The sequence below is a fragment of the Lactuca virosa genome, chromosome 8, assembly GCF_052849685.1.
Source record: "Lactuca virosa cultivar CGN04683 chromosome 8, Lactuca_virosa_CGN04683_v6, whole genome shotgun sequence".
Taxonomy (NCBI): Eukaryota; Viridiplantae; Streptophyta; class Magnoliopsida; order Asterales; family Asteraceae; genus Lactuca; species Lactuca virosa.
In genome coordinates, this window is record NC_136433.1 from 198,895,428 (window position 1) to 198,967,516 (window position 72,089).

General features: G+C 41.5%; 1 long non-coding RNA gene and 1 other non-coding gene across 2 annotated transcripts; both read left to right on the forward strand.

The window, feature by feature from the left end:
• Positions 1 to 15,148: 15,148 nt before the first annotated feature.
• Positions 15,149 to 17,030, forward strand: LOC145129626 (uncharacterized). Its single transcript, XR_013717569.1, has 3 exons — positions 15,149 to 15,224; positions 16,086 to 16,154; positions 16,984 to 17,030. It is a non-coding gene; the product is annotated as an uncharacterized LOC145129626 (long non-coding RNA).
• An 11,612-nt stretch (positions 17,031 to 28,642) lies between these two features.
• On the forward strand, positions 28,643 to 28,749 carry LOC145135294 (small nucleolar RNA R71). Its single transcript, XR_013719757.1, has one exon. It is a non-coding gene; the product is annotated as a small nucleolar RNA R71 (small nucleolar RNA).
• Positions 28,750 to 72,089: the final 43,340 nt, after the last annotated feature.

A 72,089-nucleotide genomic window follows, 5' to 3' on the forward strand; every position in this document is an offset into this window, starting at 1 on the left:
CATATGCTTCGGCCGTTGGATCGATCATGTATGCTATGACATGTTCTCACCCTGATGTGGCTTTTACGTTGAGCATGGTAAGCTGATATCAAGGGAATCCGGGTAGAGCTCACTGGACAGTAGTAAAGAACATTCTTAAGTATCTACGAAGGACTAAGGACTTGGTCCTTATACTTGGTAGCAGTGATGACTTGAGAGTGACAGGGTATAGCGACACTAGCTTTCAGACTGACAGAGATAACTTCCGCTCTCCGTCGGACTGGGTGTTTACCATGAATGGAGGAGCAGTGACTTGGAAGTGTTCGAAGCAGGAGACCGTGGCTGATTCAACGTGCGAATCATAATACATAGCTGCGAGCGAAGCATCGAAGGAGGCTATATGGTTGAAGAACTTTATTGGAGACCTTGGAGTTGTGCCAGCCATAAAGGATCCCATGGAAATTTTCTGTGATAATGAAGGAGCGGTTGCCTTAACCAAGGAACCTAGGGATCATGGCAGATCCCGACATATCGACAAAAAATATCACTTCATCAGACATCATGTAGAAGAAGGACTCCTCGTGGTCAAGAGGGTATCGTCAGAAGAGAATCATGCGAATCCCCTCACAAAGGGTCTAAGTAGGATCAAACACGTTCAACATGCGAGGAGCATTGGCCTGAAGGAAGATATTAGTTTTAGTGATTAGATAGATATTTAGAAACTTGTAATAGATAAATGTAATTGACATTTGATGATTAAGTAATGGAGATTTATGTATGAGTAATGCTTACTATCTTGTGTCAATTGTTTACTATTGCTTCACTTTTTCATGTTTTACTTCCAGAATAATTGGATTATTCAAATTATCCACAGTCGTTCATACTTTGGAAGTAAGTATTGAGGCAAGACTGTCATGAATTGGCTTGTAGATTCTCAAAGTGCTTAGACATAGCAAAGGTTTGCTGCAACGTTCATGAGTACTCCTGAAATAGGATTTGAGTATTGGATTAAATCCATGCTCATTTGAATTACTTCATGGAACTTATCACAAGTAATTGTGAGACGATAATATCGTATAAACTTTAAGCCGAGATATATAAGTTGTTGTTTACGAGTTGGTTGTGCATTGATAATGCGTAAACACATCAGTAACTTGATGTTATAAAACATGGTGTTGTGTATGATTTGATGAGTAAATAGTACAAGCATATAAGTCAAAGTTTATCTGTTCCTTTTTCCCTAAAGGGACAAGCGATATCTTGGGCCCCTTGATGATTTTGTGTTGAATTATGTGTCGGGCCCAATCAGGACTGAAATGATGTGTTCAATTAAGTTCTATGTCAGACAAATCAGAAATCGGGAAACAAACTATTCGACATTGAGAATGATTATGTTCCATATCTTTGTCCACATGATATCTTGTAGAACGGAGGATTATATGATTGCTTATCTAAAGGATGCGTCATTGACTAGGTCAGAGTTCGACAGTGGCTTTTGAAAGCTACGATTGCTAATCAGATTCTGAAGTCATGCTTGCAATTTTAGTTATTAGACTTATCCAAGTGGGAGACTATTGGATTAGGTGTCTAAGCCCATAACTATTATTGGTATGTACTTAATCTGATAGTAGCATGGTCCTTTTGGGTTGCCTTCACCATAGCAACTTGATAGGACGACATTGGAGAGAGAGGTTGATAAATGATTTATTAATGTATTATAAGAATAATATATTAATTAGAAATCATATTATTTAATTAGTATTTAATCAGAAATTAATTCGGTATTAATTTTGGGATTAAAGGAACTGATTAATAGTGCGGGGACTGATATTGCAAGTCAATGATAGTTGCAGTATTGGGCTGATGGACTCCCTTGGAAAGGGTTGGACGAAGTATATAGGAGGCCCTATAGAAATCATCCAAGGCCTTCTACAAGGAAGGTTCATGGGCTGCTTGGAGCCTAAGAAAGGATTAGGGTTTCCACCTGAAAACCGTAGCAGCCACAACTATTTAAGGACCCACTGACCTCCCAATTTCGGCCACTGCTTCCAAGAGAAACCCTAGCCGAAATTCTGCCCTCTCTCTCTCTCTCACTCATCCTTTTCTTTTGGTGTTTGTGATTCCATTAGAGGTGCAACACTTAGGGCACTCAAGTTTTCAAGAGTTAAGATCAACCTTGGATTACTTGTTATTACGAGATAATAAGAGTGGTAACAATCAAACCCTAGATTTCATATTGATTTCTGAAATTGTATGCTAGTATTAGGGTTATTGCTATGGAACTTCTATTTGCATGTATAAATAGAGAGAAACTTAGATCCAATAGAGTTAAAACCTAACCTTTTAACTAGTTTACGAATAAAATTACATACCACCGACACCAGATAATTCTTCGAATGAAAGGTCTCACAGTATAACGGCAAGACTCAAACAAGAGATGCGCAATAGAGTTAAAACCTAACCTTTTAAAATTATTTAGTCTCAATAATATGTAACTTAGAGTATTCTCTTTCTATTTAGCTGAAGTTAATGGTAACTCCTAAAATCAAAAAGAAAGCAGCGTTCGAGCATCGAGTACTCGAAACAGGCATAACCTACACATGCCATCCTATCACTGACTGATCAAAACTTGCATGCAAGTCTACAAGCTCATATAGTAGGCATACAAATGCATCTCTCCTAACATTCTATCATGCAAATCCTAAGCAGATCCTTAGCCCTAAACTAGCATGCGATTCATAGATTCACAAATCAAAGCATATCATAAAACATGTATGGGTATTTTGGGAAAACTTACTTGAGCTCGGTAGATTGCATGCAACACACCTCTTTTCTTTTATTAGAAAACTCTTTTATAAAACATTTCCTTTTGAAAAATCTACCAAACCCTCAGTTTTAGTTCAGACACACCTAAGAGTATGCCTGAATCCCTCAAACCAAGGCTCTGATACCAACTTGTAACGTCCCAAAAATTAAGACCAAAAATTTCAATTTTTAGAATAATAAAACCATTTTCAAAACATGTTCATAAAACCATAATAGAATCAAAGTATAACCAAAACATCCAAATACATCAGAGTCAAATAAAATGCGGAACAATGTGGTGTGTGTGATTCAATCACCCCGAGATCTTCCCATTGGATCCGGAAGTACCTGACACATAAACTGAAAACTGTAAGCACATAGCTTCGTGAGTTTCCCAAAACACCACATACCATACATATCAAACATATAACGGGCCTCGCCCGACATCGAGCCTTGCTCGGAACAGATCTGTCAGAAATATGAGATGCGCCCCACCTCATCACATTCATCAGGCCCCGCCTAGCATCGGGCCCCGCCTGGTGTACATATAAACACATGTAAGAATCACAAAGATAAATAACATACAATATACTCATCAGACCCCGCCTGGCATCGGGCACTGCCAACCCCTAAAATCCTAATATAGCCCAAAATCCTAAATGGTACCCAAAGCCCATTATGGCCCAATCCAAGAAGGCCCAATGTCCAATAATAGCCCAATAGCCCAAAGTCCAGAAATGATCCATACAAGTTAATGGTCCAAGCCCAATCAAAACATAGCTAAAATAAACCAAGCCCACAACTCATTCGGTCCACTGACTAGCGTACGCTCGATGTACCAGGCTCCTACGCCCTGAGTACACGGTCGATTTCGGAGACGAGGCTCGCACCCAGTACGCTCAGCGTACTCAGTAGTACTCCCCGCATACTGGCCTGGTTTCAAGTCTTTGGTCAAACGTCTTAACCACTTAAGAACTTATCATCCAACCCACAAACTAGCATCATATCAAGGTCCTAACCCATAAATTTGAAGAGTTTAAGCCTTTGCATGGCTAAAAACACCCCAAAGTCCAATTCTAGCATCTTAACTCCATTAAGAAGAACATCAAGCTTGCATGGTGGAGCTAACCCATCAAGTTATCATTTTTATGTACAAGGGACCTCAGAAAAGCCTAGAATTACCATCCCACGCTGTTGGAGTAGCCTATACTTCCAAACAAGGCTTAAAGGACCCAAAAGTTCACAAATAAAGCCCTAAACTAGATCTAGCATAAGTAACCATCAAGTTAGGAGATTTATACCTAAAATGGCTTGCAAAGCTGATGAAGATTTTGGATCTTCAAGCTCCAAGTCCACCAAAGCCTCACCATCAAGCTTCACTTCCTTCAATGGGCACAAAAACACCACAAAAGATCATAAAAAGGCTCACAAACACTCAATGAAGATTAGATTTTCGTTATTACGGTTTGAAGAAGTGGAGGCTGGCCATAAAATGCACCCAAGGCATCATAAGTTTTTTAAATAGGGCACAAACCCTAATAAGTAGGGTTTGCCCCTGCTTAGCGTACGCCCAACGTACTCCCACGTATGCCCAGCGTACGTGGCTGCCTCCGCATCCATTCATTGAGCCAGTACGCTCAGCGTACTCATAGAGTACGCCCAACGTACTCGGTTAGGGACCAACAATGAAAAGAATTTACACATAGGGGGTTAAAAGGAACAGACCCCTAAATCGCGAATGTTATACATTTACTGAGGATTTCAGTAGATATGGGTATGATTATCTGATTAAACATAAATCCAAGACATTTGAGCTATTCAAGAAGTTTCGAAGAGAAGTAGAGAACCAACTCGGCAAGAAAATCAAGATACTTCGTTTTGATAGAGGCATAAAGTATATCAGTGATGAATTCTACGATCATCTTAGAAATTGTGGGATAGTCTCACAATCTGCTCCATCAAGAACACCCTAACACAATGGTGTGTCTGAGAGAAGAAATCGAAACTTACTAAACATGGTTCATTCTATGATGAGCCATGCTACACTTTCAATTAGTTTCTGGAGTTATTCTCTAGAAACTGCCGCTTACATTCTAAACCTGGTACCAACTAAGAAGGTTGAAAATACACCATTTGAAATATGGAAAGGGACTAGTCCCTCTCTTGTACGAATCAAGGTTTGGGGTTATGAGGCTTCCGTTCATCGAGAAGCGCTCGACAAACTAGAAACCATATCCGAAAGGTGTTGCTTCATTGGTACTCCCAAAGATTCTTTTGGATATTTGTTCTACAAGACTGATGTGAAAAAATCTTTGTTTCTTGTAGGGAAGTCTTCCGTGAAAGGGAGCTGATATCTCAAGAAACAAGTGGAAGCCAACTTGATCTTGATGAGATTGAAGAATAACCAATGACGAACCCGAAGTTGCCACTGGACCACAACAAGAGGTTGAACAACCTGTTGAGGAATCTAATATACCTCCACCTCCACCACGTAGATCTGATAGAGAACGTCATCCACCAGAGTTTTATGGTTTCCATATTCCTCAAGAGGATGACAACCTGTTAGGTGATAATGAGCCGCACAACTATCAGGAAGCCATGGAGAGCCCAGAGGCTGCAAAATGGAAAGAGCCGATGGACAACGAGATTCAATCTATTTACGATAACCAAGTATGGAACTTGGTTGATCCTACACCTAGACTTATAACCATTGGTCATAGATGGGTCTTCAACAAGAAGATTGTGACATCTCTAAATTTACGGTCATTTAAAAAAAATTATTTATGCTTATTTTAAAACAAAGTATTTCTTTTGTTGCGAAATTGGTCCCAAAAATATTATTTAAATGTGAGATAATATTAACATTAAACGTTTCCGAAGAAACATTCCATATTGATAACTTTTCAAAACTTGGTATGCCATAACTGATAAAAAACATAATCATAAACAGACCTTACATTAATTTAAACTAATGATCTACATCTCCTTTAATCTCTCAGTGTAATGTATCTTCACATCGCTACCTGTGATACAATAAACTGAGTGGGTCAGGTTAGGAAACTTGGTGAGTACATAGGATTTTCAACCCACAATAATATAGTTATTATGTTTAATTATCAAACAATTTACCTAATTTCACATCCCCATTATCTTCTTTATTCTTAAGGATCTATCCTAAGGATCATCTATGCTGATAGTACTAGTTCAGGGATTCCTCTGTGATACTTGTCAGTAGGTTTTCTTCTATATTTATTTCTACGGATTTATCCTAGGGATCTTCTTCTTTATTGAAAATATTATTTTATTTAATCCTCCCAATATACATGTCAATAGGTTTTAGAGTACACCTGGTGAACACATAGTTCAAAATACCTACAGGTTGCGAGCATGTTAGTGTTCCACTGTACTGCCTAGAATAGTTTGTGGTTGTCATCTATACTCTGCTAGATTACGTCATTTCCTACTACAATAGTACTAGTAAGTTAAGGCCTTTTATTATTTGAATCTCTCATCATCCATCTCCCTCTTTATTCTATTCCTCCCTCATTACCCATTTTTACCTAACATATTATTGGAAAGAAAATACATATATACAGTAAATTGTATAAAAATCCTCTTATAATATATCATCTAACACATAACATTTTTGCACATAAGCACACATATAATTTAGTTATTTAGATACTTTATATCTATGTGTAATATGAAAGTAACTAAGAACTCACTTGTTAAAGTGATAATTTGAAATGCAGGAAACGCTTCGCTTCAAGTAATTAACCTTTCCTTTAACGTGACCTAGTATCATTATTACTAAGTCTTTGTCTAACGATTCTAATGATAGTGTAACAACGTAAATTTCCAAAACAATTTTTCATTTTTAAATCGTACTTTTAATCATAAAACAATATTAAAACATAATGTATCCAATGTCATCATCACAAAACAATTCCCAGAATCTCAACATAATCACTATGAGTGTGTACTGATCATGCCGGCGCCTTCCCGCGATCCTCACTGGTACCTGAAACACATAACACACAACACGGTAAGCATAAATGCTTAGTGAGTTCCCCAAAATACCATATACAACACATACGCCACTCAAGGCTACAATACGACCCTCCGATCGATGTGTCTCAACGGAACCCTCCAATACCTTAGCTCGTTGGACCCTCTGGTCTGGTCATAGCTCGTTGGACCCTTCGGTCCGGTCTGTATCGTTGGACCCTTCGTTCCGGTCTCTATCGTTGGACCCTTCGGTCCGGTCTATACAACACATAGCATACATATAACACAATGCACATAATCTCATATATACACATAGCATACAAGACCCTCCGGTCTACACATAAATACCACTCTAGGTAATGTATAGTGAGAAGACTCACCTCGGGTATCTCGGATGATCTCTCACACGGATATACTGATCTAGCCCCCGCCTAATCACATACACAATATCCTCAAATAAATAATGGCTCTCAAAGGCTAGATTAAATCCCCTTCTACAATCCCTCGGAAGGATAAAAGACCATTTTACCCCTCCTTGACCCAAAAGTCCAAATGTTGACCAAAACCCTAAAAGTCAACGGTCAAACTTTGACCCGACTCGTCGAGTGCACATGGGCGACTCGGCGATTCCATGCGGGTCCTCTGAATCCTTCTAGCCTCTCTTGGATCGTCGAGTCATCCTTCCACTCGACGGGTTCCTCCTGTCACGAATCGCGGGGCAACCCCGACTCGACTCGTCGATCCCACTTATGGACTCGGTGAGTTGCTCCCATAACATCTCTCAAATGACCTTCTGAGGTCATATCTGCTTTTCTAAACTATAGATCTGACCTCCCCAAGACCAATAACCACGTAAAGGTCGAAACTTGATCCACATGCAAGGCACCCAATGCTTCTTTTGGTGAAATAACTACCAAAATGGCTTCCTAGGCTCATTACTCCAAAGGGGTGGCATAAAGCATAATGATAGGGACTCTCTGGACCCCTTAAGGTCCAGATCTAATAACCACTTCACCTTGGGACCTCACACTTTCCAGATTTAAGCTAAATAAGGCATAAAGAAACCCTAGGTTCAACCAAATCAACAAAATACAAGAATAAGCATAGATTGATACCTCCAACAGCTTCCTCTGATCAAATGGAAGTAGATTCAAGCTCCCCAACTCGCCTAGCTTGACCTTCCTCCTTCCTTCTTGCTAAAATCCACAAGAAATGGTGAACAATGGCCTCCTTTCTCACTCACAAGGCTCACAGATGCTCTGGTACTCTCAAGGACGAAGGTAGCCGCAATTAAGGGCCATATGTAACATCCCAAGTTCGGAAGTAAGAAGTTGAAGGGTGCGATAGGGAAGTGTGGGTGGATTGCACTCCGTTGTGTCGAACCGAAGGGTTCGAGGGTGACGCAAGGACAAGGACCTTAGTTCCGAGTATGGTTGTAGGCTTGGGTTATTTATGTGGAGGTATTCCAACCTGGGGTATTCCATCATGAGGATTCGTTCCAGGTTGCTAGTTGTCAGGGTTATCGCCAATCTTGGACGAAGGAAGATGAATTAGTGTCTTGGCGGAGCTCAGTGGGTGTTGTGGTATCCAGTTTTCGCAGGTTGCGAATGAATGCGTAAGACGGAAGTAAGGTAGTGTCTTCAGGTGGCACTTAGTTGATGAGTGTTGTCATCAGAGAAAAGAAGCCGATGGCCGGCTTGAAGCAGTTGATCAGGACCCTGCAAGGGAAGAGATGGATTTTAGGGATTCGATAGTAGTGATTGAAGGAATCTGGGTCGGTTTGAGATCAGTGGATGCATTGTGGGAGTATCATCCGGAAGTTCGTGTTGCCGCAGGCTTCGAGGACGAAGCCTAATTTAAGTGGGGGAGAATTGTAACATCCCAAGTTCGGAAGTAAGAAGTTGAAGGGTGCTAAGTGAAAATAAAGGAAGGGACTCGGCGAGTAGGTCTCTTGACTCGCCGAGTCGAAGCGGGTGCGTGGCACGGGGTTAAGTGGCCTGACTCGGCGAGTCGGCGGCTGGACTCGACGAGTCAGTGCTGGTCGAGGAAAAACCCTAATCTTCGGGGTTGCACCCTATTTAAAGGACTTAATGTCCTCCCCTCAGCTCCCTTAGCCCCCTTTGAGACCCAGAAACCCTAGAATCGTGAGTGAGAGCCATTGGAAGCAAATTGGAGCATTGTTAAGTGTTTTGTGAAGAGATCTTGAAGATCAAGAAGCTTGGATCAAGGAGATTTGTGGAGATTCAGATTACTCTTCAGCAGGAGGTCGTTTTGGAGGTAATGAATCGTTATCCTTGGCTGTCCCCTTTCTAGATCCATTTTCATGGAAGTTTTAGGGCTTGTTTGGAGATGATATGATGAGATATTGGTGTATAAGTTAGATATGGAGTTGAAACTCCAGATCTGAGCTCTATTTGGATCAAAGATGCAGAAAGCCCTTTTGGTTGCTATGCAAAAGCCTTTCCCCAAGAGTTAAGTCCCTTTGTAGCTTGGTTTTTGGTATTATGGGGCAAGAAGCACGTAAAGGTAGCAACTTTATGTTGCTAATGGACTCTAGAGACCCCGATCTATTGTTTGGAGCAAATGAGTAGCTCTGTGTCTCGAGATTTTGGGAATGCACATATGGACTCGACGAGTCTGGGAGATAACTCGGCGAGTCGGGCTAGAGATCAGACTTTGAGTCACATAGTAACTCGGCGAGTCGCATGGGTGACTCGGCGAGTCTTATGATGATGAGCTTGGACTCGACGAGTTGGAAGAACAACTCGGCGAGTCTATTGAAGATTGTCATGGACTCGGCGAGTCTGTTCTTGGACTCGGCGAGTCTGGTCGTAGAACCCCTAACCTCTTTTGGTTAAGACGCAGATCAGTGAGTCGAGGGGTGACTCAGTGAGTTGGACAGGATGGGACTCGGAGATCGTTGGACTCGACGAGTCTTGGGGTGACTCGGCGAGTAGACTCGGGTTATGGGAATTTCTGAGTATAGGGACTCGACGAGTCGACGGGTCGACTCGGCGAGTAGAGTTAGTCAGGGAGGTTGACTTTGACTGAGGACTTTGACTTTGACCACGAGTTGACCAGTTTGACTTCCAAGGGTATTTTAGTGATTTTGGTATTTATGGAATTGGTTCTTTGGTAGTGTTCGGTGGTGGAGTTCGTGCCGGTGATCGGAGCAGTTGATCTTATCCTTTCAGTCGGAAATTGCGAGGTGAGTTATCCTCACTATATCGACAGGGTCTACGGCACCAAGGCCGGCCCTTTATCGGATGGAAATCCGGGTATTGTTTGTTATGTTATTGTTTTGCTAGATCTACATCCTGGTATTTAGGATGGTGTTATGTTAGTGACCTGGTTAAGGTCGGTACCCGGGATATAGGGTAATGTTATGCTAGTGACCGGTTAGGTCGGAATCCTGGTTAGGATGTTGATATGCTATGTGATCTGTTAGACTGTTTGTCTGGTTGAGGATTGTTATGTGATTGATTATTTTATGTGCACATGGTTGTTTGACAGGGGTTGGGTTGAGGCGGGTCCTACTTTGTGCTGAAGGCCAACATACCCAGGGCGGACCGGTTATTCCGAAGGCCCAGCGAGCGGTCCGGATAGGCTGAAGGCCCCAAGAGGGCGGACCAAACGTGCCGAGGCTCGGGGAGTGGACCAGGCCGACTGAAGGCCCGGTGCGGGCGGACCAGTCATACTGTAGACTCAGAGAGTGGACCAGGTGGATTGAAGGCCCGGTGCGAACGGACCAATTACACTGTAGACTCGACGTACATGGCTAGACTCGGAGGGTGGACCAGGTGGACTGAAGGCCCGGTGCGGGCGGACCAGTCACACTGTAGACTCGACGTACATGGCTAGACTCGGAGGGTGGACCAGGTGGACTGAAGGCCCGGTGTGGGCGGACCAGTCACACAGTAGACCCGATGCGCATGGTTGTTCTATTTATGATATGTTATGAGTATGATATGTGTGGTTGGTATTTTGGGGGTAACTCACTAAGCTTTCGGGCTTACAGTTTCAGTGTATTGTTTCAGGTACTTCAGGAGATCGTGGCAAGGCGAAGGCGTGATCGTACCGCTTCTCATGTTTTATGATTTATATGATATGGTTTTGGGGGATACTCTGATGTTTAAACTATTTTGAAAACGAGTTGTATGAACGTAATGGTTTTTGAATGATTAAAATGTTTTAATTTGGCTCAAATTTTATGGGTGTTACAAGTTGGTATCAGAGCCTTGGTTTGAGTGAATTGGAGGAACATTCGTGTGAATCCAATCTCAAATCAAGGAGGGATTTTCAAAATGGTTTTCAAAAGGTTTTCGAAATAAGTAAAGGAGGATGCAGAGGGTACGATCAGCCAAAGCCAGTAAGTAGACCCCAAAATACCATACAAGTTATTTGATTATGTGATATGTTAGAACAACATGCTAGTACTAGGCTAGGGATCTTCAGGAATTGCATGATAGAATTGCCTGATTATGTGATGCCTATTAGCCTAGGGTTTTCCTTATTTGAGATATGCAGCTTTTCCTCTAGGAGTGAGGATTGAGCGGGTGTGTGTATATGGTTAGAGTGTTGTGGTGATACTTGAGACAAATATGGGTAGGTGTGGAAGGTAGTATGGGCCCGTACTACTGAAAGCACAGGACCCATACGCGTATCAAGGAAGTCACAACTCTCTAAGGTATCGGTTATGAGATAGTCCCCGGGTGAATATGTGATGTGTCTAAGGGTCTCGTTGGTGTATTGCAGTATGGCGATTACGAGGCGTTTCGGGGCAGGATCCGGTTCGGGATCAGGATCAGGAGAGGGTGGTCAGGATGGGTCAGTACCACCCGAGGTCATTGGTCAGATGAGTACAGACGAGTTGGATGCCAGGATTCGTGAGATCCTGCAGGATGAGGTTGCTGCTATGTTCCGGGCCGAGTTGCCGGAAATGTTTGGGTCGATCAACACTGCCATGGTTGAGTACTTTGATGAGCGCTATGCAGCTTTTGCGGAGGCGGCTGCCGCGGCAGCTACAGCGGCTGTAGCAGTGGCAGGGGGAGGAACCGGTCGAGGTTTTCAGTATCGGGACTTCGATAATACGAAGCCCCCTACTTTCGATGGAGTTCAGGATCCGATCGTTGCTATGAGGTGGTTGTCAGACATGGAGGGATGTTTCTTCACGTGTTCATGCCCTGCTGATTAGAAGGTGAGGTGTGCTCTGAACCTTTTGAGGCTCGGAGCGAAGGATTGGTGGAGGTTGACTACGGGATCTTATTCTGACGCGCAGCGGGCTGCGGTTACGTGGGATCAGTTCTGGGAAATGTTCAGTACCCGTTATGTTCCACGGGTTGAGAGAGAGAGGTTGGCTCAGGAGTTCCTGGAGCTGAAGCAGGATTCAGAGTCGGTGACGGAGATCAACAGGATGTTTACTGAGAGGGCGATGTTTTGCCCAGAGTTTGCTTCAGAGCAGGCTCAGATGTCCTGATATCTGAGTATGCTCAAGAGGGACATCAGGCAGTTTGTGTCCAGGCAAAGGTGTGATACCTTGTTAGAGCTGCAGGAGGCCGCCAGGCGGCGGGAGTTAGAGATTGATTTGCAGTTGCGAGAGCAGAGGCAGGCCCCAGTGCAGTCGCAGCCGGCGCCGAAACGGTTCAAAACCGTTGACTCCAGGATTGGGAGCCAGAGCAGCCATACTTGCGAAAAGTGTGGGAAGGGTCATATCGGAGTTTGTAGGTCCGGTGGTGCGTGCCGCAAGTACGGAAGAGAGGGGCATTGTGCGAGGGATTACCGTCAGTCAGCCCCGGTGCATGATATGAGGATTTGTTATCATTGCCATCAGGTTGGACACTTGAGGGCCAACTGCCCACAGTTTGCTGCAGGAACGGTGCAGGCTCTATCACCGGCCACTTTGAGGATTACTGGCAGGGGTCAGGGTGGAGCGGAGCCCCCGAGGGCTCAGGGACGCGCTTTTCAGCTTACAGCAGAGGAGGTCTGGGCAGAGCCGGATGCAGCTGCGGGTATGTTTCCTTTTTGATATCTTGTTATCTTGTTGATTGTGTAGTATTGTAAATCTTTCTGCATTGTTCTGCATGTTTCATAATATGATTGAGGATCTTAGTAGTTAGGAGTGGTAGTTAGTGTTCAGGAGGATTCTTGGTCGAAAGATAAGGTATATGATCTTGTTGCTTGGAATAGCGACTGCGTTGCGCGGAGTGTTCAGTTGAGATTCGAACTTCCTTGGAGTTCAGGTGTGCGATGGCGGAAGGGTTATATGGTGAAGTTACTCACTCCCGAGGGAGTGAGTTCATGGATAAGAGGGAATATATGGAGTAAGGGCGATTGAGCCATACCGGTTTTGGGAACGGTGGTTAGTAGTCGATGCACTAAGTGGGAGAGAATTGGAAAATTCTCCGGTGGAACAATATGCATCCACGGATGGTTAGCTGTTGGATTTCAGCGTTGTGCTAGCCGAGAATGTGGAGATAGACACGTGGGGCAGGGAACAGACCATGGTTTTCAGAGAAAGTGATTGATTGTTGAGAGGCCTGGGATCAGGCCGGGGTAAAAGATTCATAGAACGGATGTGGAGTTCGGAACCCTTAGAGGGCTAGAACAGACTGCATGGGAGGGATTCCCGGAAGGAATGGTTCAGGGTGATGTGCGACGACATTTGAGCAGTCCGGATAGACTGAAGGCAGGGAGGCGTACCAGTCAGGCCAAAGACTCGGGGAACGGTCCAGACAGGCTGAAGGCCCAGGAGGGCGGTCCAGACATGCTGAAGGTTCTGAGAGTGGTCCAGATAGGCTGAAGGCCTGGGAAGGCGGTCCAGTCATGCTGAAGACTCTGTATGTGTTCATGGATCGATAGGAGGAGAATGAGTGAATAAGTCACCATGCAATAGTAATCGATATGGTCTGGCCCCAAGGATTGATCATGATGATGGAGTCGGCGGGAGGTTCAGGGAACGGTCCAGACAGGCTGAAGGCCCAGGAGGGCGGTCCAGACATGCTGAAGGTTCTGAGAGTGGTCCAGATAGGCTGAAGGACTGGAAGGGCGGTCCAGTCATGCTGAAGACTCTATATGTGTTAGTGGATCGGTAGAGTGGAGTTTAGCTCAGTGGCACTTATAAGTGCGGTTATGGTTGTGGAGTAGACTTCCTGGAAAGGAAAGGTATGTAACTCCGGAAGGAGTGTGGGTCCTCTGAAAGGGAGGCAGTAGATTAAATGGATGACCGAAAGTGCTTCAGTTATTGGTAGTAAGCACTAGGAGTGTACCAGATATATGGAAGCACATATGAGTAGGATGCCCGTTGAGGTTGTGGCAATGTTGGATGATGCGTAGGCATGTTTTCGGTCTCCTTGGAAGAGGAGGAGGATAGTGGTTCCAGATCGGGGAATGGGATAGAGGAAGGTGATTCAGTAGGATAACAGACTCGGGAGCAGTCTGGACCGGTGCTGAGGACTGCATAAGGATATTACAGTCGGAGGTCAAGGACCTAGAGATCGCGATAGGGAAGTGTGGGTGGATTGCACTCCGTTGTGTCGAACCGAAGGGTTCGAGGATGACGCAAGGACAAGGACCTTAGTTCCGAGTATGGTTGTAGGCTTGGGTTATGTATGTGGAGGTATTCCAACCTGGGGTATTCCATCATGAGGATTCGTTCCAGGTTGCTAGTTGTCAGGGTTATCGCCAATCTTGGACGAAGGAAGATGAATTAGTGTCTTGGCGGAGCTCAGTGGGCATTGTGGTATCCAGTTTTCGCAGGTTGCGAATGAATGCGTAAGACGGAAGTAAGGTAGTGTCTTCAGGTGGCACTTAGTTGATGAGTGTTGTCATCAGAGAAAAGAAGCCGATAGCCGGCTTGAAGCAGTTGATCAGGACCCTGCAAGGGAAGAGATGGATTTTAGGGATTAGATAGTAGTGATTGAAGGAATCTGGGTCGGTTTGAGATCAGTGGATGCATTGTGGGAGTATCATCTGGAAGTTCGTGTTGCCGCAGGCTTTGAGGACGAAGCCTAATTTAAGTGGGGGAGAATTGTAACATCCCAAGTTCGGAAGTAAGAAGTTGAAGGTTGCTAAGTGAAAATAAAGGAAGGGACTCGGCGAGTAGGTCTCTTGACTCGCCGAGTCGAAGCGGGTGCGTGGCACGGGGTTAAGTGGCCTGACTCGGCGAGTCGGCGGCTGGACTCGACGAGTCAGTGTTGGTCGAGGAAAAACCCTAATCTTCGGGGTTGCACCCTATTTAAAGGACTTAATGTCCTCCCCTCAGCTCCCTTAGCCCCCTTTGAGACCCAGAAACCCTAGAATCGTGAGTGAGAGCCATTGGAAGCAAATTGGAGCATTGTTAAGTGTTTTGTGAAGAGATCTTGAAGATCAAGAAGCTTGGATCAAGGAGATTTGTGGAGATTCAGATTACTCTTCAGCAGGAGGTCGTTTTGGAGGTAATGAATCGTTATCCTTGGCTTTCTCCTTTCTAGATCCATTTTCATGGAAGTTTTAGGGCTTGTTTGGAGATGATATGATGAGATCTTGGTGTATAAGTTAGATATGGAGTTGAAACTCCAGATCTGAGCTCTATTTGGATCAAAGATGCAGAAAGCCCTTTTGGTTGCTATGCAAAAGCCTTTCCCCAAGAGTTAAGTCCCTTTGTAGCTTGGTTTTTGGTATTATGGGGCAAGAAGCATGTAAAGGTAGCAACTTTATCTTGCTAATGGACTCTAGAGACCCCGATCTATTGTTTGGAGCAAAGGAGTAGCTCTGTGTCTCGAGATTTTAGGAATGCACATATGGACTCGACGAGTCTGGGAGATAACTCGACGAGTCGGGCTAGAGATCAGACTTTGAGTCACATAGTAACTCGGCGAGTCGCATGGTGACTCGGCGAGTCTTATGATGATGAGCTTGGACTCGACGAGTTGGAAGAACAACTCGGCGAGTCTATTGAAGATTGTCGTGGACTCGGCGAGTCTGTTCTTGGACTCGGCGAGTCTGGTCGCAGAACCCCTAACCTCTTTTGGTTAAGACGCAGATCAGTGAGTCGAGGGGTGACTCAGTGAGTTGGACAGGATGGGACTCGGAGATCGTTGGACTCGACGAGTCTTGGGGTGACTCGGCGAGTAGACTCGGGTTATGGGAATTTCTGAGTATAGGGACTCGACGAGTCGACGGGTCGACTCGACGAGTAGAGTCAGTCAGGGAGGTTGACTTTGACTGAGGACTTTGACTTTAACCAAGAGTTGACCAGTTTGACTTCCAAGGGTATTTTGGTGATTTTGGTATTTATGGAATTGGTTCTTTGGTAGTGTTCGGTGGTGGAGTTCGTGTCGGTGATCGGAGCAGCTGATCTTATCCTTTCAGTCGGCAATTACGAGGTGAGTTATCCTCACTATATCGATAGGGTCTACGGCACCAAGGCCGGCCCTTTATCGGATGGAAATCCGGGTATTGTTTGTTATGTTATTGTTTTGCTAGATCTGCATCCTGGTATTTAGGATGGTGTTATGTTAGTGACCTGGTTAAGGTCGGTACCCGGGATATAGGGTAATGTTATGCTAGTGACCGGTTAGGTCGGAATCCTGGTTAGGATGTTGATATGCTATGTGATCTGTTAGACTGGTTGTCTGGTTGAGGATTGTTATGTGATTGATTATTTTATGTGCACATGGTTGTTTGACGGGGGTTGGGTTGAGGCGGGTCCTACTTTGTGCTGAAGGCCAACATACCCAGGGCGGACCGGTTATTCCGAAGGCCCAGCGAGCGGTCCGGATAGGCTGAAGGCCCCAAGAGGGCGGACCAGACGTGCCGAGGCTCGGGGAGTGGACCAGGCCGACTGAAGGCCCGGTGCGGGCGGACCAGTCATACTGTAGACTTAGAGAGTGGACCAGGTGGATTGAAGGCCCGGTGCGAGCGGACCAATCACACTATAGACTCGACGTACATGGCTAGACTCGGAGGGTAGACCAGGTGGACTGAAGGCCCGGTGCGGGCGGACCAGTCACACTGTACACTCGACGTACATGGCTAGACTCGGAGGGTGGACCAGGTGGACTGAAGGCCCGGTGCGGGCGGACCAGTCACACAGTAGAGCCGATGCACATGGTTGTTCTATTTATGATATGTTATGAGTATGATATGTGTGGTTGGTATTTTGGGGGTAACTCACTAAGCTTTCGGGCTTACTGTTTCAGTGTATTGTTTCAGGTACTTCAGGAGATCGTGGCAAGGCGAAGGCGTGATCGTACCGCTCCTCATGTTTTATGATTTATATGAAATGGTTATGGGGGATACTCTGATGTTTAAACTATTTTGAAAACGAGTTGTATGAACGTAATGGTTTTTGAATGATTAAAATGTTTTAATTTGGCTCAAATTTTATGGGTGTTACACCATAAGGTCCTTTAAAAAGGGCACAGGCCCGGGGATTTAGGGTTTCAACCCACAGCGCGGACTCGTCGAGTCCACCCTTTCCGACTCATCGAGTCCCTCTCTTTTACTCAAAATAAATGGTCAAACATAATACCTGGAAATCCGGATGTTACAATTCTCCCCCACTAGAATCAGACTTCGCCCTCGAAGTCTTGCTCCACAAACAACTCTGTATGCTTCTCCCGCATCTCCAACTCCGACTCCCAAGTCAGCTCGGACCCTCTCCGATGTTGCCACTGGACTTGAACCAGGGGCACCTCCTTGTTCCTCAGAACCTTGATCTTCCGATCCCAGATTGCGATTGGCCTCTCAGCATAATTTAGGCTCACATCCACCTGAATATCTTCCAGCGACACCACCACCGACTCGTCGGCTATACACTTCCTCAACTGAGACACGTGGAAGGTATCATGAATCTGGCTCAACTCCGCAGGTAGCTCCAACCGATACGCTTCCCTGCCCACCCTCGCTGTCACCCTGAACGGCCCAATGTACCGGGGCCCTAGCTTGCCCCTCTTCCTGAATCGAATCACTCCTTTCCAAGGAGACACCTTCAGGAGTACGAAGTCTCCCACCTGGAACTCCAGCTCGGATCGTCGCCTATCCGCATAACTCTTCTGGCGGCTCTAGGCTGTCAACAACCTTTGTCTAACCTGTTGTATCTGCTCGGTCGTCTGAAGCACTATCTCGGTGATGCCCATCACGCGCTGTCCTACCTCTCCCCAGCAAATGGAAGTCCGACACCTCCTCCCACACAACAACTAGAAGGGAGGCATACCAATACTCGAATGGTGGCTGTTGTTATAGGAAAACTCAGCCAATGGTAGGTATGTGTCCCAACTTCCTCCGAAGTCCAACACACATGCCCTAAGCATGTCCTCGAGCGTCTGAATCGTCTGGTCGCTCTGACCGTCCGTCTGTGGGTGGTATGCGGTACCGAAATGCAGCCTCGTACCCAACTCCTCATGGAATTTCTTCCAGAACCTGGAAGTGACACGCACATCTCGATCCGACACAATCGAGATAGGTACTCCATGCCGCGATACTACCTCTCTCACATAAAATTCTGCCAGCCTCTCAGCAGAAGAGCTCTCGCTGATAGCAAGAAAATGCGCGCTCTTCGTCAGCCGGTCGACGATCACCCAAATTGCATCGACACCCCTCGCGGCCCTCGGCAATTTGGTGATGAAATCCATAGAAATCTGTTCCCACTTCCATTGGGGAACCTCAAGTGGCTGCAACTTGCCATGCGGACGCTGGTGCTCGGCCTTAACCCTGCGACAGGTCAAGCACCTCTCAACAAACCATGCTACATTCCTCTTCATACAGGGCCACCAATAATCTTTCTTCAGATCCAAATACATCTTAGTGGCCCCAGGATGGATCGAGAATCTCGATCTATGCACTTCCTCCATCAAGGTGGTGCGCGCCCCGCCCGCATACGGCACCTGATGTGTGTGAAATGCACTGGTTTAATCCTACTTTTGAGTTATAAATTAAGCACACAAAGGCAGTGAACCTGTCTTTTAGTGGTATAGTTGGGTAAGTAGAGTGTCGAACTCAGGGAACGGTAAATTAAAACTAAAGACTAATTTTATCTAAATTAAATAGTAAATATGGGTTTTCTCTAGTTTTACAAGACTAGAAACTTACTAATACTACTTAGGCTAAGAACTAGAAAAACAAAGATTTAACTGAATTTAATAATAAAAGGGACTTCTGTTTAGTTCAACTCAATTGATCCTATGGTTGATATTATGGTAATAGTGCAATGGATTAATTCTTCTATTGGCTTCCGATTCAAGTGATTAGCCTTGCGTTCGCTACGATAATCCTTAGAAAACAAACTAACTCAAACAGTGATCAGTTGTCTAATTTAATTTAATTCACTAGATTATTTATTCGGGTTAATTTAGACTTGTAATAGCTAACTAAATTGGTCCTTTAGTTAACCTCTTGCTGATGGTCATCAAACAAGCTCACACATGAATTTACCTAATTTTTCTTATTAATTCTAGTTTCACGTTCGTTAGTCCTAGACATATGATAAAGTGGTCACATAAACATATGGGGTTGATAATTAAAAGATGTTCATACTATTTAATTATCTTCCTATTAACAGGAAATTAGTTATCATTCACACACAAGGTTCTTTAACAAGCTAAAATTAACAAAATCACCAATATTTAATTAATCCTACCATTAATCAAACCATAATATCAATTTTGTATCCCCAAACAGAAGTTTAAGAGTTTTAGCTCATGATTGAGGTAATTAACAGCAATAAAACGAATTCTAATTGTCTAACCATAATTGAGAAACAATAGATTAAGTAGAATGATGAGAATGTGCCTCAAATCTTCTTCGGAATTGGATTCTAGGTTGTATCTTCGTTCTCTAGGGTTCTTCTGGCTCTTCAATCGCAGCTTGCTTCTCCCCAAAGGTTCCAGAAGTCCTTCCATCGGATTAAGACCCGCTATTTATAATTATCACAAAACAGGGGCTACTCGGCGAGTAGGTCGTGGACTCGCCGAGTACTAGTGTGAAATCCGTGTTCGGAAAGGAATCTTGACTTTTCTTTCGGGAACATTCTAATGAACTCACCGAGTACATGCGTGGACTCGCCGAGTAAGTGCATAGTTTTCCCTTTTTCTTCATTCTTTGGTCTCTAATTGCTTCTCCTTTTTCCTTTCTGCTTCCAAGCATGTCTTTTGGACTGAAAACACAATATAAGCATTATTAAGTACCTTTTGTCCATATTTTGCATATAATTAGCCAAAAATGAATAGAAATATATGTTAAACATATGATTAATTATGCACATATCAAAATACCCCACACTTGACTTTTGCTTGCCCCCAAGCAAAACTGAATTTTAACACATTAGAATCATATAGGACAACTCAAGTCGAACCCAGCCATTATGCCAAGACCGCAACGCGCACATTTGTGTCTAAAATTCCTAATAACCCCCCCTACTCTAAATATTCACAATCCTCATAAACATTCGCCCACTCACCCCGAACTATGATCATTTTATGCATCCCTCCGAATCCATCCTCAGAAAACCTCTTAACCTCAATGTGTTTTTGGTTGAGTAACCCAAGCATACATAATCTAGATAATTACAATTTATGATACGACATTGGAGCTCTTTGGAATTCTTCATTTCTTTGGCATTTGATCTTTGATCTCTTTGAATTCACCACTTTGTTGTTTGGTTTTTGGTATCTTCAACTTTTTGAATTTCTTGGAATTTTTGATCTTCTAATTTCATATTTGACTTTGATGCTCCAAAAATTCTTACAATTTTTCTTTTGTAATTCTCTCTTTTTTTTCATGTAACTCACTTTTTTCTTCACTCAATACCTACATGCTTAAGCAGGGGCACTCAACTTCAACCTTTATTGATTAATGATAACAATTTTCCTGGATACATTTCAAGTACACGATGCGAAACATATTGCATCCTTCGGGCTAAGCGAGGTTGTGTTTTTGTCCCATGATTTCACTAGAATAAGGGGGCCACAAATGCACTATAACGTATATAGGCTCAACTAAACATTTGGGTCTTCATACAATCATCCACACAATTCTAACATGGAATCCTAATTACTTTTTACCAAAATTTTCTAAATTAAATCCTAAGTAACATTTTTGGTATGCAATAGTGCAAAAAAAATTTTTTAAAAAAAAAGACCTAAATTATGATATTAGGATTGTAAATTTGCTAAGGTTCAACCAACCCCCTACCCCACACTTATTTCATGCAATGCCCCCATTGCATGCTATGCATGATAAAGAAAAAAAAAATACTAAAGTATAGAGGGAATTGGAACAAACTCCCCTGGGATAGTAGTGGCGAGGCTGGTCATCTTTAATTTAGCTCCATCTTTGAATGACTTTAAACATGGGAACAACTCATCCATGTCTTGGGTGTCATGTCGCGTGTGGTAGACTTGCAAATGACTCAAATATGTAGGATACAGCTCCTAGAAACCTTCAGCAATGATTCTCTATGAAAGAGTTAGATAAAACTGCAACGAACGTGCCCAAAACAACTCTGGAATCCGAAAAATGATGATGGACTCGGCGAGTAAGTCGTGTACCCGGCGAGTATGTTGCTAACTTGCAGAGGAGTCGTGTAATTGTCCATGCACTCGCCGAGTAAGATATATGCACTCGGCGAGTAGGCGCTGAGTTTTCCTTTCGACTGAAGTGCTGAATTGGGGTAATTCAGTGACTCTTTTTCTAATTACTTCAGTAATAAAGCACTCTACACTCCCAACTCTAACGGACTCGAACTTAATGGAAAAGACTTCGCACTCTCAATTGAACATTCCTTACTTGAACCTTGACCCATAAGACTTCTAAATGTATCCTAACCTTCCAATCCTGAAAAAAAATGCAGACAAGAGTGAAAGCAACCAAAAGTCCTAACAAGAAATAAAATCATCCAAGTTTAACAAGTTGTCCAAATCAAAGATCACGAAAATAAATTAAAAACACAAAAGAAACATTCTTCATTCTTCATCATCCATGTCGGCTCCTCCAGCTCCACTTCCTCCTCCTTCATTGCCTTTCCTCATCCTTTCTTCCCAACTCATGATGTAGGGGTAGCCGGGTCCAGGTCTCGGTGCGATGTTCATTTGTTGGAAGAGATAGCCAAATGATTGATTGTTATAGTTAACTCCTCTTCCAATATCATCCAAGTAGCGCCGGTACTCAAGTTGATTCCATCCATCGTTCTCTTCTTCCATCGGAATAACCGGTGGGTCTTCCCGTACCCGCTCGCTTCTTTGCCTCACTCGCCTTCCCGGCTCCTCGGGGATAGCCGGCTCATCCGCATGAGGAATAGAAAAAGAATCACCAAACTTTTCCACAATCCTTGCCCTCCTATATAATGTGGTGTTGAACGGAGGGGGATAAATGACCGTCAGCGCCCTTGACTCTTGCAAATCTAATACCCCAAATGACCTTGCAAGCCTCGTCACAAACATCCCTCCATTAATCTTGGAGTTCATCTTCTCCTTAACAGCCCCTTCAGCAAGATACTTGGCTACGCGATAGGGGAGATTGCAGAAAACATCGGGAGTAATAATACTCCAAAGATAAAAGATGTCAACGGTCGGGACCTTGTCCCAGTCCTTTCGCATATTAATCGTGCTGGCAATGAACCGATGAATGAGACGGTGGATCGGTGAACGTATGTGACCCTCTTGTGCGGTAGATGGGATGTACACCCGGTTAGCAATAGTATTCCACCAGGTAGAAGCAACCACTCCCTCGGGGAGATCTTTGTGGCAATTCTCTAAAAAAACTTCAAAATCTTCATTCAACATAGTGCTTTGCTCATAGATTCCAAGCCTCCATGAAAATTCAGCCATGCTGCATTGTCGCAGCTCCCCACCAAGAGAAAAGGAAACTACATTGGGATTGTAGTACTCACTACCACCTCGGAATGAGATGGTAGCAAAAAACTCCCAACATAATTCAGCGTAGACCGATTCTTGAATTTTGAAAAGCTGTAACCAACCATCACATATGATGGTTGAATCCCCCAAATTACATTCTTTCACCAAATATGGTGTTAGCTCTTCTTCCAAACCAACTTTCCCCATCCAATCCCAATCCACTGCATTGGGTAAATGAATCTCTTTCTGTTTTAAAGCCTTTAACTTGTTTTTGGCACGGGCTTGAGACGATTTGGATGTGATTTGGCGGAACGAGAGCCACGGGATGTCCCCTTGGCTTCCCCCTCTTGAAGACTGACCTCGTCTGGACATGGTACCTGCATGACAACATTAAGAAAGCACAAACAAACAACACCCAGTAATTAAAATTGAATAAAACAGATCTGTATACCCTCCTACTCGCCGAGTTTATGTCCTACTCGGTGAGTAGGATGAACATCGGGACCAGAATCTGTCGAACACATATGGGTCACTTAAAACACCCAATTTTGCACAGGGGTTTGCTGTACTAAGTCCATTAACCACTAAACCAAAAGAAAATTCTCCTAACAACTCCTAATTCATGGTAAAATTAGAACCCTAGAATTTGAGGAAACCCCCAAATCCGAATTTAGACTAAATAGGGGCAAATCAGTGATAAAGCTTGAACCTTTGATGAGTTTTTAAGTGTAAAGATCATACCTTTTCCCTTGAAAGTCGAGGATTAAGCCAAAAATCACAGAAATCGCTTGAAGGAGGCTGTGCACGGCGAGTGTGTGGGTAAAATGGGTAAAAACCCTTATTTCTCAGATTTTTATACCGTCTGTGTAAGTTGGCTACTCGCCGAGTAGAAACGATCTACTCTCCGAGTACAAATGTTTTTACGTGGTTTTTTTGGTTATTTAGACAAGCACTCGCCGAGTACTCATTCCTACTCGGCGAGTAAAGCTTGCAGTTTGACAAAAATTGAATTTAATTTTTAACCCACCACCCCACACTCTAGGCATTGCTTGCCCTCAAGCAATCATTTAGAACATATTTCCAGAAGAAGAAGAATGAAAAAGATCCTAAGGAATTAAAAAGAAAGTAAAGGAAAAAGAAATGCAAACTCTAAACTCGGGTTGCCTCCCGGAAGCGCTTCTTTTTAAGGAGTCATTAGCTGGACTCCTCCCATTCTACGTGGCTGCAATCCCTTCCAGCAACATCAACTCTTCCATGCCTTCATTCCTTGGAACTCCTTCTTCATACTTTTTGACTCTATATCCATTGACCTTGAACGGGGTGCCATCTTTTGACAATAGCTCTATAGCACCATGTGGAAACACCTTCTTTACCAGAAAAGGACCATCCCATCTTGACTTGAGTTTGCCCGAGAAGAGTTTTAACCTTGAATTAAAGAGCAACACCTTTTGCCCTTCATGAAATTCTTTATTTTCCTTGATCCTCCTGTCATGCCAATTCTTAGTTTTCTCTTTATAGATCAAAGAACTAGTGTATGCATCATTTCTAAGTTCCTCAAGAGCATTCATTTGCATTAACCGGTTGTTCTTGAGCTCCTCCATGTTGAAGTTGCACATCTTTAAAGCCCAAAAAGCTTTATGCTCTATCTCCACCGGTAAATGACATTGCTTTCCATAAACTAACCTATATGGTGTAGTACCAATAGGGGTTTTGAAAGTTGTACGGAAGGCCCAAAGTGCATCGTCTAGCTTATCCGACCATTCTTTTCGATTGCTCCCCACCGATTTCTCCAAGATTCTCTTTAAAGCTCGATTTGTCACTTCGGTTTGTCCACTAGTTTGTGGATGGTAGGATGTTGAAAATTTATGGGTTACCCCATATTTACTTAGCACCTTCTCTAGTTGATCATTGGCAAAATGAGTGCCTCGGTCACTTATGAGAGCTTTCGGGACCCCAAATCTTGAAAATAACTTCTTTAAAAACCTCACCACTACCCGACCGTCATTAGTTGGCAAGGCTTGTGCCTCCGCCCACTTGGATACATAATCCACCGCCACCAATATGTATATGTTGCCTTTGGATATGGGAAATGGTCCCATGAAATCGATCCCCCACACATCAAATACTTCGCACACTTGGATACTATGTTGTGGCATTTCATTTCGAGATGAAATGTTTCCCGCTCTTTGACATGCATCACATTCTTTGACAAATTGGGTTGCATCTTTAAAAATCGTGGGCCAGTAAAACCCAATGTCAAAGATCTTCTTAGCAGTGTAATGTGCTCCATGATGTCCACCCGTGGGCCCGCTATGACATTGCTCCAATATTTTCCAGCTTTCATTCCCGAACACGCATCTTCGTATGATTCCATCCGCGCAGCTTCGAAAAAGATATGGTTCATCCCAAAAGTAATACTTTATCTCGGAAAAGAATTTCTTCTTTTGTTAACTTGTGAGATATTTTGGGATGTAATTGCTAGCTAAGTAATTAGCTATATTTGCAAACCATGGTTCTTCTCCCACAGTCACCATAATATACTCGTCCGGAAAATCATCTCCAACTCTATCTTCTTGCAATCGCGGGTTTTCAAGCCTTGACAAGTGGTCAGCTGCTACATTCTCCATTCCCTTTTTGTCACGTATCTCTATGTCAAACTCTTGAAGAAGTAGAACCCATCGTATCAATCTTGGCTTGGCATCCTGTTTGGCAAACAAATACTTGATAGCAGAGTGGTCAGTAAAAACAGTTGTTTTAGATAAAACTAAATAAGGGCGGAATTTATCAAAAGCGTACACCAGAGCTAATAATTCCTTTTCCGTGGTGGTGTAGTTTTCTTGGGCTGGATTTAAAGTCTTGCTAGCATAATATATGGGTCGGAAGTGCTTATCAACCCTTTGACCAAGGACAGCTCCTAATGCAAAATCACTAGCATCACACATTATTTCAAATGGTAAATTCCAATTTGGTGCAACAATGATCGGGGCATTAGTCAATTTTTCCTTTAAAAATTCAAATGCCTCTAAACACTCTTTAGTAAAATTAAATGGTGCATCTTTTAGGAGTAATTGTGTTAGAGGTCTAGTTATTTTAGAAAAATCTTTGATAAAACGCCGGTAAAAACCCACGTGTCCTAGAAAACTTCTAATACCCTTCACATTAGTTGGTGGAGGTAATTTGGCAATGGTGTCAATCTTTACCCGATCCACTTCAATTCCCGATTTGGAAACCTTGTGGCCCAAAACTATACCCTCCTTAACCATAAAGTGACATTTTTCCCAATTAAGGACTAAGTCGGTCTTTTCACACCTAGCAAGCATTAGGTCAAGATTTGTGAGACAATCATGGAAGGAAGATCCAAAAACAGAAAAATCGTCCATAAAGACTTCCATGAATTTTTCAACCATGTCATGGAATATGGCTGTCATGCACCTTTGAAATGTCGCGGGTGCATTGCATAGCCCAAAGGGCATGCGTCGATAAGCAAAAGTCCCACTTGGGCAAGTGAATGTGGTCTTTTCTTGGTCCAATGGGTCTATGGGTATTTGGAAATAACCTGAAAATCCGTCTAGGAAGCAATAATAACTATGGCCCGATAATCTTTCTAACATTTGATCAATAAAGGGTAAGGGAAAAATGGTCTTTACGAGTGGCATCGTTTAGTTTTCGATAATGAATGCACACTCTCCAACCGGTTACCGTTCGTGTCGGAATAAGCTCATTCTTTTCGTTGGTTATGACCGTCATCCCTCCTTTCTTGGGCACCACTTGAACCGGACTCACCCACGGGCTGTCGGAAATGGAATATATAATCCCCGCATCTAAAAGCTTGACCACTTCTTTCTTGACCACCTCTTGCATATTTGGGTTTAGTCTTCTTTGGTGCTGCACAAGCGGCTTTGCTCCTTCTTCCAGGTTAATCTTGTGTGAACAATAAGAGGGACTTATTCCCTTGATGTCGGTAATGCTCCATGCTATGGCCCGTTTTCGCTTCTTCAAAACTTGCACTAGTTCTTCCTTTTCAGAGTTGGAAAGGTCAGAGGCTATAATGACTGGCTTTTGATGGCCATCTTCAAGGAAGGCATACTCCAAATGTTCTGGTAACTTTTTGAGCTCAGTTTTTGGGTTCTGTTTGTTGTACTCGCCGAGTGTAGGTAAGGGACTCGGCGAGTTGGTAGCTGACTTTACGAATTCTGTTTTTTTTTTCGCTTGGACTCGGCGAGTAGATTGGCCCTACTCGGCGAGTTGAAGTGTCAGATTGCCTCATCAATTCTTCAAACTCAGCTTCTTCCAGCAGCCTCTCGATGTCCATTAAGTCTTTTTCTGCATCAAATTCTTCATCAAAAATTGTGAACTTGCTGGAATCTTCACTTATGCATTCCTCCAATAATTCATCAAGCATGTCAATTGAGAATGCCGTGTCGTCACTATTCTGTGCATACTTCATAGCTTGATCAACCCCAAATGTGACTGAATCTTCTCCTACCCGCAAAGTGAGCTTCGAGTCCCTCATGTCTACTATAGCACTTGCCTTGTTGAGGAAGGGTCTTCCAAGGATGATTGGGACTTGAGGATCCGCCTCCATGTCTAGAATTATGAAATCAGCGGGAAATACAAACTTGTCCACTTTGACCACTAAGTCTTCACATATTCCTCTTGGGAAAGTGATTGTCTTGTTAGCTAAATGAATCGCCATACGAATTGGTCTTGGTTCCGGGAGATCCAGCTTCTTGAAGAATGAATAAGGCATTAAATTCACACTTGCTCCTGAATCAGCCAAGGCATGAGTGGTAGCTAAATTGCCAAATTGGCAAGGTAAAGTTAAGCTCCCCGGGTCACCCTTCTTCTTTGGTAGTTTGTTGAGCATGGCGGCTGAGCAATTCTCATTGAGGACTACCTTCTTCACTTCCTCCATCTTCCTTCTATTAGTGAGAAGTTCCTTAAGGAACTTTGCATATTTGGGCATTTGTGCGACAGCTTCGATGAAGGGTATGTTGATTTGAAGAGCCTTTATATGATCTAGAAACTTCTGGTACTCCTCTTCCTGCTTCACTTTCTTAGCTCGGGCTGGGTATGGCAATGGCGGCTGGTAAAACTTTTCAGGGGTCTGATTGTTCGGATTTGGCAGTGGACTCGCCGAGTCCATATTCTGTACTCGGCGAGTAGAGCTGTCAGATTGAAGATTTTGATTTTCTGCTTCCTCCTTCTGTGATTCTTTGGGTGCTTCATTCTGAATAGGGGCCATAGGAGTGATTATTTTCCCACTTCTTGTTGTGACTATGTTTATGTGCGCGCCTCGTGGGTTGTTTTCGGTTTTGCTAGGAAGTTCGCCCGATGATGTTTGGTTTATTTGTTGAGCAAGTTGCCCTAGCTGCGTTTCTATGTTGTGGATAGATGCTTGCTGGTTTCTAAGCATGGTCCTTGTTTCTTGAATTGCAGCATCATGATCACTATGTCTCTTTTCTGAAGCAGCTACAAATTTGGTAAGCATTTCTTCCAAACTTGGTTTTCTTTCTTGTGATGGCTCCTCCTTTTGGTAAAAACCCCTTCCCTTTTGCTTGAACTTCTCCTCCTTAGCCTTCTTGTACTCGTCATAAGGGAGCCACTCTTTCTTTGGTCTACGCCAATCTTCATCATATCGGTCCCCACTTGAGTAACAAACTTGCACCTTTTTGTTGCCATTCTCATCCAAATCGCAGTCTCTAGTAAGGTGAGGCCCATTGCAATTTTCGCAACCCACCCGAATAGCATGTATCGTTTGGTCCATTTTATCCATCCTCCTATCCATGGTTTTTAGCATAGCCATAACTGCTGACAAGTCTTCTGAAGCTGCATAGGCGTCCCCCCTCGTCACATCATTTCTTGGATTGTGGTATTCTCTAGAATGCTTAGAGAATTCTTCAATTAGTTGCTTTATCACTAGAGGTGCCTTCTTCGTGAGTGGACCTTGCGAGTCAAGTAATTGCCTAGTGGTAACATTTACTCCATCATAGAAGATGGAGACTTCTTGTTGACTATTAAGGTCATGATGTGGGCAATTCCTTAGCAGACTCTTGTACCTCTCCCACGCTTCATATAGTGATTCTCCAGCTTGTTGTTCAAAGTTAGCTATGGCTTTCTTTAGCTTGGATATCTTGGATGGCGGGAAGAATTGATCAATGAACTCTTCTTTCATTTGGGCCCATGTAGTGATAGATCCTGGGGGCAATGACTTGAGCCAATCCTTGGCAGCACCCTTCAAAGTAACCGGAAGCATGCGAAGTAGCTGAGTTTCCCGAGGCACATTTGGAACATTGAAATAATCAGCTACATCATTGACTTCGTCCAAGTGTTTGTAAGCGTCTTCGTGGTCTTTGCCTGTGAAGGGGATCTCCTTAAGTAGAGCCAGGATGTGACCCTTGAGCTCAAAAGTAGCAGTAGCGGGGATTGCGGGTTGCACAAGTCCCGGTCCGGTATCATCGCGTATCCTCTTCTTCCATTCCCCCATGGGGACTTCATCAATGTTAGCCATGAGAATAGCTAATTCGTCGTTGGAATCGGAAACGTGACCGAATGTAGGGTCTTCTTCTTCCTCGGTCTCGTACTCGGTGTCTTCTTTAGTTGGGTCTTCGATTGTCAAAGAGGCGTTGGATGCTCCTGATTTGCTGCTCTTCTTCTTGCTGAAAACGGACTTTAGGTTCTTTAGTGGCGAATTCCTTGAAGAAGCGGATTCTCCAACGGATTTTCCTTTGTTCTTCCTTAGGGCGGATTCCGGGTCGTCTAGAGGAGGGATCAAAGGTGTATCAGATCCTCGGGTCATGAAACAACTGCAAATAAAACAAGAAAAACGCGTAAAAAGAACAAAAATAAAATAAAAGCTAAAACTGTGAACAGTGATGGACTCGCCGAGTTTCGTCGAGTGCACTCGGCGAGTTCAAGGTAAAAACAGAAAAATTTTCTACTTAATTTATTAAAACAGGGATTGATCAAAACCTATACTAACTACTAAATTACCTCAAAATTAACTTTGTGTAAGATAAATCCCACACAAAGGATCGATAAAAATAGAAATTAGTGCTAATTTAGAACCGTTCCCCGGCAACGGCGCCAAAAACTTGATGTGTGTGAAATGCACTGGTTTAATCCTACTTTTGAGTTATAAATTAAGCACACAAAGGCAGTGAACCTGTCTTTTAGTGGTATAGTTGGGTAAGTAGAGTGTCGAACTCAGGGAACGGTAAATTAAAACTAAAGACTAATTTTATCTAAATTAAATAGTAAATATGGGTTTTCTCTAGTTTTACAAGACTAGAAACTTACTAATACTACTTAGGCTAAGAACTAGAAAAACAAAGATTTAACTGAATTTAATAATAAAAGGGACTTCTGTTTAGTTCAACTCAATTGATCCTATGGTTGATATTATGGTAATAGTGCAATGGATTAATTCTTCTATTGGCTACCGATTCAAGTGATTAGCCTTGCGTTCGCTACGATAATCCTTAGAAAACAAACTAACTCAAACAGTGATCAGTTGTCTAATTTAATTTAATTCACTAGATTATTTATTCGGGTTAATTTAGACTTGTAATAGCTAACTAATTTGGTCCTTTAGTTAAACTCTTGCTGATGGTCATCAAACAAGCTCACACATGAATTTACCTAATTTTTCTTATTAATTCTAGTTTCACGTTCGTTAGTCCTAGACATATGATAAAGTGGTCACATAAACATATGGGGTTGATAATTAAAAGATGTTCATACTATTTAATTATCTTCCTATTAACAGAAAATTAGTTAACATTCACACACAAGGTTCTTTAACAAGCTAAAATTAACAAAATCACCAATATTTAATTAATCCTACCATTAATCAAACCATAATATCAATTTTGTATCCCCAAACAGAAGTTTAAGAGTTTTAGCTCATGATTGAGGTAATTAACAGCAATAAAACGAATTCTAATTGTCTAACCATAATTGAGAAACAATAGATTAAGTAGAATGATGAGAATGTGCCTCAAATCTTCTTCGGAATTGGATTCTAGGTTGTATCTTCGTTCTCTAGGGTTCTTCTGGCTCTTCAATCGCAGCTTGCTTCTCCCCAAAGGTTCCAGAAGTCCTTCCATCGGATTAAGACCCGCTATTTATAATTATCACAAAACAGGGGCTACTCGGCGAGTAGGTCGTGGAATCGCCGAGTACTAGTGTAAAATCCGTGTTCGGCAAGGAATCTTGACTTTTCTTTCGGGAACATTCTAATGAACTCGCCGAGTAAGTGCATAGTTTTCCCTTTTTCTTCATTCTGTGGTCTCTAATTGCTTCACCTTTTTCCTTTCTGCTTCCAAGCTAGTCTTTTGGACTGAAAACACAATATAAGCATTATTAAGTACCTTTTGTCCATATTATGCATATAATTAGCCAAAAATGAATAGAAATATATGTTAAACATATGATTAATTATGCACATATCAGCACCCAAATCCGACCCTAAAAGGTCATAAGCCCGCGGCTATCGGTAACGAACTCAGGTACCTGTCCAATCACCCGCTCTCTCTTACGGTTCTCCGGTCTCACGGCCCCTGCCTGGGCCTCCCGAATGGTGTCCAACACCGGAGTCATCACAGTTAACCGCATACAAATGTCTCGAATCGGGGCACTCTCCGCCCTACAGCTCAGGGCATCAGCTACAACATTAGCTTTGCCCGGGTGGTACAGGATCTCACAATCGTAATCCTTTACCACATCCAACCATCTCCTCTGGCGCATATTCAGGTTGGGCTGATCCATCAAATACTTCAAGCTCTTGTGGTCCGTGTATATGGTACACCGAACCCCATACAGATAGTGACGCCGGATCTTGAGGGAGAACACTACCGCCTCCAACTCTTGATCGTGGGTGGGATACCTCGTCTCATGAGGCTTCAGCTGCCTCGATGCATACGCTATCACATGACCCCTCTGCATAAGCACTGCACCCAGCCCCGATATCGATGCGTCAAAATATACCACAAAATCCTCCATCCCCTCCGGAAGGGCTAACACTGGGGCTTCGCATAATCTTTGGCGAAGTGTCTCGATTGAGGCCTGCTGCTCCGGGCCCCAACTGAAAGCCACGCCCTTCCGGGTCAACCTGGTGAGAGGAACAACAATCTTGGAGAAATCTTTAGAAAATCTCCTATAATAGCCGGCCAACCCCAGAAAACTGCTGATCTCGGTGGGGGGTCTCGGCACCTCCCAGCTCATCACCGCCTCAATCTTGGCTGGATCGACCAATATCCCATTCTGGTTAACGAGATGCCCCAGGAACTGGACCTCTCGTAACCAGAAATCACACTTAGAGAATTCGGCGTAAAGCCTCTCCGATCTTAGAACTCCGAGGACCTCCCTCAAATGTTCCTCATGCTGCTCTCTGGATCTCGAATACACCAATATATCATCAATAAACACGATCACCGAACGATCCAACATCGGTCTGCACACCCTGTTCATGAGATCCATGAACGCCGCCGGTGCATTGGTGAGCCCAAAAGGCATCACCACGAACTCGTAATGCCCATAATGAGTCCTGAATGCCATTTTCTGGATATCTTCATCACGCACTCTCATCTGATGATATCCCGACCTCAGCTCAATCTTGGAAAACCAAGACGCTCCCTGCAACTGATCGAACAAATCATCGATCCTCGGTAGTGGGTAACGGTTCTTGACCATTAACTTGTTCAACTCCCGGTAATCAATGCACATCCGGTGTGAACCATCCTTTTTTGTTGACAAAAAGGATCGGCGCTCCCCAAGATGAGCTGCTCGGCCTGATGAATCCTTTCCCCAACAGCTCCTGAAGCTGTGAGGATAACTCCTGCATCTCTGGTGGCGCAAGGCGACAGGCGCCGCTCCCAGAACCAAATCGATGCGAAACTCCACCTGCCTCTCGGGAGGTACACCCGGCAACTCCTCGGGGAAAACGTCCGGGAACTCTCGCACTATCGGCACATCATCAACAAAACTAGGCCTCTCCGCTGCTACTCGTGTGTCCATCACGTAGGCCACAAACCCACTACAGCCCTGCTGTAGACTCCGCCTCGCTCTAGCAGCCGAACAGAATGCTGACCCTGAACGGGTACCCTCGCCGTACACCGTAAGAACTCCCCCACTAGGGTCTCGTATCGTCACCAACTGTTGCTCGCAGTCTATAACAGCCCCAAAACGGCTCAACCAATCCATGCCCACTATGACACACACATCCCTCATCGCAATCGGGACCAGATCAATCGGAAACTCAACACCGAAGATCTCGAGTACACATCCCCGAATCACATCCGTATCATACACTGCTCGCTCGTCAGCTATGGAAACTCGTAGAGGTCGACCCAACGCCTCCCTCTGGATACTGATGTGCTGACTAAACGCTAACGACACAAAAGACCGACTCGCACCCGAGTAAAATAACACCAAAGCAGGTACAGAACTCACAAGAAAAGTACCTACGCATATCATAATATAAGCACAATATCTCAAACTCAGGTAAAATAAATGAAAGAATACATACCAGCCGTGACATCGGGCGCTGCGCGGACCTCCTCCGCTGTCAACTGGAAGGCTCTCCCACGAGCCTTCGGTACCTCGGCCTTCGCTGGTCGGATCTCAGTAGCTCGAGCAGTAGGTGCAGACCCCTGCGTTGATCCCTGCAGTAGCTGCGGGCACTCGACCTTCCGATGGCCGGTCTGGTTGCAATGAAAGCAAACCGTGAACCCCTTGGGGCAATCCCTCGCATAATGCCCCTCCTTTCCGCACTTGTAACACACCCAGCTCTGCACACTCCCTCATGGCTCTTGCCGCACTTCCCATAAGTGCGGCCCTTCGGACCCCCAGATCTCGAATCAGTGGGCTTTGCCCGCTTGGCTGCCGGCTGAGACTGTGCCGGCCGCCGATCCCTCCCCTGAGACTCCGCCTCCTCGCTAGCCTGAGTCTCTAGCTCGATCTCCCTCTTCCGAGCATTTTCCTGAAGTTCGGCAAATGTCCGGTATGTCGAGTTCGCCACGAACTCGCGAATATCTCTCCTCAGAACACTCAGATATCGGCTCATGCGTGTCTGCTCGGTAGACACCTGCTCAGGGCAAAACATCGCCCTCTCATGAAACTTCCGGGTAATCACAGTAACCGAATCAGTACCCTGCTTGAAGGTCAAAAACTCCTGAGCCAGTCGTTCCCTCTCCACAAGGGGAACGTACTCATCATGAAACATAGTGGTGAACCTCTCCCAGGTCACCGCAGTAAGCTCAGCGGGGGTGAAATCTACCGATACAAACTTCCACCAGTCCTTCTCCCCCAAGCGAAGCTGGTTCAGCGCGAACCGTACTCTCAAATGCTCTGGACACGAGCAGGTATAGAAACATCCCTCAATATCAGCAATCCATCTCATCGCAGCGATCGGATCCTGCGTCCCATCAAACTCTGGTGGCTTCGTGTTGCTAAACTCTCGGTACAGCAACGAGTCACCTCCCTGTGGCCTGGCAGCAGCGACGGCTGCGGTGGCCGTAGCAACAGCAGCATTAGTAAGAGCAGCGTACCGCTTATCAAAAGTCTCGATCAGCATGGTCTTGATAGACCCGAACATCTCTGGTATCTCAGCTCGAATGGCCGCAGCCACCTCCTCGTGGATCAACCTACGGATCTCCTCATCACTGGTACCACTGGTACCACTGCCTCCTGGGTGGTGGCGCGTCCCAACCATGGTGTCTCTGAAATACAACACAAAAGAAATCAGAGATTCGCTCAAGCATACTCGCACTCGATACTCAACCCTACTTGTTCTTTAGTACCCTAAGGATTCTTACTTGGACTGCTCACCGACCCGGTGTTTCCAGTTGTACGGGCCCTATACTACCTTCCACAATGCATCGATATTCACCCCAAGTCCTCCTCCTAGGATCCCAGGTCACAAGTACTCTACATCTCGCTAGCATAGGCTACCCTTCGGTAGACCCCTCATTAGCTCCTCGCTGCTACCTACTCACTCTCAAGCATCTCATAGTAGCAGTAATCTCTTAGGCTAAGGCATCACAGATCAGGCCAATCTAGTCCTAATATGAATACCTAGCCTATTGCATAACATATGATATCATATCTCGATGGGTTCCTCCTGTCACAAATCGTGGGGCAACCCCGACTCGACTCGTCGAGCCCACTTATGGACTCGGCGAGTTGCTCCCATAACATCTCTCAAATGACCTTCTGAGGTCAGATCTGCTTTTCTAAACTATAGATCTGACCTCCCCAAGACCAATAACCACGTAAAGGTCGAAACTTGACCCACGTGCAAGGCACCCAATGCTTCTTTTGGTGAAATAACTACCAAAATGGCTTCCTAGGCTCATTACTCCAAAGGGGTGGCATAAAGCATAATGATAGGGACTCTCTGGACCCCTTAAGGTCGAGATCTAATAACCAATTCACCTTGGGACCTCACACTTTCCAGATTTAAGCTAAATAAGGCATAAAGAAACCCTAGGTTCAACCAAATCAACAAAATACGAGAATAAGCATAGATTGATACCTCCAACAGCTTCCTCTGATCAAATGGAAGTAGATTCAAGCTCCCCAACTCGCCTAGCTTGACCTTCCTCCTTCCTTCTTGCTAAAATCCACAAGAAATGGTGAACAATGGCCTCCTTTCTCACTCACAAGGCTCACAGATTCTCTGGTACTCTCAAGGACGAAGGTAGCCGCAATTAAGGGCCATAAGGTCCTTTAAATAGGGAACAGGCCCGGGGATTTAGGGTTTCAACCCACAGCGCGGACTCGTCGAGTCCACCCTTTCCGACTCGTCGATCCCTCTCTTTTATTCAAAATAAATGGTCAAACATAATACCTGGAAATCCGGATGTTACAGATAGTCTAGACCTATCAATCATTCAAATGAATACTAATGGTTCTATCAAATAAGGAACAGCCAGGCAGGACCATTTCGGCGTGTAGCCTTTCTGAAATCCAACAACCAAGACATCATGACCATTCTAGTCACCTCTCCCGTAAGTAGATCAATAAGTATTATAACATGGAATTACTGATAGTTCTTAATTATAGGTTCATAATAACGACTATGACTATAATTAAAAGTTACACTTAACAAAAACTTAGTGTGGCTTAACTTATAGAGGTTCTTGATGAAAATCGGGAACTAAGCGGGCCGAACACTGACTCAGGATCTCCTAGTCGAAGGTTACAACTAGCTGAGCACTCAGGGGTGTCGCAGACCAAAAACTCAAGGAAAAAGGATCTACAAGAGGGATATTTGAGAGAGAGAGAGAGAGGCTCTAGGGGCTGGATGTGACGAGCTTATACGACATGGACTATTTATAGGTTATTTTTCCAGGTGCATCACGTGCATCTAGGGTGCGCTTCTGCGACGTCGCCCCCTCCGGCTCGTGCAACGTGTCGTGCTATCGGTGGTCCATATATGTCTCTTCTAGAAGTTGCCACGTGTCACCTTCCTATGGTCTTACATGTCATCATCTCCTTCGTCCATATCGACATGTCTCGGAAGAAAGGGGTTGCCCCCTACATGGCCACATGGCGCTCTCTTATGGTGTCATGTCATCATGCGCGCTGCACACTTTGCACGCACGATTTTCAAATTTTCAAAAGGACGTAACTTCTTCATACGAGCTCCATTTTTGACATTATTTATATCCCCGGAAATCTCTCGACTAGATCTACAACTCTCTTTTAGACCTCAATAGCTAATTTTAACTCTATACAAAATTTATATTTTTGATAGGCTTAGGCTGTTTGGAATCGCTGCAAAAAATATAACTCCTATATACGGACTCCGTTCTCGACTGTATTTATATTGACGGGTTCATAGATCTTCAATTCTCATTTAGATTGTTTTGTGTAACAATCAACCAATTTGAATTTCGATTTATGTGCCCGTACAGCTGTGCTGAAACTTTGAAAACTCATAACTTCCTCTTGCGAAGTCAGATTTAGATGTTCTCTATAAGCATACTCTCAGCTTAACGACTACTACGAATTTCATTTAGACCTCTTAGGCTAAAAATTAATTTATCAAAAATTCACTGTTACGATACGTAGAGTTGTGACGGTTTAATCGTGAAACTTCGAAGAAGCATAACTTCTTCATACGAAGTTGGATTTCAATGTTTTTTATATGTACAGAATCATTGTCACACATATACTATAAGTTTTGTTAATATTATTTTTCCTAAATACTCTTTATCAAAAAGTCATTTTAACGCTAATTATCTCTAAATTGACTAGCCCGAATATGCGGCCGTTACAAAGATTGACATGGATGGAAACATGCAGACTTATAAAGATCGGTTGGTTGCAAAAAGGTTATACTTAGACTCAAGAAATTAACTATGAGGAAACCTTCTCACCAGCAGCTATTATTAAGTATATTAGGATACTACTTTCCATAGCTACGTTTCATGACTATGAAATATAGCAAATGTATGTTAAACCCATTTTCCTTAACGGGGAACTTACTGAGGATGTTTACATGGCTCAGCCAGTAGGTTTTGTGCAGTCCAAGTCTTGTAATATGGTATGCAAGCTTGAGAAGTCCATTTATGGACTTAAAAAAGCACCTCGTAGGTGGAACATCTATTTCAATGAGAAAATTAAGGAGTTTGGTTTCTTAATAAATGAAGATGAACAGTATGTGTATGTTAGATCTAGTAGGAATGTAGTTGTCTTTCTTGTCTTATATGTCAATGAAATTATTCTTATAGGAAATGACATCCCAACATTAAATAATGTAAAAGCATGGCATGGTAAGTGTTTCACTAAGAAGGACTTGGGAGAAGCTACTTACATACTTGGTATTAAGATAAATAGGGATAGATCTAGGCAACTAATAGGACTTTGCCAAAATACATACTTAGATAAAATTTGAAGAAATTCAAGATGGCAGACTCTAAGAAAGGATTTGTACCTATGAAACGTGGCACGGTTTTGAGTAAAACCCAATGTTCCACTAATAGCGAAGAACTAGAAAATATGAGTCGAGTGACATACGCTTCGGCTATAGGATCGATCATGTACCGCCATGATATGTATAGGGATAGACATCTCATACTCGATTAGCTTGACGAGTCGTTATCAAGCCAATCCTAGTGAAAATCAGTGAATCATAGTCAAGAACATTTTTAAGTATCTTAGGAGGACTATAGACATGTTCTTGGTTTATGATGGTAAGGAAGAGCTAAGTGTCAAAGGATATGTGGATGCAAGTTTCCAAACTGACAGATATAATTTTAGATCAGAGTCTAGTTCTATATTCATGTTGAATAGAGGAGAAGTGACTTAGAGGAGTTCCAAGTAAGAGACTATAGCAGCCTCAACTACAAAATTGGAGTATATTGTGGCCAACGAAGCGGCCAACAAAGCTATATGGATAAAGAAGTTCATCAATGATTTAGGTGTTGCTCCAAGCATAGTTGAACCGATTGAGATCTTTTATGATAACGAGGGTGCAAATTTTTAGCTAAAGAACCTCGAGATCACAAGCTAGTTTAAGATAAAGACATCATTGTGAATAAAGACATCATTGTGAGTAACCCACTCTAATTATACTCTATCCAAGCTATCATATAACTGAATAATTAGTTTTAGCTCAATAAACACATATAGCAGGCATATCAGGCATCTTCCTAGATCCTTAGCCCTAATCTAGCATGCAGTTCTCATACATATACAGTAGGCATATCAGGCATCCTTCCTAGATCCTTAGCCCTAATCTAGCATGCAGTTCTCATAGTCATATCATAACATGTATGGTTATCTTGGGGAAAACTTACTTGAGCTCGGCCGGTCGCGCACATCATACATCTTGTTCATTTTCAAAGTTCTTTTCTCTTTCCAAACTTCTTTTCATAAAAAGAAGGATTTTCCGTTTAAAAAGCTTTCATACCAAGTCCTCAGTTTGAGTTCAGACACTCCCGAGAGTGTATCCGAATCCCTTAAACTAAGGCTCTGATACCAACTTGTAACATCCCAAATTTCAAGGCCAAAAATTTCATTTTTAATTAAGTAACTAAATAATAGTTTACTAAAAACATTGCCAATTTCATATCAATTTATAAAAACATAACAACGTGTCTCAAACCATATCATCAATAGTAATAAATATCAGAGTACAACGTGCCCGACCTACCCGGTCCTACCATTCTGGGGTGCCGACCTACCCATGTCAAGCCGTTCTGGGGTGCTGACCTACCCATGTCAAGCCATTCTGGGGTGCTGACCTACCCTTCAGTTCTAACAACCGAGACACGTGGACTATTTCACCTCCTACCACTACCACATAATATCATAACGTAATCATATTGTCAGGCCTATCTGGGGTGCCCGACCTACCCTTCGGTAGTAGAAAACCTAGATGAATATCACAAAGACAATCATCTAACATACAACTCCTACTTGTGGGTCGGCGTTGTGGTCGTAGACCCACCACTACTGGAAGGTAACTCACCTCATTGTCACGTAGTGTCTGCACTGATCTCGGTATGGAAATCAACCCTCCCCGACTCCTCAATCCCTACACGACAACTCTTCAAAGTTATCAACTCATACTCGTAACCCTTACAAGGGTAACTCAATCCCAATCAATGTCGAAGTCAAATCCATGGTCAAAGTCAACTTTTGGTCAAAGTCAACATCTGGTTGACTCGACTCGCCGAGTTTGCCCGCCAACTCATCGAGTCCCCATATCCACAAAATGTCATAACCCCGTTCCTACTCGTCGAGTCTGGCAAGAGCTCGACGAGTTCGCCTTCAACAACACATCAGACAATCTTCAACCGACTTGTCGAGTTCGTTCTTGAACTCGCCGAGTTCATCTTCATCCATAAGAAGATGTCCAGTCTATGACTCGCCGAGTTGCCATTCAACTCGCCGAGTCCGTCTTCATAAGTTGGGAGATTGCCTTGGACTCGTTGAGTCTGTTCATACACTCGCTGAGTCCTATGATTTCCAGGTCCAAGACAAACCCCTAGCAGGCTGAGTGTTCCTTCCACTCAACCAAAACCATTCCCAGAAGAAGTTTTGGGGGAAAAAGCATCCCGACTCGCCGAGTCACCCAAGTGACTCGTCGAGTCCCTCTTTGTCCAAGACCAAACAGTCGATTATACTGGGTCTTAATGCATCCAAATCATAGATCTGACCTCTTAGGGCCCCTTTTATACGTAAAGCTACGAACTTGATGTCCATGCATGGGGTTTTTGGCTCAAAAGGCTATAAAATGGGGTTTATAAGATGCATGGGCTTCCCATGGCCATAAAGTGTTGGGTTTTGAGCAAACTAACACTCCTAAGGTGTTCATGCAACCCTAGAAACCTTGGATCTATGTTTGTCTAAAATACATGCAAAATAATTTTCCAAGGTTCATAACCTATCTAGCATACATGGGGTACTTTTAAACATAAAAGATACTAGAAGAATTACATACCTTTTGTTAGTGATTTGATTCCTTGGGAGTTTGAGAGCCAAGCACAAATAATGTGAATGCCTCAAATGGAAATCACAAATCACCATAAACTTGGAAAACTTATGAGAGAGTATCCAATCACTCTAGAAATTCGGCCACTCTTATGCACACACACACAGTGTCTTTTCAAGCACTATAAGCCTCTTTATATAGTGTAGATGATTAGGGTTATGAACCATGCAAACCCTAATAACCCATGTCTTTTCCTATTCCAAGGATCCATGGGTTAAAAGCTCCATGGATCATCCATGGACTCCCATTCAAGCTTAGCCCATTTCCTTATGAGTGTTAGCCCACACTATATAAGTACAATAGCCCATTATTTAATTAGTCACCTTATGATCACTAAATTAATTCATAATTAATTTAAGATCAATACTAATTAAATAATACAATTTCATATTAATATATTATAACTTATAATATATATTAGTAGGCCGCAAATATACTCTTCTCATAATGTTATCCATATAAATAGTTCGGGTGAAGTGCAACCCAAATGGACCATGCCGGGTCGGGTCAAGTATATACCAAATAAGTTATGGACTTAGACACCTTATCCAACAGTCTCCCACTTGGATAAGTCTGATAACTGTATTTGCTTATATAGCTTCAGGAACCAACCGACAATCGTAGCTCTCGAAAACTCTGTTGAACTATGAAGCGCCATTTTAGATAAGTGATCACATAATCCTCTGCTCTCATGATATCAGCCGGACAAATACATGGAACAATGTCTTACTTATTGTCCAGCAGTTTGTTTCCCGATTTCCGATTTGTTTGACAGAGAACTTAATCGAACACATCAATTTAGTTCTGACCGGGCCCTGTACATAGGTCAAAACAAAATCATCGAAGGGCCCAGATATCGCTTCTATTTCTAGAAGGAACAGATAAACTTCGACTCATATGCTTGTTCTACTACTTATTGAATTGCACACAAAGTCATGTTTTATAACATCACGTTACTGATGCGTTTACGTGCAATCAATGCACAACCAACTCATAGGTAACAACTCATATCTCTAGGTTTGAAGACTTATATGATATTACCGTCTCACGATCACTCGAGATAAATTCCATGAAGTGATACAAGTGAGCGTGTGTTTATTCCAATACTCATAACTTATGAGTACTCATGAATGTTGTAGCAACCATTGCTATGGCTAAACACCTTTAGTCATCTACAATCCCAATTCATGACAGTCTTGATTCATACCTACTTCCGACATATGACCGACTATGGAGAGTTTGAATAAACTTATTATTCTGGAAGTCAAAACATGCAAAGCTGAAACAATAGTAAATAATTGACAATGATAGCAACACCTTACTCATAAATAAATCACAACTTTTATTCATCATCAAACGTCGATTACATTTTACAAGTTTCAGTAATAACTATCTAATCTGTAAAACTAATATCGTCCCTCAGCCCGATGCGTCTCGCATGCTGCAAATGCTTCACCCTCGTCAGTCCCTTCGTAAGGGGATCTGCAGTGTTCTCATCTGACGATACCCTCTTTGCCACGAGGAGTCCCTCTTCTATCTTGTGTCTTATGAAGTGATATTTTCTGTCAATGTGTCGGGATCTGCCATGATCTCTTGGTTCCTTGGCTAAGGCAACCGCACTATTGCTGTCACAGAAAATCTCCATAGGCTCCTTAATAGCTGGTACAACTCCAAGGTCTCCGATGAAGTTCCTCAGCCATATCGCCTCCTTTGCCACTTCACTCGCTGCTATGTACTCTGATTCACAAGTCGAATCAGCTACAGTCTCCTGTTTGGAACTCTTCCAAGTGATTGCCCCTCCATTTAAGGTAAAGACCCAGCCCGACTGAGAGCGGAAGTTATCCCTATCAGTCTGAAAACTAGCATCACTATACCCTACTACTCTTAAGTCATCACTCCCACCAAGGGTAAGGATCCAATCCTTAGTCCTCCGCAGGTACTTGAGAATATTCTTTACTGCAGTCCAATGAGCCTTGCCAGTGTTCCCCTGATATCTGCTGACCATGCTCTAAGTGAAGGCCACATCAGGACGGGTACAAGTCATAGCATACATGATCTAGCCAACAACGGAAGAATAAGGTAATCGACTCATCTCAGCTATCTCATCTTCTGTACTCGGGCTCTGAGCCTTACTCAGTTTGGCATTGCTTTGGATCGGTAATTCTCCTTTCTTGGAATTGTACATGGTGAACCTTTTCAACACCTTATCCAAGTAGATACTCTGACTAAGTCCAATTACTCTTTTACTCCTTTCTCTTAATATCCTTATCCCTAGGATATAGGCAGCTTCTCCAAGGTCCTTCATAGCAAAGTACTTCCCAAGCCAGGACTTAACCTCCTGCAAGGTTGGGATGTCATTTCCTATGAGCAGTATGTCATCCATATACAGTACCAAAAAAGCTAACTATACTCCCACTAGCCCTGACATACACGCAGGACTCATCTTCACTTCTTGAGAAACCAAACTCTTTGACCTTCTCATCGAAACAAAGATTCCAACTTCGAGGTGCTTGTTTCAATCCATAAATGGATTTCTCAAGCTTGCACACTCTATTGGGGTACTCTGCACTGACAAAACCTTCTGGCTGATTCATGTAAACATCCTCAACCAACTTTCCATTAAGGAAAGTGGTTTTGACATCCATTTGCCATATTTCATAATCATGAAATGCAGCAATGGCTAGCATAACCCTAATATACTTAATCTTTGCTACTGGTGAAAAAGTTTCATCATAATCAATACCCTGAGTCTGAGTAAAACCCTTCGCGACCAGTCGAGCCTTATAAGTGTGCACCTTCCCATCCATGTCGGTCTTCTTCTTGAAGATCCATTTGCACCCAACTGTCTTACGGCCTGGTACATTGTCAACCAAGTTCCAAACTTGATTGTCATACATGGACTGTATCTCGCTGTCCATAGCCTCCTTCCATTTAGCAGACTCTGGACCTGCCATGGCTTCCTTAACACTGTTAGGTTCATCCAGATTTACCAGTGTACTGTCACTGATAAATGTATCACCTTCCGTAGTAATATGAAATCCATAATAAAACTCAAGTGTGTTCCTAACCCTTGTGGAACGCCTTGGAAGTATAGATTCGTCAGTTGGATCAACAGGAATTTCCTCCTCAGGTTGATCGCTAGTGTCTGAGGTTCCTTCACCAATTGAGTCTTGAATTTCTTCAAGGTCAATTTGCCTCCCACTGTCTCCTTGGTTTATAAATTCTCTCTCTCGAAAGACCCCTCTCCTTGTCACAAAGACCACATTCTCACTGCGTCTGTAGAAGAGGTAACCAAAGGATTTTTGTGGGTAGCCGATGAAAATACACCTTTCACTTCGAGGTTCGAGCTTGTCATGACTCTCGCGCCTCACGAAAGCCTCACAACCCCAAATCTTGTATGGTCCAAATTGGGAACTTTCCCAGTCCACATTTCATGAGGTGCTTTGGCAACCTTCTTTGTAGGGACTAGATTAAGGATGTGGGCGGCAGTCTCTAAGGCATACCCCCAAAAAGAGATTGGTAGCGAAGCTCGACTCATCATAGAGCGAACCATGTCCAACAAAGTTCTATTACGCCTCTCAGCTACACCATTCAGCTGTGGTGTCCTGGGAGGTGTCAATTGTGAGACAATCCCACACTCCTTAAGATAGTCGAGGAACTCAGTACTAAGATACTCACCACCTCGATCGGATCGAAGCATATTAATGTTGCTGCCCAATTGATTTTATACTTCCTGTTTAAACTCTTTAAACCTTTCAAAAGTTTCTGACTTATGTTTGATTAAGTAGACATAACCATATCTACTAAAATCATCAATAAAAGTCACATAATAGCGATTAGCATCCCTTGTGGCGCTTTTGAATGGTCCACATACATCAGTATGTATAAGGTCCAACAAACCCTCACCCCTTGCACAAGTACCAGTGAAGGGTGATTTTGTCATTTTTCCAAGTAGACAAGACTCACAACTATCATCCGACTTGAGGTCGAACGACTCCAAGACTCCATCCTGTTGGAGCTGGCCTATGGGTTTCTTGCTTACATGTCCAAGACAACAATGCCACAAAGATGCTTTATCCAAGCTAGTAGAAGAATCAATACATAGTACATTATTTCCTAAATTATCTACAACCGATATAGCTTCATACACACCATCACAAGGTAATGCTTTAAAATAAAGAACATTATTAAAGAAAGCATTAATACTACGAACTTCATTATCAAAAGAAAAGGTAAAACCTTGTTTGTACAAAGCATGAAAGGAAATACTATTCCTCGCCATTTCAGATGAGTACACACATTTGTTCAAATCTAACTTTAACCCACTATCTAGCAACAAAGTATAAACTCCAATCTTGGCAACAGGTGCAACCTTCTTGTTCCCCATGATTAAGTTTATCTTTTCGTGCTCCACATCCTTACTTCTTCTTAGGCCCTGCAAGTCACAACAGATGTGAATACCACAACCTGTATCAAGAACCCAAGAATTAGAATATGGTGATTTATTAGACAATATAGTGTAAATACCTGCATGGGATGGTTTCACTTTCCCATCCTTGACATCCTGCAAGTACTTTGGGCAGTTTCGCTTCCAGTGCCCCTTATTTTGACAGTAGAAGCATTCAGCATCCTTAGGGATGGCAGAAGGAGTGATAGAACCACCTTTGGTTCCAGATGAGGAGCCTTCAAGGGACTTTCCCTTGGTACCCTTCGAAGGGTGCTTCCTCTTCTTCCCTTTGCCTTGCCCGATAGCCAAAACAGGGGTAGTAGCAGGAGTAGGAGTAGCAACCGACTTACTCTTAAGACCACTTTCGACAGTCTTGAGAAGTCCTTGAAGCTTACTGAGTGTGACTTCCTCCTTGTTCATGTGGTATGTCATAATTAATTGATCATAACACGAGGGCAAGGAGTGCAAAATGATATCAATTGCCAACTCCTCAGGGAAGTTCACATTCAGTTTCATTAGACGGTCCACATACCTTTGCATTTTCTTCATATGGCTCGTGATTGGTTCGCTATCCTCTTTATATAGTGTAGATGATTAGGGTTATGAACCATGAAAACCCTACTAACCCATGTCTTTTCCTATTCCAAGGATCCATGGGTTAAAAGCTTCATGGATCATCCATGGACTCCCATTCAAGCTTAGCCCATTTCCTTATGAGTGTTAGCCCACACTATATAAGTACAATAGCCCATTATTTAATTAGTCACCTTATGATCACTAAATTAATTCATAATTAATTTAAGATCAATACTAGTTAAATAATACAATTTCATATTAATATATTATAACTTATAATATATATTAGTAGGCAGCAAATATACTCTTCTCATAATGTTATCCATATAAATAGTTCGGGTGAAGTGCAACCCAAATGGACCATGCCAGGTCGGGTCAAGTATATTCCAAATAAGTTATGGACTTAGACACCTTATCCAACATAAAGTTGGCACCTTTATTCCATGGGAACCCTCAATGGTTCCAGATCTGAAGCTAACACTACACAATATAAGCCAAACCCAAAGGTGGCTTAGAAATGTGCCAAAAATGGCAAGATCCAAGTCTTAAAGGAGATCTATCAAATGATAAGTCAAGGTTCAAGCTTTTTACCTTGAATGAACTAGAAATGGAGCAAAATCTCTGGATCCACTTGCTTCTTCAAGAACTCCCAAGCTTCCACTTCTTCGTTTAACTTCAAACACACACACAAAAGGCACCAAAAGGCTCAAGAACACACAATAAGGGCTAGGGTTTCGAGTTAGGGTTTTCTGGAAGTGAGAGGGGCGATGGAGGCTGCTTTGGGACGAGTTAAGTTGCTTAAATAGGGTGCAAACCCAAAATATTAGGGTTTTGTCCAAACAGCTCCTACTCGTCGAGTCGGTATTTCGACTCGTCGAGTAGGTCACTTAAACCCCGATCAAAAGTCGAGTCTACTCGACGAGTTGGGCTTCGAACTCACCGAGTCCCAGAGTAAATTACAACATTTTCTTTAATTTAAATACGTACCAGGAATCGGGTGCTACAAATATTTTATTCAAACTTCCACAATTAGTCCTCTTCTTGGAAGAAAGTAATGAATTAAGATTGACATGGAGTATCAGTTGATTGTTCAAAGAGATGAACATAACAAAGCCTTGCGACCAATACTGATGAGTACTTGAAAATGGAGATTTTAAGTATTGGAGTAACCAGGCGTAATGATTAATGGATCATGTCATAAATAAATTAAGTGTAACAACCCGTTATTTCGTATCAATGTAATAGTATAGATCAAATTGTAGTTCTTTTTAAAATAATAAAGAGAAATTTTTGTATACTATGTCCATTTACATAATCGACCCTCAAAAATGAAATGTTAAATAAACTTGTTTGGGATGAATAAAGTGGTAGAGATCGTGTCAAGTATTTCCAAAATATAAAGGATGCCCAAATCCGAGTTATAACGAAGAAGTTACGACCTATCGAAGTTCCGCGACAAAACCGACAAAACACTGTTTAACGTAAAAAGTGAGTTTTCAATAAAATTATTTTTAGCCTTAACTATCTAAATGAAAGTTATAGTATACCTTAAACCGAGAGTGTTAATAAAAAGAAAGACTAAATCTGACTTCATATGAAGAAGTTATTGTTGAATCATAAAAGTGACCCTCTTGAACTCAGCTACCGCAACCATCTCAACTACCGCAACCATCTTTCTACCGCAACCGCTTCAGCACCCGGAGTCAATCTTGTTCATCAGCAATCACATCAGCAACCTGAGTCATCTACCGCAGTCAACTTAGCTAGATTACGTTATTTGTCTTTTATGTAATACACTCTATTATCCAGTATGCCTTGCACGGCTGCTTATAGAGTTGTAATCTAGTGTAGTTCCTAAGTCTCTATAAATAGAGACTTTGTCTCTTTGTATTATAAGAGAAAAAATTGAAAAAGGAACCGATAACTTATGAATTCTATCTGAATACACATTCTGAAGTTATCTCTCTTATCTTTCTTCACTCATATCTTCTTACTTAAATCTTATCTTAATCCTGCTGATCATAATCCCTCTTCGGAGCAAGTCTTTAAGACTTAATCACTAAGCTTGATCTTCCTTATTAACTTGGAGTGAATGCATTCCTTGTTATGAATCAGCTTAAGTGTCTTCTTGATATAACAATTGCTGTCATTTCCATTCCTTTACATTTCCGCAACTAACTCTCTGACTATCTAACTATATTATTGTTGAGCTTTTAGATCCTTTGAGATTAACTATTCCGCATTATACTTGTTCTAACTTTTGTTCAAGTGTGTCTCCAAGTTTTTCTCTCAACAGTTATTATTTTTCTAAGTTTCGACACGATAGTACACAGCCCGAAACTCGAAAGTTAGATCGAGCAACTTTTGGCCAAAACAACCTAAATGAGAATTGGAGATCTTATCAAAAGAAATCCAACAATAAAAAGACAGACAAAAACGGACGTCGGATGAAGAAATTATGAAATTTTAACGAACTTTTCCTGTCCCGGCATGTTAAAAATATAACTTTAAAAATAAAGTCAAAATTAGCCCACGGTGTCTAAACGAAAGTTGTAGAGCATGGTCTCAGTTACGCGTGGATATAAAGAACGTCAAAAACGGAGTTCGTATGCGAAAGATATGAATTTTTGAAGTTTGGAAAAAGGAAGTACGCCCCGCGTACATGAGTACGCCCAACGTACTCAGAAACTATGCCTCGGATTGACCACGTCGCCTCTATCTTTGCATACGACACGTATCGCGTTCAACCAACACGTACGAAGCCAGGTGGCCACTACGCCCAGCGTACGAAAAGTTTACGCCCTGCGTAATGGGACTAGCCTCGACGCGTGCCTCGTAGCTTCACCACGTCCGAAGATCGGATAAGGATCGAACTAGTACGCCCCGCATACAAGGCGTACGCCCAGCGAACTAAGGTATTTAGTAGTACGCCTAGCGTACATGAACATTACGCCCATCGTACTAAGGGTCAGACCCCTCCTATAAATAGGATGCGAGGCCTCCGGGTTTTGTTTAGAATTTTGATATCCTCTCTCCACTTAAACACTCCTTTCAGCCCTTCTAAACCCTACGAAGTCCCGGGAACCTCCTTACCACCTGAAGCAAGCCCTGATGCCCCGAAGTTCTCAATTATAAGCTGAAACTCTGCCCGTGTGAAGCCGACTTTTCATCAAAAACACTCAGTTTCAACAAGAAAACTCCTTTCTAAGAAGTGTAACGCTGCCCGAATTACCACCTATCAAGTGAGTTTATACCCCTATGTTTTCAATATTTTTATAATGTTTTAAGGGGAAAATACAAGTAAAATACGAGGAAATCTTGTATAAATAACACGTTTTATTCAAATAGTTTACGATTTTTATTTTTACTAAAATAAACATACTATTTTACCAGTTCAAGATTTCATATAAATACAAACATGTAAACTATAATATGTATAGTTTATGAGTCACACATACTAATCAATACAGTTGATGGAACTTACATATTTCTTTTCATATTCAGAATAACTTACGATTACGAAAAACAACTATATAAATTATATTAAATATAATTTATGAGATATTTACAAAATATCTATTACAAAGATATTTTTCATTATTCTACACGTAACTATCAATATGGCATTTGTGAGACACGCTTCAAGTATTTATTTAAGTATAAAACAAAAGTCCTGAAAATTATAACCAGAGTCTCCTTGATGGAGAGTGTGACACTTGTGTATAGATCTATACGGGACTGACAATCCCACACCAGAGCTGCTTGCAACAGCTAGGTCGGCAGACCTATGGTGACAATTGTCGTACCATCTTACGACGCCAGAAGAACTTCCTGTTTCAGGCAAGACTTAGCTCATCAAGCAGGTTATGATAACTCACGATTTGGTATTCAATAATGCGTTTAGTGTAAGAATAAGCAAACAACTTCACATAGTTTTATATAAATAAAACTATAAATGGTGAATCTAGATATTTACAACTTCATACAAGTACATGTACAAATACAGAATACTAGTCTAACACAGAGAAGACCTATTTTTCATAGTTTTATGGGAATTTAAAACTATAACATACTATTTCGGAACACAAATACATATACAATAGAAAATATAGGATTTTCTGGGGAAAACATATTTACACTTTTGAAGGAACAAATTTCAGATTTCAATTAAAAACATGCTTATGAACTCGCCAACTTAATTGTTGACACTTTTTCAAAACTACTTGTATTTTCAGGAAATTGATAAACAGGAAATAGAACACAGATTTAATGTTATATTTTATCAATGTAATGAATGTTGTACTTTGATTACTATTGTGCATTGTTGTGATACTACACATGAAGTCATCCATCCCTGAATGTTTCCGCCATTCCGATTTGGGGGTGTGACATTAAGACGCTTATATTTCTTATTCTTAAAACATATATGCATGTGGTTTTGTTCTACAATCTGTTGTGTCTTGGTTTTTCCCCAACGTTGTCCATAACTGGCAGCCCTACAGAGGTTGACTAGATATTGAATGAGGAATGATACTGATCTATGTAGTCAAATTTTTTTGATCCTTCTTCCAGAAATAGAGAAGTAGATACCTCTGGGGCCCTCTTTGATTTGGTGTTGACAACAAATGCTTGGCCAAGCTGAGACTGAGTTGATAGGATTCAATAGCAATCCAGGAAAAGTCACCACAAGTAGGTATTGGGAAACATAATTTGAACCATGATACTAACCACTAATACATGTCTCTAGTTCATAATAAGATATCATGAAGATCAAATGAATTTGAAGTCACTAGTCTTAGAGCGTTATAGCATTGTTGCGATAAGTATAGTAGTTACATTGGACTTCCACTCAATGTTGTTTCTGATAAGTATTGGACCAGTCAATTATTGATGCCTACGTGCAAGTGGGAGCTGATAGATATTAGTTGCCCATAGCCATAACAAAACGGTAATATTAATATAAATAAAAACGTCCTTTTCGGTTACACGCAAGAGAAAAAATAAAGCATATTCGAATATATATATATATATATATATATATATATATATATATATATATATATATATATATATATCTATATTAGGGACTTGTTTTGTTAATTAATTAATAGTTTAATTAATTAATAGAAAATAAATGAATTTGGAATATTCCAAAATAGTTTGAAAAGTCAAGATAATTACAAATATATTTGGTAATTATATTTAGGGTTTCAAATCACCTCCCTATATAAAGAGGGATAAAAATCCGGTTTCGGTACATGTGAAAAATACCTCTCTATCTCCAAAGTTCGGAACCCTAAGGAAAACCCTATAATAGACAAAGTCCAGTTCCCACGATGTGGTAGCTTGTTTTCCATGACATGGCCAATCATAGGTTCATTTATTTGAGTCCTTTTGATGTTGTTGTTCAAGGAGATTTTAGATCTGTGAAGTTTTGTGTCTTTGGTGTGAACACAAGAGAGGAACTCTACGTTGGGTTCTCAAGTTCGATCAAATGGCTAGACGAAAGAAGTCTACGAAGAAAAAAAGGTACGTTTACTTATTTTTATGTTTATCTAAATTGCATAGATTATTTGATTTAGGTCTGCATGTTTATCTAAATTGTATAGATTATTTGAGTTAGGTATGCATGTTTTGATTTTGGTTCTTGACTAGTATCGAAACCCATTAAAAATGAAGTGTTTTTTTTTCATTTCAGGCGTGGATGCCAAGTGGGTAAGTAACCGGTTAAAATCGATGAGAATGGTATTTTAAATTAAAAAATTTAAGGTTTGTTTCCTTTTTAAGTGTAATTAAAACGTTAGTGACCTAATAGCTAAATTGTGTGTTATTGGTTTCCATTTTGGATCATTTTCCCTTGCGAAAGTAACATTCTTCTGTTTAGCAATAACACATGTCTCACAGAAACCCATTGTCACATTCTTCAGATCTGGAAGTCTTACTTTTTGATTGATGTTGTTTGTGAAATTGTGTTGCGTATATCCCCCGGACAGCTGTGAGTCAATAGGACTGCTGATAGTCCCCATGGTTGCTGATAACCCCTGAAATGTGTTGTTAATCCACAGGGTTGCTGATAACCGATAGTTCTTTATTTTGCTGATGTATGTAATATTTTGGGAACTCACTAAGCTTCATTCATACAATTGTGGATTATATATGTTTCAAGTACTTCAGATGATCGCGGAAAGGCGAATGCTTGACTATAAACTCTGGCTTGCAGATTTCATGATTTTCCATATTTTGATACTCTGATTTTGGATGACTGTATTTTATTCACCTGGGATTTGTACAACTTGGTTTTATAATACTTGATGTTTTCTATATTTAAAAATAAAAAAAATTGTGGTAAAAATCAGTATGTTACAAGTTGGTATCAGAGCCCTGGTTTAAGAGAATTGGATGAACACTCATGGGATTCCAGACTCAAACTAAGGATCTGAAAGTTTTTATAAAAACCTTTTTATAAAACGAATGAATTTCAAGGAAAGGAACGAGGGAAGCAGGGTGTACATTCAACTAGATCTCGAGGCAGTGATATCCCAAAATATCAATATTTGTGTTATATGTTGTATTAGAGTTGTTGTTATTGAATTGATAGAAACGTATGCTAGTTGGTAGGCTAAGGGTCCCTCGGGAATTTCAGAATAGGGTTGCCTGACTTTGTGATGCCTTATAGCCTAGGAGATTACTTGTGGATGTTTTGCTCGGATTTCTAATTGCTTCGTGTATACTGCATGATTGTACATAATTAGGATTTTATAGCCTTAGAATGCTTGGTTTAGCCTTACTTCCTATTCCTTGTTTGGTTGTGGATTTGGGGTGGAATCTCTTATTTGAATGTCTATGGAGTCTGAGTTATGTGCAATTGGTTTTCACAAAGCCATTGGCGAGGTTAGCAGAGACTTCTCACATGACAGAGTTGTAGCTTAGCAGGGACCTAGGACGTATATCTAGAGGATTAGATACGGATCTTCGAGAACCTAGGTGTATGTGTACTGCTTATTTAAGGGCAAAGTGTTTGTGGTTTGGGACCTTGAGAGGGAATCCAAATCAACTACATGTGACATCCCCATTTTCACGGCCAGAAAAGACCGATTTTGTTTATGCTTCATAAAAATCAGAGTACCTCTTTTAATAAAAATGTTGCGGAATTTGTTCCCAGTAAAACATGATAAATACATTATCAAAGCATTTCTGAAGAAATGTATTTTTATTCATTTTAAAACATTTGGGATGTCATCGTCAATACAGAAACATAAGCATAAACAGAACTTACATTCATTATCACTAGTGATTTATATCTCCTTAATCTCTCAGTGTAATGTAACTTCATATCGACACCTGTGATACAAATAAACTGAGTGGGTCAGGTTGGGAAACCTGGTGAGTACATAGGGTTTTCAACCCACAATAATATAATTATTATGTTTAATCATCAAACAGTTAACCCAATTACCCATCCCCATTATCTTCTTTATTCTTAAGGATCTACCCTAAGAATCAGTTATTCCTCGTTCATTCATTCCTAAGGATTATCCTAAGGAATAGGCACGAAATCCATCGTTGCTAATGACACGTCTGTGAAGCACAACTGCTAATATTATCACTTAGGCGCATCTCCCAGAATTTTGACATTCTTTATGGGGCGCATCTGTCGGTATAGTCCTGTAGGCGCAGCTGCCAGGGTTATCTCGTTTATCGACAGTATCGTTTCCGAGAATCCACTCGCAATGCATGTCAATGGGTTTTTAGAGTACACCGGTGAACACATCGTTCACAACACCTACAGGTTGCGAGCCTGCTAGTGTTCCACTGGACTGTCTAGAATAGTCCGTGGTTGTCATCTATACTCTGCTAGATGATGGGGCCAGCATTTGGGAAAGGCTTCTCACATCGTCCACCTCTCACACTCACCTCGTGGTCTATAACACCTCTCAACTCATCATCCAACACATATTCCATCTATTACATCTACCCATGTTTTACCCAACATATTCTCGTAGATATATATATATATATATATATATATATATATATATATATATATATATATATATATATATATATATATATGTATATATATATATATATATATATATATATATATATATGTGTATATATATATATATACAGTTTAAATCATTTAAAACATGTATAAAGTCGTTCATCCAGCATATATAGCAAGTATACAGATAATATGCACACATAGCACGTAATTTATTTAAAATACTTCATATCTATGTGTAAGATGAAAGTAACTATGCACTCACCTGGAAGGTGGTGACTCTGCACTTGAACAGCGCTTTGTTACTTCTTAAAACAATTTCCCTCGACAAAACAGCGGGTTTTTATTAAAAACCAAGCTTCGCTGGAGCAGCGTTTCCGAGCCGAAAGCTTTTCTTCTCGGAGCCGTCGGGCGCTCCGGGGCTTTCTTCTCATGCTAGGGAGGTTCCCTAGACTTGTGATGGGTTTAAGGAGGTTAGAGAGAAGTTAGAGAGAGAAAGAAAGGCTTATGGTGTGTAGAAATTATGAAGACTTCATCTCTTATTTATAGGAATTTTATAGTAAAGTAGTCTCCAAGCTTCATCCGTATCTTTCGCGTACGAGCTCCATTTTCTATGTTCTTTATATCCACGCATTGGTATTTATGAGTACTACAACTTTCATTTAGACTCCGTCGGCTAATTCTCGACCGATCTTAAATTTAACAGTAGGAAGAGATTAGACTGTTAAATGACCGCGAAGAATTCGTAACTCCTTCATACGGACTCCGTTTTCGTCTGTCTTTCAATCGTTGAGTTCCTATTAATGAGATCTTCAACTCTCATTTAGGTCGCGTCGGCCAAAAACCGCTCGAACTAAAATTCGAGTTTCGGGTCGTGCATTGCTATGCCAAATCTTAGAAAAATCGTAACTTCCTCATACGAAGTCAGATTTGGGCATTCTTTTTTTGTATGTTCTCGGTTTAACGTATACTACAGATTTTGTTTAGATCACTAAGGCTAAAAAGTCCTCTATCTTAAATTCACTATTTACGTCTCCCGGTGCCGTGCCGGTATTGCCGAAAAACTTCGACTGGCCATAACTTGTTCGTTATAACTCGGATTTCGGCGTTCTTTATATGTACGGAAACCTTAAGACATATTCTACAACTTGGATAAGATTATTTATTCTAAATAATCTTTTGTCGAAAAGTCATTTTCGACCCCTATTATCTTAAAATTGACTAGCCTGGATCTACGGGCGTTACAATTATCTCCCCCTAAGGATGGTTACGTCCCGGAATCATCAACGAAACAGGGCGCACATGATGACTCCATACGTTATATCTTCATCCTAAGCCATAACTTTGATGTTTCTTCGAACGAGTATCTAACTCTTAGACTCCTTGACTACAGGCGGTCCTCAATCTTGCATCCGCTCTCTATCTCATGTTAGACTTCCAATCATGATCTTCATGTCATGATCTCGATCTTTATTGGAGACTCCTTATTTAACAAACTTGAGATAAGTTTCTTCCTTCGATTATCATAATAGACCGATAGGTCATGTTCTAATGACCTCTCATCGTATGTTGCAATGCTTAGACTCGGGTCTTTTAGAGTCAAATTCCAGAACAGACTATACCTTCCTTCATGTTCTAATGGGATATAATCACATCTTAAAAGGTAGCATTCCTAGCCACAAGCAACTATCGTGATACCTCTACTGATCGATTTGATTGTCTTTCACTTCAAGCTTCTAGCTTAAGTCAGATGTTACATCGGACTTGGTTCTCTGAACCACGTATCATACTCACCGTAGTCGGACTCAATTCGATATGACAACCAGGGTCGAAATAACAACAATCTTCTTAGTTATTACCGAATCGATGGTAACGACATGCTTGAATAAAACGGAATCAATTACTAGCTTCTTGGTAACCTTGTGACTTTCCCTGATCCAAGCGTGAGTCATGTGCTTCCGGTAGTATATGCATCTACTACCTTTCACACCTACTCATACTCGTCCCAAGTATTGTCTCGCAATTTTCCAAGTCACCATTCAAGAAAATCACATAACAACTTAACACATCAGATAGCAAAAATGAAGGTTTTATATTATTCCTTGAAACGATTACATAGGTGTTCAAGTTCACCCTAGACTATGCCTCTAACAGGCTACATCATACGATACTATGACTACTACATAACTCGATCTTCGGATGTGAAGTCCTCATCCTTGATTCCTCGCGTTGTTATCTGCTTCGTTGAGGCTCATGTGAAATGCCATTGGTTTTGGCGGTGCATTTGGCCTTGCTGCTTCGTTTTTCTTTGGGCAGTCTCTAGAAATATGCCCTTCTTTGTTACATCTGAAACATACCTTCTTGTTGAATGTGCACTCATTGGCGTAATGGCCAGACTTTCCACACTTGAAACATATCACCTCTTCGCCACATTTTCCTAAGTGTTTCTTCTTGCATTTATCACACCATTTTGCTTCACTTCCCCCTCCTCCAGACTTCAGGAATTTTCTCTCCTTGTTGGACCTTGAAGATCCTTAATGCTTCCTTATCTCGCCAACTTCAGCTCTCTCCAGACCCTTCTCTCTTATCTGGGTCTCCACATTCTTAGCAGCCCATATGGCGGCTTTCAAGGTAGTTGCTTGCTTGACCATTGGACCAAAATCCGCTGGTAATCCATGGGCAAACTTGTTGACCTTGGAGAGCTCAGTTGGAACTAGGTAAGGAACAAGCTTCATCTTCTCCGTAAAACTTGCAGCATACTCAGTGACACTCATCCTTCCTTTCTTCAGATTTTGGAACTCATTGTTGATCTCCAGAAGATCCTGCTCAGAGCAGTATTGCATTTTCATTTGCACCAGGAAATCTTCCCAAGACATCTTCCTTGCTTCTCCCTTGGGCATTGTGTTAGCTAGTAGCTTCCACCAGCTTAGTACTCCAGACTTTAATTGTCTGACTGCAAAGACGGTTTTCTGCCCGTTGCTACAGTCACAGCTCTCAAACATCATCTCCATTTCGGAGATCCAGTCCATAATCTCAACTGGCTTCGGGCTTCCGGAAAGACTCGGTGGTTTTGCACTCAAGAAGTTCTTATACATTCGCCCATCCTTGTTGTTTCCCCTCTTCGGGCCATTTCTTCGTTCTCCTTGAGTCTCAGCTTGACTCACAGAGCGGGTGTAGTTTCCTTCCTCCGATTTTTCGGGGACCAGTTCAGGTTGTACGATCGGAATTATAGCTTCCTCTCGATTATGTTGAAGCAAACGTCTGGTTTCCTCCATTTGACGATCCAACATCATTTGGATCATCGCCTGTACTTCGGCCATCGTGATGGGCTCAGGAGTGGCTACCACAACAGGTATTTGCTCAATCACTGGAGGTTGATTCCTTTTTCCGTTCGCGTTCCCGACTCCACTTTGGGTTCTTGCCATTTCGATCTATACACCAATTCACACGTTCGGTGTGTAATGACGAGAATTAAGATAGGAAAGATTTTATTTACCATCGATGTGTAAATCTCCCTATTACTCCGAAAAGTTATATGCCAGTTCTAATACCGTAATTAAACGTTTAGAAACTTGAACACATAAAGTTTCCAGATCCGGTCGGCAACACACCATAGATCCGATCATATAATGCATATCATAAATCATTTAGAACATAAAAGCATGTTAGGTATTTTCCCTAAATAAGCTAGTGCTCACATCTCACAATCATCGCTTAGCATTCTAAGTTTAAGACTAGAAATAAATCCATATTCCTAGTTCGCTTAAACTAATGCTCTGATACCAACTGTGACATCCCCATTTTCACGGCCAGAAAAGACCGATTTTGTTTATGCTTTATAAAATCAGAGTACCTCTTTTAATAAAAATGTTGCGGAATTTGTTCCCAGTAAAACATGATAAATACGTTATCAAAGCATTTCTGAAGAAATGTATTTTTATTCATTTTAAAACATTTGGGATGTCATCGTCAATACAGAAACATAAGCATAAATAGAACTTACATTCATTATCACTAGTGATTTATATCTCCTTAATCTCTCAGTGTAATGTAACTTCATATCGACACCTGTGATACAAATAAACTGAGTGGGTCAGGTTGGGAAACCTGGTGAGTACATAGGGTTTTCACCCCACAATAATATAATTATTATGTTTAATCATCAAACAGTTAACCCAATTACCCATCCCCATTATCTTCTTTATTCTTAAGGATCTACCCTAAGAATCAGTTATTCCTCGTTCAGTCATTCCTAAGGATTATCCTAAGGAATAGGCACGAAATCCATCGTTGCTAATGACATATCTGTCAAGCACAACTGCTAATATTATCACTTAGGCGCATCTCCCAGAATTGTGACATTCTTTATGGGGCGCATCTGCCAGTATAGTCCTTTAGGCGCAGCTGCCAGGGTTATCTCGTTTATCGACAGTATCATTTCCGAGAATCCACTCGCAATGCATGTCAATGGGTTTTTAGAGTACACCGGTGAACACATCGTTCACAACACCTACAGGTTGCGAGCCTGCTAGTGTTCCACTGGACTGTCTGGAATAGTTCGTGATTGTCATCTATACTCTGCTAGATGATGGGGCCAGCATTTGGGAAAGGCTTCTCACATCTTCCACCTCTCACACTCACATCGTGGTCTATAACACCTCTCAACTCATCATCCAACTCATATTCCATCTATTACATATACCCATGTTTTACCCAACATATTCTCGTAGATATATATATATATATATATATATATATATATATATATATATATATATATATATATATATATATATATATATATATATATATATATATATATATATATATATATATATATATATACAGTTTAAATCATTTAAAACATGTATAAAATAGTTCATCCAGCATAGATAGCAAGTATACAGATAATATGCACACATAGCACGTAATTTATTTAAAATACTTCATATCTATGTGTAAGATGAAAGTAACTATGCACTCACCTGGAAGGTGGTGACTCTGCACTTGAACAGCGCTTCGTTACTTCTTAAAACAATTTCCCTCGACAAAACAGCGGGTTTTTATTAAAAACCGGGCTTCGCTGGAGCAGCGTTTCCGAGCCGAGAGCTTTTCTTCTCAGAGCCGTCGGGCGCTCCGGGGCTTTCTTCTCATGCTAGGGAGGTTCCCTAGACTTGTGAGGGGTTTAGGGAGGTTAGAGAGAAGTTAGAGAGAGAAAGAAAGGCTTATGGTGTGAAGAAATTATGAAGAGTTCATCTCTTATTTATAGGAATTTTATAGTAAAGTAGTCTCCAAGCTTCGTCCGTATCTTTGGCGTACGAGCTCTGTTTTCTACGTTCTTTATATCCACGCATTGGTATTTACGAGTACTACAACTTTCATTTAGACTCCGTCGGCTAATTCTCGACCGATCTTAAATTTAACAGTAGGAAGATATTAGACTGTTAAATGACCGCGAAGAATTCGTAACTCCTTCATACGGACTCCATTTTCGTCTATCTTTCTATCGTTGAGTTCCTATTAATGAGATCTTCAACTCTCATTTAGGTCGCGTCGGCCAAAAACCGCTCGAACTAAAATTCGAGTTTCGGGCCGTGCACTACTATGCCAAATCTTAGAAAAAACATAACTTCCTCATACGAAGTCAGATTTGGGCGTTCTTTTTTGGTATGTTCTCGGTTTAACGTATACTACAACTTTTGTTTAGATCACTAAGGCTAAAAAGTCCTCTATCTTAAATTCACTATTTACGTCTCCCGGTGCCGTGCCGGTTTTTGCCGAAAAACTTCGACGAGCCATAACTTCTTCGTTAAAACTCGGATTTCGACGTTCTTTATATGTACGGAAACCTTGAGACATATTCTACAACTTTGCTAAGATTATTTATTCTAAATAATCTTTTGTCGAAAAGTCATTTTCGACCCCTATTATCTCTAAATTGACTAGCCCGGATCTACGAGCGTTACACTACATATAGGTGTGGAAGGTAGTATGGGCCAGTATTACTGAAAGTACATAATCTATATGCGATTTAGAAGGAATATCAGGGGCACCAAGTAGTTGATTGGGTTATGTGTTCACTTGGGCTTATAGCCTAGTTTTGACCTTTTTCCTTGTGTATTTTAGTATGGTGCTCACCTCAGGTTCATGCTTTAGCAGTCCAGGGGTTGCAGGGTATCAGTGATGAGGAGATCCATCAGATCATTGCCTCAGAGGTGGCCGTGGTGGCCAGGGAGGCTATCCCGGAGTTATTTGGGTCTATTAATACCATGATGATAGATGTTTCACAAGCGTTACGCTATTGTCACTGAGGCTACTACGTGGGAGCAAAGGACTCGTGGAAATTCATGACTGCTGAGTTATCACCTGTGGAGAAGGCCGCCGTGACCTAGGATCGGTTTTTTGAGATGTTCCGAGAGGATTATTTCCTTTGGTGGAGAGGGAGCGACTGGCTTAGGAGTACCTGCCGCTCCGGAAGACGATAGAGATGGTAACTGAGATCACCAGGATGTTCCATGAGATAGCTATGTTCTGTCCAAAATACGCATCCACTGAGCAAGCATAAATGACCCAATACTTTAGTATGATCAAGAAGGATATCAGAGAGTTCGTGACGAACTCCCAGTATCGAATATTGGCTGAGCTCCAGTCCAATGCCAGGAGGAAAGAGATTGAGTTGGAGTTGCAGGAGAGAGAGAGAGAGAGAGAGAGAGAGAGAGAGAGAGAGAGAGAGAGATTGGGTGGATACACAGAAGAGGGATATGAGATCAGTCCAGTCGCAGTTGGCGGCTAAGCGGGCAAAGCCTGTTAATTATAGTTCATGAGGTCAGAGGAGTCCCTGTCGGTAGGGGACGGTATGCTAATTGTATGGAAAAGAGTGTCACCTTATGAAGCAGTATCCGAAGGGTTTGCGAGTTTGTTTTAGCTGCAACCAAGCGCGCCATATGAATTTAGAGTGTCCACTTCTTACGGTGAAACCAGTTCTGACTCCTGCTCCTGCGACCCTGCACATCACTGAAGGGCGTCAGGGGGAGGTTGAGGCCCCGATGGCCCGGGCTCAAGCTTTTCAGTTTACTGCAAAGGAGGCCAGAGTAGCACCAGATGTCGTTGCTGGTATGTGATTGTTTTATATTTCTGCTGATTTATTTTATTGTATATGCTTATTTTGTAATTTTGTTAGGTACTTTCCCTGTAAATTTTGTACATGCCTTGGTGTTATTTGACTCGGGTACGAGTCGTGCATTTGTGTCTACATCTTTCTATAGAGATTTTTGTGTTGCTCGTGAGGCTCTAGATCGACCTTTTAAGGTTGTTATAGCTGATGATCGGATCTTGAATGACTGAGGTTTACCGGGATTGTGTATTGGAGATTTTTGGTGTTGGATTCCTGATTGATCTCATTTCCATTGCGATGGGAGATGTTTGTGTGATTGCATATATGGATTGGTTAAGTCGGTTTGCAGCATTGATAGACTGCAAAAAGTAGTTAGTAATGATTCTTGGCCCTAGTGGGGGAGTGCCGACTATCTACGATGAGGGTACTAGGGTTGGATCTGCCTTTTATTCCGCCCCAGGTCGAAGTAGTGTCTTCAACATAGATGTATGGGTTATCGTGCTTATGTAGTCGATACGGGGGTTCAGAAAAAGAAGTCAGTTTCCGATGTCCTTATTGTGAGAGAGTTTCCTGATGTTTTCCCCTGAGGAATTGCTTGGTATGCCTCCCGAGAGTCAAGTTGAGTTCATGATCGATCTGATCCCTGGTGCCGCCCCGATTGTGAAGGTGCCATATCGCCTTGTGCCAGTAGAGATGCATGAGTTATCCTCACAGCTATAGGAGCTATTGGGGAAAGAGTTTATTCGGCTGAGTAGCTTTCCCTGGGGAGCATCAATCCTTTTTTAAAAGATGAAGGATGGTTCACACCGGGTGTGAATTGATTACCGGGAGTCGAACAAGTTGACAGTGAAGAATCGGTATCTAATGTCGCGGATTGACATCCTTTTTGATCAGTTGCAGGGGGTATCTTGGTTTTCCAATATTGAATTGAGATCTGATTATCATCAGATGAGGGTTCGGGAGGAGGATATCCCGAAGACAGCCTTCCGAACTCGCTATGGGCATTACGAGTTCGTGGGGATGCCTTTCGGTTTCACCAACGTGTCGTCATCGTTAATGGATCTCTTGAACCGGGTGTGTAGGCCTATGTTGGATCAATCTATGACTGTTCTCATCGATGATATCTTGGTCTATTCCAAGACCAAGGAGCACCATCAGGAGAATCTGCACGAGCTTCTTGGAGTTCTTAGGGAGGATAGGTTGTATGCAAAGTTCTCCAATTGTGAGTTCTGGTTGTGCGAGGTCCATTTTCTGGGGCACCTCGTCAACCAGGATGGTATATTGGTTGAACCAGCCATGATAGAGGCGATTATGAGATGGGAGGTCCCGACGTCTCCATCTAAGATTCAGAGTTTCCTTGGGCTTGCAGGGTACTATAAGATATTCATCAGTGATTTCTCCAAGATTGTATTTCCTCTCACTAGACTAACTATGAAGGATGTTACCTTCTATTGGGGGCCTGAGTAGCAGACAACATTTGAGACTCTTTGGAAGAAGCTTTGTGAGGGGTCGATGCTTACGCTCCCTAAGAGAGTTGAGGATTTCGTTATGTACTGTGACACATTGATCATGGGTTTGGGTGTCGTATTGATGCAGAGGGGGCACGTGATTGCTTACGTTTCGAGGCAGCTGAAGCCTCATGAGGCGAAGTATCCTACTCATGATTTGGAGTTGGGGGCGGTAATTTTCATTCTCAAGATTTGGCGCCACTACCTGTATAGGGTCCAGTGTACCATTTACACGGGCCATAAGAGTCTGATATATTTGATGGATCAACCCAACTTGAATATGAGGCAGCGTAGATGGTTCGACGTAGTGAAGGACTACGACTGTGAGATTTTGTACCATCCGGGTAAGGCCAATGTGGTGCCCAATGTGCTGAGTCGCATAGCGGTCAGTACTCCGATTCTGGATGTATGTTTGAGGATGACAGTCACAACTCCAGTTTTGGAGATGATTAGGGTTGCTCAGGTGGAGGCCATCAAGGAGGAGAATCGGAAGAGCGAGAGGGTGGTCGGTCAGTACCAGTTTTTTATTATGATAGTCGAGGATTGTTGACGCTGCATGGAAGGATTTGGGTGCCTTATTTAGGTGGGACCCGATAGATTTTGATGGACGATGCACACAAATCGAGATTTTCTATTCACTAGGGCGCAACGAAGATGTTGTTGGATTAGGTGTCTAAGCCCATAACTATAATTGGTATGTACTTGACCCGATAGTATCATGGTCCTTTTGGGTTGCCTTCATCTGAGAAATTTTATAGAATGGATTTTTGAGAAAGAGGTTATTTGTGATTTATTAATATATTATATGAAGAATATATTAATTGAGAAATCATATTATTTAATTGGTATTGATCAAGAATTAACTTGGAATTAATTTAGTGATCAAAAGAGACTGATTAAATTTATAGGGACTAATTAGGTAAATCAGTAATACTTATAGTTTGGGCTAATGATCCATGTTGATTAGGGATGGATTAAGTCTATATGAGAGTCCATGAAGGTTTAGTCCAAAGGGCCTATGAAATGTGAAGAGTCCATGATGAATTAGGGTTTACAAGTTAAAACCCAGGGAATTCTACACTATAAAAGTAACCCCTAAGCACCCTAAAATCGGCCAAGCTATTCCAAGGTGAAACTCTATCCTATTTTGGTGCTTCGTAACCTCTCTCTTATAAGCCTCCTTTTGCTTTTGGTGTTTGTGACTCATTTGAGGTATCACATTTGAGGTACTCAGCTCTTGAAAGGTCAAGTATTACAAGGTACAACAAAGAGGTATTCATCTAACTAGTTTTTATGTTGTATATCTTCAAATTTATGCTAGCTAGGGTTTATGCTTTGGATAAAATGAAATTCCAAGTATAACTTGAGAAAACTTAGATCCAAAGCATTTTGGGTTGTATGTACACCATAGGATTGTTATAGTGCTCAAAACCCATTAGTGGTATCAGAGTCAGGTTGTTTTCGGATATATTGATGCCATTGTATTGTTTTCAAAGCTAGAAAAATTTCATTTTTGGCCTCTGACTGCTGGACTCGACGAGTCCTATGAAGGAACTCGACGAGTCTATGCCATGAACTCGACGAGTTGGATCATCTATTGGCAGATTTTTCGAGTTTTTGGCCAGATTTGGATTAGGATCATTACCACAAACTGATTTAACTGATAAAATTTGAATTTTCTGATAAGGTAATGATTATCCTCATCCAATTGAATGATGATTGTCAAATTTTAAGAGAATTATTTGATTTTATGAAATATTAATTATTTGTAGAATTTGATTTGAATCATCTTGCTATATGAAATTAAATTAGGTCAATTTTGTGATATAGTTAATTATATGATTAATTTAATTGTTTTCAAATTGATCCTAGAGTTTTGAAAAGTTTCAAAATTTGCCCTCAAGTTTTGGAATTTAAAACAAAAATTGATTAAAATGTTTTAATTCTAAACCCTAGAGTTTTAAAAGTGTTAAATTCAACCCTTATACTATTATAATAATAAAAGTTTAATACTTATATATATGTATAAGACAGTCAGTCTTACCGTTAGTAGGTCTTATTTACGAAGCTGGTCTATAAGGGGGGTATAAGGAAATTTCCTATAAAATGGCGATTGAATGAGTGTCCACTCTCACCCACCGCTCCCTTGACTAGTGGAGGGTCGTTAGCCGAACAGGTAGGATAGGACATTAATTCTCATTAAAAGTATAATGATAATTATAGAAGTAACTAAATGTTTTTCATAAATTCCCAATCTTAGTTACCTTAGGAAAAATATGAAAATGGTGCTATTCCATGAAATTGCACTTTGCACCTTGCCAAGTCGTTAGTGGAGCGTGTGTGGTTTACCGACACACTAATTTGGACTAACAAGGGTGGCAAAGGTAGCTCGATGTTTGTCATAGATCAATGGAGCGTGTGTGGTTAATCGGCACATTGATTAGGTGATAAATGACATCGAGAGTACCAAGCACATTTGCATGGTTATTCATACCTTGTTTGTGATCCTCGGTATCCTAGTCACAAACTTGAAGGGTATAATCGAGATTAAACATGTCATTGAAAAGTTTAATGAATCTCAAAGAACTAGGAATTTCATAAAACTTAATTCTTATAAATTTTTGTTTTGGGTGGTGAAATTGGTAATCGTCATTTACCTCCCTTTAAATAATTTGCAATTAGATTACGGCATCCTTTTTATAATTTGTGAATTATTGTGTTTGGGTCCTAGCCTTAATATTTCATATGGGTGTTATATTAAGGAATTTCTATCTAATAAAACCTATTCTTGTTTTTCAGATGTCTACTTCAAACAACACTTCTGACTCCAACTCTTCTGGCTCTTTCTCCCTCATGAACTTATGTGGGAGGGTAATTTTCGATGGCTCAAACTTTAACGATTGGATTCATAACATTCGCATGGCCATTCGATACGAGCAAAAGGAATATGTCCTCGATAAATAGCTAAAAGAGATAGATAAAGAAACTGTTACTCCTAAGCAACTGGCTGAGTATAGGGCTCATGAGATGGATGCGACAAAGGTGTCATGCAACATGCTAGCCCCTATGACTTTTGAGCTTCAAAAGTCCTACAAGGACTTCTGGCATTTCGAGATGCACCAAGACTTGATGGAAAGGTACCATCAGAGTGCTCATCAAGAAAGGTATAAAAATCATTGCCTCCATGATAACAACAAAAATGAAGGATGGAGAGTCCATCACGACCCACTTGCAAAAGATGCAAAGATATGTGGACCGCTTGCTAAAGTTGAATGTCAATTTTGAAGAACAGTTAGCTATCGACGTTATCCTACACTCTTTACCTTCTTGTTATGATCAGTTCCGTATGACTTATCATATGAACAAGGAGGAAGTCACTCTAAGTAAGCTTCATTTTCTTTTGAGAACTGTTGAAAGTAGTGTAAAAGGCAAGTCTGTTGTACCCACTCCTACTGCTGTTGCCCCAGTCCTGGTAATTGGACATGGTAAAGGGAAGAAAAGGAAAGCTCCTTCCAAGAATCACAAGGGAAAGTCTCGTGATGGATCCTCTTCTAGTGGGTCTAAAGGTGGTTTTGCTACTCCCTCATCCAATCCAAAGGAAGCAGAGTGCTTCCATTGTCATGAAAAAGGGCATTTGAAACGAAGCTACCCTAAATACTTGCAGGACATTAAGGATGGGAAGATAAAGCCCACCTACGCAGGTATTTACACTATTCAATCTAACAATTCATCACATGCTAGTTCTTGGGTTCTTGACACAGGATATGGTTTTCACATTTGTTCTGATTTGCAGGGTCTAAAAAGAAGTAGGGATGTGGAGCACGGGAATATGAACTTGATCATGGGGAATATGAAAGTGTCGCCTGTCACCAAGATTGGAGTTTAATCTTTATTTCTTAGTAATGGGTTAAGGCTAGATTTGAAAAATTGTTTCTACTCGTCAGATATGGCGAGAAAGATTATTTCTTTTTATGGTTTGTATAAACAAGGTTTTAGATTTTCATTTAACAATGAAATTTTTTCTATTAATGTTTTTCATAATGATAATTTTTATTTTGAAGCATTGCCTTGTAATGGTATATATGAAACTGTGATGGTTGTAGACGACTTAGGAAATAATGTATTGCATATTGATTCGTCCAATGGTTTGGACAAAGCATGCTTGTGGCATTGTCGTCTTGGACATGTCAATAAGAAGCGCATAGCCCAACTCCAAAAGGATGGAGTGTTGGAGTCATCCGACTTAAAGTCGGATGACACATGTGAATCTTGTTTGCTCGGAAAGATGACCAAGTCACCTTTCACTGGTACTTGTGAAAGAGGTGAGGGTTTGTTGGATCTCATACACACCGATGTGTGTGGGCCCTTCAGATCTGCCACATGGGATGCTAATCGCTTCTATGTAACCTTTACCGACGATTACAACAGATATGGATATATCTACTTAATCAAGCACAAGTCGGAAACCTTTGAAAAGTTCAAAGAGTTTAAGCAAGAAGTGGAGAATCAATTGGGCAGGAAGATAAAGATGCTCCGATCCAATCGAGGAGTATCTTAGTATTGAGTTCCACGACTATCTTAAGGAATGTGGAATTGTTTCACAATTGACGCCACCTAGGACACCGCAACTTAATGGTGTGGCTGAGAGGCGCAATCGAACCTTGTTGGATATGGTTCGTTCCATGATGAGTCGAGCTTCGTTAACTATCTCATTCTGGGAGTATTCCTTAGAGACTGCCGCACATATCCTTAATCTAGTCCCAACTAAGAAGGTTGCCAAAACACCTCACGAAATGTGGACATGGAAGGTTCCCTCGTTAGCACATATTAAGGTTTGGGGTTGCGAGGCTTTCGTAAGACGAGAGACTCACGACAAACTCAAACATCGTAGTGAGCGTTGTATTTTAATCAGCTACCCACAAAAATCCTTTAGATATCTCTTCTATAGACCGAGTGACAATGTTGTCTTTGTTGCAAGGAGAGGGGATTTCTACGAAAGAGAACTCATATGCCAAGAGGACAGTGGGAGGCAAATTGACCTTGAAGAGCTTCAAGAGTTAAGTGATGAAGGAACCTCAAACACTAGCGCTCAACCTGAGGAGGAAACTCCGGTTGAACCAGTTGGCAATTCCTTACCTCTGAGACGTTCCAGTAGAATTAGAATGGCACCTGAGTTTTATGGTTTCCATATTACTACTGAAGGTGATACATTTATCAGTGATAGTACACATGTAAATTTGGATAAACCTAACAACTACAAGGAAGACATGGCAGGCCCCGAGTCTGCAAAATGGAAAGAGGCAATAGACAGCAAGATTCAGTCCATGTATGACAATCAAGTTTGGAACTTCGTTGACAATGTACCAGGTCATAAGACAGTCAGGTGCAAATGGATATTCAAGAAGAAGACCGACATGGATGGGAAAGTACACACTTATAAGTCGCGATTGGTTGCGAAGGGCTTAACTCAAACTCCTGGAGTTGACTATGATGAGACCTTCTCACCAGTGACTAATATTAAATTCTATAAGGGTTATGCTAGCCATAGCTGCATTTCATGATTATGAAAAATGGCAAATGGATGTCAAAACCGCTTTCCTTAATGGGAAGTTAGCTGAAGATATTTACATGAATCAGCCAGAGGGTTTTGTAGATGCAAAATACCCTAATAGAGTGTGTAAGCTTGAGAAATCCATTTATGGATTGAAACAAGCATCTCGCAGATGGAATCTTTGTTTCGATGAGAAAGTCAAAAAGTTTGGTTTTTCGAGAAGCGAGGATGAATCCTGTGTATATATCAAAGCTAGTGGGAGTATAGTTAGCTTTCTTGTATTCTATGTAGATGACATACTACTCATAGGAAACGATATCCCAACCTTGCAGGAGGTCAAGTCCTGGCTTGGGAAGTGTTTCACTATGAAGGATCTTGGGGAAGCTGCTTATATTATGGGGATAAGGATATTGAGAAATAGGAGTAAAAGACTAATAGGACTTAGTCAAAGTACCTACTTGGATAAGGTGTTGAAACGTTTCAGCATGGAGAATTCAAAGAAAGGAGAATTACCTGTCCAGAGCAATACCAAACTGAATAAGACTCAGAGTCCGAGCACCAATGCTGAGATAGCATAAATGAGTCGAATACCATATGATTCTGCATTTGGCTCGATCATGTATGCTATGACTTGTACTCGCCCTGATGTAGCCTTTTCTTTGAGCATGAGTTAGTAGATATCAAGGGAATCCTGGTAAAGCCCACTAGACTGCAGTAAAGAACATTCTTAAGTACCTGCGGAGGACTAAGGACTAGGTCTTATAAAGTCCCAAATTTCGCTTGACATATCAATCAGATCCAATTGATGGTGCGGAATCCCAATCAGTTGGATGAAGCAGGATCAAAATAGAGAAGAAGGAGAAGAAGAATAAGATGAATCTTGTATGATTTGATTAGAATGAAGTTCCTTACAAGATTCACACACTCAAACACTTAAGCTCCTCTCTTCTCTCTATCTCAGCCGTGTACCAACTATCACCCTCTACTTGCACTCCTCACCCTTACAACTATATATAGTGGACATGGGCCGCAAATGGGTTCACGGTCGTGAACACCAGCCGCATATACCCAAACTTTAACCCAAACAACTGTAAACACTAGGCAGTTTACGGTCCTAGATTGAAAAATACAGTTGCCTAGAAAAGTAAAGTATAAACCCTATTCTTGACCCAACAATCTCCCCCTTGGTTTATAGCTTTCTTTTCTATTTGACCCAACAAACTCCCCCTAAAAAGTAGCTGGCTTTTCTAGTCAATCTTCATTGGGAGCTTGGCTTCAGTTTTTATCTTCGATTTCTTCATAGCTTCAAGATGAACTTGATGAATCTTCAATAAATGATTTCATCTTGAGCAGTTGGGCTTTTCTTCAAAATTTGACTCTGAACGCACATTGGGTGAGGAGGCTTGATGTACTGATTCTTGAAAGATAGCGCTTTCAGCTTGAGAATCTTCAGAGAGAATATCAGAGAGCGAATCTTCTGTATCACTTCATCAGGTACTTAGATAGCAGCAAATTGATTGAGGAGGCTTCAATGCAACTTGTCACATAATCTTCAAGTCATCTTCACGTTGCTTCTGGGTTTGAAAGATTGTATGTTGAAAGAATAATCTTCATTTCGTCTTCCTTCGAATGAAAATTCTCGACAATCACGGATGAAGTCTTGGCTCAGAAAATCTCGATACAGTCTCCATGAGTCTCATCTGCATCTGGATTCACTTTTCAAGACAAAACTAAAAACAAACTCAGCACACAATATTTTTGGATTTTTCATATTTTCTGAAAAAGAAATAAAAACCAGAAACAAAAATAATTTTTCTTTTTTGATTTTTGAATTTTCTTATTTTTGTTTGATTTTTGAAGTTTAATTCTCCCCTTAAATTTGTGAATAGAGGAAAACTATGAACAAATTTAACCAAAACAAAATAATAACTAAATTCCAAAACTAATTTGGGATCAAAGTTGTCAAACAATTCAATATCGTTTATCTGCACACACCTACATGTTTAGATCTGGTCAATCAACGGTATTGTGGTCCACTTAAACACAAAGGATGTTGACAAATTGGACAGATTATACATGACAAGACATTGTACTTATATTCCTAAATAGACCATTTAGTTGACGACGACCAAGGATATTGTTGTCCATAAAAATTAAGCCGCGAGATCTACAGACAACATAATAAATGGTTCAATTTTAGATGTACTAGAACGTTTTCCCCACTTCCCGATATACCCCCGTAATCAAGAACTTCCAAAGAACTCTTTACTTTAGGTGAGTAGACAATCATTAAGAGGGAATTCAGATTTAGAGATAGATGTATATGTTGTGTCCCAGGTCGGATCTCTTACAATCACACAGAAGGGACAACATATGGCTAACTAGAATAGAGGGATTGAGAAGTAGAATGTTGCATATGTTGTGTTCCAGGTCGGATCTCTTCCAATCACGCAGAGGAGACAACATATGACTAACAGATAGAAAGAATTGCATAGATAAGGAGATGCATAGAAATAGAGTTTCATATGTTGCATTCCAGGTCGGATCTCTTCCAATCACGCAGAGGAAGCAACATATGACTAACAGATAGAAAGCAAGAAAATGAATTCCTACAAACCTACTTTATCAGAACCCCCAGTCGCTCTATCAGCACCAGAATTAAGTACATGAGTCCATACATTGAGGAAATATTGAGCCACAGTTCTAGATAATTAACTTTTAGTGTATCTCGCAGGTTCCCATGTTTATCCCACTGCTCAATCTACCCGAACGTCGTATTGTCAGACCAAACGGAGCTATCTAAGTCAATATTTGTCAAGTCTTTTCATAGTCCATCTATGCCTAGTCTAGTCCATTTAAATCCTTTTGTGCCTACCAGCACATTGAACACAGAGTCTAAACAATTCGGCTTTAGTGCATTACATGAATATCAGGTTTCCCTTTAGCACTAAACTTCATATGACTTCCCAAATAATACCTACTAACGAAAAACAATAAGAAAATAAAAGATTATCTTTGAAACGAATCAATGTAAGAGAAAACTGAGGAGTATCAAGAAGAAAACTCAAACCGTAAGTCATCAATTGATTTTGCATCCAGAGGGTCTGAGAACAGCACTCATAGTCTCAGTACATATCCGGAAATTCTTCACATCGTTAAGCACAAAACCCATGTGTGATCCTTTCCTTTCTTCCTATCTTTCCTTTCCCGCAGAGGACACATACTCTCAAACAAAGTTCTGAGTGTTGTACAATTGAGAGATGCCTCCTATCATGTGCCTGGAACAGCCACTATCAACAATCTGAAGTCTGATGATACGCCTCCATAGCTGCTCCGACACAGAACGGGATTAGTTGGTCTTTGGAACCCAGTCCATTTTGAAACTGGGTTGACCTTTGTCATTTGTGCAAGGAACTCTCTCCAATGACATGTCCTGCTTATCACAAATAGAAGATGAAGAAATACTATAATCGTTAGAAGATTTGGGAGATTGAACCTTTGGCACCCATTTGTAGTTGGGTTTAACCCATTTCTTGTTTGATCGGATGGGTGCCTCAGTACTTGCTTTTGAACTTGAAGTCGGCTTCCGAGATGACTTTGACCTAACCGGTCTTGGTTTCACTGGATCATCTCTTAGATTGGACTTCTTGGCCGGCATTCCCTTCTTGACTTTGGGATTTTGATTATTGGCCTTCTGTACGTTCCAGTCACGATTGTCTGAACGTGGCCTCGAATGGTTTCTTTTGAAAGTTCTCCCTCTTGGCGCGTTCTGCCATCCTTATGCGTAGTAGGGAACGTATGCGCGATTTGGACACTTTCTGGCAATGTGTCCTGGTGTTCCACAGTGAAAACAAGTTTGTTTCTTCACTGGGAAGTTGTTTCTTCCTTCCCCTGGTGGTGTATCCTTGCCTCGTCTCTGATTGCTCCCACAAGCACACTTGGAACAGGCACTCTGTTTAGCTTGAATTGGTGGCCTGTATTTACCAACAGCAGGTTTGTCAGAAGTAACTGAGTCAGATTTCAAGGAGTCACATGTTTGTTCAATAGTGCTCTCCTTGTTCTCATCTTCCACTACTTTACCTGCACATGAAGTGGGAGAATCAGAAACATTCACCTTAATAACCTCAGTAGGCCCAGATGGTTCAGTCTTAACTGAAGCTGGGACAGGGGTTTGGCCATAATGAGCAGGAATTTCTTCCTCATTGGTCTCAAGGGGTGGGTTATAGTTGTCATTGAAGGGAGGTGGCACACTGTAATACCCTAGACCCTTGGTTTGATTATCTTTAAAACTCAATTGGTTTTCAACTAAGGACTCGACTGTCTTACTGGACCAAATATAATTTTTGAAACTAACATCTGTTTTTTCACACTTAATTTTCAAAGTCTCAAGTTCTTCAGTTACAGCAGCAAGTTGTTTCTTAATGTAATTATAGTTCTCACACTTGTTACTGTAATCCTCCTGCAACTTTCTAAAATCCCTAGTCTTCGCCTCTAATTTCTCTTTTAATGGTCTCTCGTCTTTCTTAAGAGTATACTTCTCATATTTTAGGTCCTCGTTCTCTCTCTTTATCAACTCGATTTGATCACGCAAAAATTTGACAGTTTTAATACAAGATTGAGAACATGAAACTTCAGTGAACGGGATGTTTGAGGAACTCATTTTTATAAAAAATATGTCATTTGACAAAAAAAACTCAAAAGTCAACCTTAAAAGTCAAACTTAAAAAGTCAAACATAAAAGTAAAACCAAAAAGCTAAAT